The sequence below is a fragment of the Triticum urartu genome, chromosome 3, assembly GCF_003073215.2.
Source record: "Triticum urartu cultivar G1812 chromosome 3, Tu2.1, whole genome shotgun sequence".
Lineage (NCBI taxonomy): Eukaryota > Viridiplantae > Streptophyta > Magnoliopsida > Poales > Poaceae > Triticum > Triticum urartu.
The window spans coordinates 644,098,001-644,151,254 of NC_053024.1; the positions used below are offsets into that span (position 1 = coordinate 644,098,001).

General features: G+C 46.9%; 1 protein-coding gene, 1 non-coding gene and 1 pseudogene across 2 annotated transcripts; all 3 read right to left on the reverse strand.

Annotated features, from left to right (window-relative positions):
- Window positions 1-23,881: 23,881 nt before the first annotated feature.
- LOC125545633 (U-box domain-containing protein 4-like) lies at window positions 23,882-27,706 on the reverse strand. The gene is made up of 3 exons (XM_048709646.1): window positions 27,117-27,706; window positions 24,392-25,871; window positions 23,882-24,307 (listed from the first exon to the last, which is right to left on the reverse strand). Exons 1-3 carry the CDS (start codon window positions 27,449-27,451, stop codon window positions 24,218-24,220), a joined length of 1,905 nt encoding a protein of 634 aa, XP_048565603.1. The 5' UTR covers window positions 27,452-27,706; the 3' UTR covers window positions 23,882-24,217.
- A 1,140-nt stretch (window positions 27,707-28,846) lies between these two features.
- Window positions 28,847-28,931, reverse strand: TRNAY-GUA. The gene is given in 2 exon segments: window positions 28,847-28,882; window positions 28,895-28,931. It is a non-coding gene; the product is annotated as a tRNA-Tyr (tRNA).
- Window positions 28,932-29,197: 266 nt separating this feature from the next.
- Window positions 29,198-31,819, reverse strand: LOC125547097 (annotated as a pseudogene).
- Between the last annotated feature and the right edge of the window lie 21,435 nt (window positions 31,820-53,254).

Here is a 53,254-nt window from a genome sequence, read left to right on the forward strand (position 1 = left end):
ATTGATATAGATATAGATGAATACTATAGATGCTATCACTTCTTTTCCTTTCCTCTTGGGAAAAAAACAGTTGGCGCAATCACAAAGCAAATCTGATTTTGCAGAATGTGGTAAACTACTGAACTGCATAGTGCCAATTTGCTAACTATGAATGCATTACAAAATCCACCTTGAAGAGTTGGGCTAGGTTCGCCCCTAGAGCTAGCAACAATTTATGTTCTATCATCAGTGAGCACCAATGGAACACTGCTAGCCTACAATCACAGGATCAGGCAAAGCTAGTATCCATCTCTAAACAGAGAAGGGAAAACATCACAGTTTGGATCAGTTGACAGCACAAAATCTTGGCGAAACAGATACCAATGAACAAGTTGTAAAAAATATATAAAATCGATGAATATACCATCTCAACAACAATGACGAGAACAAACACCCACACCCAACAAGTAGCATGCCATGATGTGCACAATCTCAATCTGACTATAAAACAGTACACAGCGCCAGTCAACAACAATACCTGCTATTTGAGAAGTCCGGGGAAATGATTGATGCATATCGTAAGACTATCATTATCATCCCCTTCCTGAGTTCCCACGTCTCTGGCTGTGGAAGTAGCTGAGAAGAGCCTGTGCCTGCAGCAAATTCAAATTCTTAGCGAAATGATTTTGCAACTACATTTCTTCTAGCTGTAAATTTTGTTATCGGAAGTGGAAAACCTTCTCTCTTGCTCGTGGTGTTCCTGACCGTGACAGTGTGACTAAAGGGGGCAAAACACCCTCTCGAAGAACTATGCTGCAAGATCTGTTACTGTTTTTGCATAGCTGAAGCAATGCCGCGGCAGCATTTTCCTTCCCTCTCGGTGAACCCAGTTCGACAACTTCAACAAGAGCTGGAATACCTCGTGTCTCCCCAATCGCAGTTCTCCCTTCTGGTATCATAGCAAGATTTGCCAAGACAGCTACAGCTTTGTCGATCATTCCAAGAGCAGGATCCATAAGCTTAACTAGTTGCTTCACCGCATCAGCTTGCACAATGCGACCCTTGTTCTCATCAAGTATGGATAAATAAAACAATGCAATAGCTGCATCTCTCTTTCCTTGCGGGGTCCCACTTACCAGGAAGTCCACGAGAGGCTTGACGGCACCAGATCGTCCAACCCTCACTTTGTGTTCTTTAATAACCGAGAGACTGGACAAAGTAGCTGCTGAATTCTCTTTAGCTTCAGGGTTCCCTGTTTCCAGGACATGGATGAGAGGATCAATAGCATATGCATTCACGATGGCAATCTTATTGTTATCACTGATGGACAGATTGAGGAGGGATGTCGCTGCATTTTCTTGGATCTTGGCATCTGGTGAATGAAGAAAACCAACCAGCAAGTTTATAGCCCCACAATCTGCAACGACAATCCTGTTCGCCATGTTGTGCTTAGCTAGAAGGCGAATCTCTGATGTCGCTGATCTTTGACCTTCTATGGAATCGCTTCTCAAATCATCGATTAGCTTGCGCACCTGATTCTCAATGGCAGAAAGATCACCCCGAGCATCCATGGATGAGGAAGATATTATTCTAGGAAATCCCCTATCAGATGCTTGTGGGCGAATAAATTGCTCTCTCATGCCGACATCACCCAATTTTGGCAGGATGAGCCAAAGTGTGCTTATCCTAACACACTTTGTGCGCAGGGTGTTGTCCATGTAGACGTTAAAGCAGTGACGAATGTCAAGGAACTCCAGGTGGCAGCAATTATCCAGGATAGCTGTCAGTCCTTTATTTGTCAGGCCATTGCCAAACAGCTGCAAAGAGCGTAGCCCACGCATGGTTGCAATCCCCATGGCTTCATCATCCTTGTCGTAGTCACTAGCTTCAGAATCATACAACACATCCTTAATCAGTCTGAAGCTCTTCAGTTGTGGGCATGCTTTGCCAACAACCCCCAACACGCCACTCCCACCCACATTTGAACACAATGCAAGCTCGAGCTCCTCAAGCAAAGGGAATTTCACTATCGCCTCCGTAAGTGCTTCATCACTAAATTTATAGCATGAAACGAGGCGAAGACTCTTGAGAGATGGTGCCCTGCAAATGTAGCACTTGGATCTCAATACCCAACAAAAACAATATAAAAAAGACATAAGCACACTGAATAAAAAATAGGTAGCTAGAATGTAAGTTCTGACAGACTTGCATAACCCGAATAGAACATTTCATAAATTCAGATAATTGCGTAGCATCAAAGGACATTGGTACATACATAATTTAAAGGGGTTTACTGGGAGAATTCACTATATTGGAGAGAAGTTTCAGGGAAGCTAAATCGTTATTGCAGGTTGCAAATTTAGGATAAATTCTGCACTCTAGGAGTATGAAATCAGATGAGTTCGTTCTGTTCAATAATTAACATAACTCAAAACATTGTCGATACGACTGTTTCAGCAGGAAATGTCCACAAGCCCTAAAAGGCTAAGTCCCAACTGTATTCTTTGCCAAACCAAACCAAAATAATACTTTCCGTTGTGGCTAAATGTTGTGATACGAGACCCAATAAACGAAACCCAAAGTTTGAAGCAATGTCAAAATTATCCAATAAACGAAACCCAAAGGTACACATAAGTTGCAAGCAATTGGAACAGAAGCAGAACATGTAGCCAATGTCAAAATTGATGGTTAGGGGGGTCTCACTGGTCGGCGAGGCGGAGGAGGAAGCCGTGGCCGCCGGCGTGCTCGCACCAGAACGCCTCACACCTACCCGCGCTGCGGCGGACGGCGGCCTGCGCCATCCCGTGGAGGTTGAGCTGGCGGGAGAGATCGGCGTGGCCTAGCATGTTGATGCGGCGCCACAGCTCGGGCTCGTCGCGGGCGGCGCCGCGCCAGGAGCGGCACGCCTGGCCGGGCCCCATCAGGATGTCGACGTGGCCGAGCTTGTGGAGGATGGATGAGATCGCGTCCAGCGGCAGCTCCGCCCAGTTCCTCGTCTCCGCCTCCGCCGACACGAACGAGGAGGAAGAGGGCATCGCGCGCGCTAGGTGGGTTGCGACCCTTCGCGGCGAGGAAGCTGAGGTCAGCTGCGCCGCCTTGCAGTCGAGGAGGAGCGCGCGCTCGACGTCGGCCAGCAGTCGCCGTCTCACCGGAGCCCGGCGTGTACAAGCGGGTTTTGCAGTTCGAGGGAAACAGAATGGGAGTTTACAGGAGGAAATTTTGTTGAGAGACAAGAATTGAGAAGAAGTAGTATCAGTCCCCGTCACACATGTAGCATGTGTTGGGAGGGAGTTGCTTGTGGGAATTTGACAGGCCTTGGAATCTGAGGAGAGTGGCCAGAGACGGAGATCCGGCGAGGACCTCCGGCGCCGTTCTTGAGCAAGAGAGAGAGAGAGACATGGGGAGAGAGACGAGTGAATGGGTTTGGTATGGGGAGTTGGAACTCCCCTGCCGAGTCATAACCCCACGCTCACTCGATGGCGCGGTAGTACCGTGCCTCATCGCGGTAGTACCGCTCGGCGGAAGTATCGCACCTGAGCGGTAGTACCGTGCCCTAGCACGGTAGTACCGTGCCTCTCAAAGCGGTAGTACCGTGCCTCTCAAAGCGGTAGTACCGCAGCAAGCCGCGGTAGTACCGTGGGCTCAAGAAGATGCACGTTTCAAGCACACGAAAAAAGGTCTTTGCATGAACACTCCGAGGCAACACGACACCACAAGACCACGCTACACACAAAGGCAGAAAGGCAAACGACAAAACGAAACAACCACGAGACACCACCTCTCCAGAAAGAGGGCGGTGGCCGTAGCCACCTATGTTTGAGTCAATTGGTATGGCACCGCGAAGAATTATCTTTGGGCCCATGACCAAAACTCGTCTTTGAAGCACAAGTACCATCAAACATGGCTAATGTGAAAGACTTGATCAATTTATGCATAATGGGGGGAGGGAGAGCTCATTGAGAGAACAACACTTCCCCTATGTCCATGCCTACATCTAAACAAGACAACACGTTGAGTATGGTGGGGTGTGCAAGGGTTCAAGTAACATTGCTCGAATCAATGATATTTAGCTCATGTCTTAACTCGCGAAATCTTGCTTCATCCAAGGGCTTCGTGAAAATATATGCAAGGTTATCATGAGTGTTGACATAGTTGAGCTCGATCTCTCCTCGCCTAATGTGATCCCGGATGAAGTGATACCGGATCTCAATGTGCTTCGTCTTGAAGTGTTGCACCGGGTTGAGAGAATCTTGACGGCACTTTCATTGTCACACCAAAGAGGCACTTTGTCACAAATGACACCGTAATCCTTTAAAGTTTGCCTTATCCATAAGAGTTGTGCACAACAACTACCGGCCGCCACATACTCCGCTTCGGTGGATGAGAGAGACACACAACTTTGCTTTTTGAAAGACCAACTTACAAAAGAGCAACCAAGAAATTGGCACCCTCCGTAAGTGGACTTCCTATCCACTTTGTCTCCCGCCCAATCGGAATCCGAATACCCTACAAGCTTGAAGTTTGCTCCTCTTGGGTACCATAAGCCAAAGTTTGGGGTATGAGCCAAATATCGAAAGATTCGTTTGACCGCCACATAGTGACTTTCCTTAGGTGCGGCTTGAAACCGTGCACAAATTCCCACACTCAACATGATATTCGGTCTAGATGCACAAAGGTAGAGCAAGGAGCCTATCATGGAGCGATATACCTTTTGATCCATCGTTTTACCATTGGGATCTATGTCAAGTTGGCACTTGGTGGGTATTGGAGTGGAAGCCGGCTTGACATCACTTAGCTTGAATCTCTTGAGCATGTCTTGAGTATATTTAGCTTGGTTGATGAAGGTTCCTTCTCTTCTTTGCTTCACTTCGAACCCTAGAAAGAACTTCAACTCTCCCATGGAAGACATCTCGAACTTTGAGATCATGAGAGCGGCAAATTCCTCATTGAAAGCTTTGTTAGGGGAACCAAAGATAATATCATCAACATATAATTAGCACACAAACAACTCGCCTTTGACCTTCTTAGTAAAAAGAGTGGGGTCGATTAGCCCAACTTCAAAACCACGGTCTTGTAACAACTCGGTAAGGTGGTCATACCACGCACGTGGGGCTTGTTTAAGGCCATGGAGTGCCTTATCGAGTTGATACACATGATCGGGAAAGTAGGGATCCTCGAACCCGGGGGGTTGCTTGACATAGACCAATTCATTAATGGGACCATTAAGAAAAGCACTCTTCATATCCATTTGTTATAACTTAAAGTTATGATGAGAAGCATATGCAATCAACATGCGAATGGATTCAAGACGAGCAACGAGAGCAAAGGTTTCACCGTAGTCGATACCCTCGACTTGGGAGTAGCCTTGTGCTACCAAACGAGCCTTGTTGCGAATGATAATCCCATGGGCATCTTGCTTGTTCTTAAATATCCACTTGGTTCCAATGACATTGTGGTTCCCCGTCGGTCTTGGCACCAATCTCCACACTTTGTTGCGCTCGAAGTTGTTGAGTTCTTCATGCATGGCATTGAGCCAATCCGGATCTTCGAGCGCCTCATGGACCTTGTGGGGTTCGACACAAGAGACAAACGCGTGATGCTCATAATAGTTTGCTAATTGTCTACGAGTGCTTACCCCCTTTCTTAATCTTCCAAGCACATTCGTCATGAGATGATCCTTGGTGGAGAGCTTGGAAGCAACCTTGGCGGCACGACGCTCCAATTCCTCCTCGGGGGTGAGACGAGGAGTGGTCACTTAATCATCTTGAGCATTGTCTTGAGCTTGCTCGGAGGAGAGAACTTGAACTTGGGCATCACTTGATGTGTCAACACCGTCTTGAGCATGATCTTGCCCTTGGTCATGTTCTTGAGGATGAGGGCCTTCATGTTGTTCTTCGGAAGCGTGTGGGCCTTGGTGTTGGAAATATGCCCTAGAGGCAATAATAAATTAGTTATTATTATATTTCCTTGTTCATGATAATCGTTTATTATCCATGCTAGAATTGTATTGATAGGAAACTCAGATACATGTGTGGATACATAGACAACACCATGTCCCTAGTAAGCCTCTAGTTGACTAGCTCGTTGATCAATAGATGGTTACGGTTTCCTGACCATGGACATTGGATGTCATTGATAACGGGATCACATCATTAGGAGAATGATGTGATGGACAAAGACCCAATCCTAAGCCTAGCACAAGATCATGTAGTTCGTATGCTAAAGCTTTTCTAATGTCAAGTATCATTTCCTTAGACCATGAGATTGTGCAACTCCCGGATACCGTAGGAGTGCTTTGGGTGTGCCAAACGTCACAACGTAACTGGGTGGCTATAAAGGTACACTACAGGTATCTCCGAAAGTGTCTGTTGGGTTGGCACGAATCGAGACTGGGATTTGTCACTCCGTGTAAACGGAGAGGTATCTCTGGGCCCACTCGGTAGGACATCATCATAATGTGCACAATGTGATCAAGGAGTTGATCACGGGATGATGTTTTACGAAACGAGTAAAGAGACTTGCCGGTAACGAGATTGAACAAGGTATCGGGATACCGACGATCGAATCTCGGGCAAGTATCGTACCGCTAGACAAAGGGAATTGTATACGGGATTGATTAAGTCCTTGACATCGTGGTTCATCCGATGAGATCATCGTGGAACATGTGGGAGCCAACATGGGTATCCAGATCCCGCTGTTGGTTATTGACCGGAGAGTCATCTCGGTCATGTCTGCATGTCTCCCGAACCCGTAGGGTCTACACACTTAAGGTTCGGTGACGCTAGGGTTATAGAGATATTAGTATGTGGTAACCCGAAAGTTGTTCGGAGTCCCGGATGAGATCCCGGATGTCACGAGGGGTTCCGGAATGGTCCAGAGGTAAAGAATTATATATAGGAAGTGCTATTTCGGCCATCGGGACAAGTTTCGGGGTCACCGGTATTGTACCGGGACCACCGGAAGGGTCCCGGGGGTCCACCGGGTGGGGCCACCTACCCCGGGGGGCCACATGGGCTGTAGGGGGTGCGCCTTGGCCTGTATGGGCCAAGGGCACCAGCCCCAAGAGGCCCATGCGCCAAGAGATAAGAAAAGGAAGAGTCCTAAAGGGGGAAGGCACCTCCGAGGTGCCTTGGGGAGGATGGACTCCTCCCTGGCCGCACCCTTCCTTGGAGGAAGGGCCAAGGCTGCGCCCCCCCTCTCCCTTGGCCCTATATATAGTGGGGGGAAGGGAGGGCAACCATACCTAAGCCCTGGCGCCTCCCTCTCCCTCCCATGACACATCTCCCTCCTCCCGCAGCGCTTGGCGAAGCCCTGTTGGAATACCGCTACTTCCACCACCACGCCGTCGTGCTGCTGGATCTCCATCAACCTCTCCTTCCCCCTTGCTGGATCAAGAAGGAGGATACGTCGCTACTCCGTACGTGTGTTGAACGCGGAGGTGCCGTCCGTTCGGCGCTAGGATCATCGGTGATTTGGATCACGACGAGTACGACTCCATCAACCCCGTTCTCTTGAACGCTTCCGCGCGCGATCTACAAGGGTATGTAGATCCACTCCTCCCTCGTAGCTAGATGACTCCATAGATTGATCTTGGTGACACGTAGGAAAATTTTGAATTATTGCTACGTTCCCTAACAGTGGCATCATGAGCTAGGTCTATGCGTAGTTTCTATGCACGAGTAGAACACAAAGTAGTTGTGGGCGTTGATTTTGTTCAATATGCTTACCGTTACTAGTCCAATCTTGATTCGGCGGCATTGTGGGATGAAGCGGCCCGGACCGACCTTACACGTACTCTTACGTGAGACTGGTTCCACCGACTGACATGCACTAGTTGCATAAGGTGGCTAGCGGGTGTCTGTCTCTCCCACTTTAGTCGGATCGGATTCGATGAAAAGGGTCCTTATGAAGGGTAAATAGCAATTGGCATATCACGTTGTGGTTTTTGCGTAGGTAAGAAACGTTCTTGCTAGAAACCCATAGCAGCCACGTAAAACATGCAAACAACAAATTAGAGGACGTCTAACTTGTTTTTGCAGGGTATGCTATGTGATGTGATATGGCAAATAAGAATGTGATGAATGATATGTGATGTATGAGATTGATCATGTTCTTGTAATAGGAATCACGACTTGCATGTCGATGAGTATGACAACCGGCAGGAGCCATAGGAGTTGTCTTTATTTATTATATGACTTGCGTGTCATTGAAAAACGCCATGTAATTACTTTACTTTATTGCTAACCGTTAGCTGTAGTAGTAGAAGTAATAGTTGGCGAGACAACTTCATGAAGACACGATGATGGAGATCATGATGATGGAGATCATGGTGTCATGCCGGTGACGATGATGATCATGGAGCCCCGAAGATGGAGATCAAAAGGAGCAATATGATATTGGCCATATCATGTCACTATTTGATTGCATGTGATGTTTATCATGTTTATGCATCTTATTTTCTTAGAACGACGGTAGTAAATAAGATGATCCCTCATTAAAATTTCAAGAAAGTGTTCCCCCTAAATGTGCACCGTTGCGAAAGTTCGTCGTTTCGAAGCACCACGTGATGATCGGGTGTGATAGATTCTTACGTTCGAATACAACGGGTGTTGACGAGCCTAGCATGTACAGACATGGCCTAGGAACACATGCAAAACACTTAGGTTGACTTGATGAGCCTAGCATGTACAGACATGGCCTCGGAACACAAGAGACCGAAAGGTCGAGCATGAGTCGTATGGTAGATACGATCAACATGAAGATGTTCACCGATGTTGACTAGTCCGTCTCACGTGATGATCGGACACGGCCTAGTTGACTCGGATCATGTAATCACTTAGATGACTAGAGGGATGTCTATCTGAGTGGGAGTTCATAAGATGAACTTAATTATCCTGAACATAGTCAAAAGGTCTTAGCAAATTATGTCGTAGCTCGCGCTTCAGTTCTACTGTTTAGATATGTTCCTAGAGAAAATTTAGTTGAAAGTTGATAGTAGCAATTATGCGGACTAGGTTCGTAAACTGAGGATTGTCCTCATTGCTTCATAGAAGGCTTATGTCCTTAATGCACCACTCAGTGTGCTGAACCTCAAACGTTGTCTGTGGATGTTGCGAACATCTGACATACACGTTTTGATAACTACATGATAGTTCAGTTAAACGGTTTAGAGTTGAGGCACCGAAGACGTTTTGAAACGTCGCGAAACATATGAGATGTTTTGAGGGCTGAAATTGGGATTTCAGGCTCGTGCCCACGTCAAGAGGTATAAGACCTCCGATGATTTTCTTAGCCTACAAACTAAGGGAGAAAAGCTCAATTGTTGAGTTTGTGCTCAGAGAGTACAACAATCATTTGAATCGAGTGGGAGTTGATCTTCCAGATGAGATAGTGATGTTTCTCCGAAGTCATTACCACCAAGCTGCTAGAGCTTCGTGATGAACTATAATATATCAGGGACATATATGATGATCCTTGAGATATTCGCGATGTTTGACACCAGAAAAGTAGAAATCAAGAAGGAGCATCAATTGTTGATGGTTGGTGAAACCACTAGTTTCAAGAAGGGCAAGGGCAAGAAAGGGATACTTCATGAAACGACAAGTCAGTTGCTGCTCAAGTGAAGAAACCCAAAGCTGAACCCAAGCCTGAGACTAAGTGCTTCTGTAATAAAGGGGAACAACCACTGGAGCAGAATTACCCTAGATACTTGGTAGATGAGAAGACTGTCGATAGAAGTATATTGGATATACATTATGTTAATGTGTACGTTACTAGTACTCCTAGTAGCACCAGGGTATTAGATACCGGTTCGGTTGCTAAATGTTAGTGAACTCGAAATAAAAGGCTGCGGAGTAAACGGAGACTAGCTAAAGGTGAGATGACGATATGTGTTGGAAGTGTTTCCAATGTTGATATGATCAAGCATCGCACGCTCCCTCTACCATCGAGATTGGTGTTTGCGTTGAGCATAGACATGATTGGATTATGTCTATCGCAATACGGTTATTCATTTAAGGAGAATAATGGTTACTCTGTTTATTTGAATAATACCTTCAATGGTCTTGCACCTAAAATGAATGGTTCATTGAATCTCGATCATAGTGATACACATGTTCATGCCAAAAGATATAAGATAGTAATGATAGTACCACCTACTTGTGGCACTGCCACTTAAGTCATATCGGTATAAAACGCATGAAGAGGCTCCATGTTGATGGATCTTTGGACTCACTCATTTTTGAAAAGTTTGAGACATGCGAACCATGTCTGTTGGTGTATATGCATGAAGAAACTCCATGCAAATGGACCGTTTGGACTCACTTGATTTTTGAATCACTTGAGACATGCAAATCATACCACATGGGCAAGATGACTGAAAGCCTCGTTTTCAGTAAAATGGAACTAGAAAGCAACTTGTTGGAAGTAATACATTTTGATGTGTGCAGTCCAATGAGTGCTGAGGCATGTAGTGGATATCGTTATGTTCTTCAGATGATTTGAGTAGATGTTGAGTATATTTACTTGATGAATCACGAGTCTGAATTATTGAAAGGTTCAAGTAATTTCAGGGTGAAGTTGAAAGATCGTCGTGCCAAGAGGATAAAGTATCTATGATATGATCATAGAGAGGAATATCTGAATTACGAGTTTGGCACAGAATTAAGACATTGTGGAAATTGTTTCACAACTGATACAGCCTGGAACACCATAGTGTGATGGTGTGTCCGAACATCATAACTGCACCCTATTGGATATGATGCATACCATGATGTCTCTTATCGAATTACCATGACAGTTTATGGGTTAGGCATTAGAGACAACCACATTCACTTTAAATAGGGCACCACGTAATTCCGATGAGATGACACCGTATGAACTATGGTTTAGAGAAACCTAAGCTATCATTTCTTAAAAGTTTGGGGCTGCGACGCTTATGTCAAAAAGCTTCAGGCTGATAAGCTCGAACCCAGAGCGGATAAATGCATCTTCATAGGACACCCAAAACAGTTGGGTATACCTCCTGTCTCAGATCCGAAAGCAATAAGGGATTGTTTCTTGAATCGGGTCCTTTCTCGAGGAAAAGTTTCTCTCGAAAGAATTGAGTGGGAGGATGGTGGAGACTTGATGAGGTTATTGAACCATCTCTTCAACTAGTGTGTGGCAGGGCACGGGGAGTTGTTCCTGTGGCACCTACACCAATTGAAGTGGAAGCTTATGATAGTGATCATGAAACTTCAGATCAAGTCACTACCAAACCTCGTGGGATGACAAGGATGCGTACTACTTCAGAGTGGTACGTAATCCTGTCTTGAAAATCATGTTGCTAGACAACAATGAACCTACGAGCTATGGAGAAGCGTTGGTGGGCCCGGATTCCGATAAATGGCTCGAGGCCATAAAATCCGAGAGAGGATCCATGTATGAAAACAAAGTGTAGACTTTGGAAGAACTACTTGATGGTCGTAAGGCTGTTAGGTACATATGGATTTTAAAAGGAAGACGGACAATGATGGTAAGTATCACCATTAAGAAAGCTCGACTTGTCGTTAAGATGTTTTCCGACAAGTTCAAGGAGTTGACTACGATGAGACTTTCTCACTCGTAGCGATGCTAAGAGTCTGTTGGAATTATATTAGCGATTACTGCATTATTTATGAAATCTTGCAGATAGGATGTCAAAACATTGTTTCCTCGACGATTTTCTTGAGGAAAGGTTGTATGTGATACAACCGGAAAGTTTTGTCAATCCTGAAAGATGCTAATAAGTATGCAAAGCTCCAGCTATCCTTCTAAGGACTGGAGTAAGCATCTCGGAGTTGGAATGTATGCTTTGATGAGATGATCAAAGATTTTGGGTGTATACAAAGTTTATGAGAAACTTGTATTTCCAAAGAAGTGAGTGGGAGCACTATAGAATTTCTGATGAATATATGTTGTTGACATATTGTTGATCAGAAATGACGTAGAATTTCTGGAAAGCATATAGGGTTATTTGGAAAGTGTTTTTCAATGGAAAGCCTGGATTAAGCTACTTGAACATTGAGCATCAAGATCTATAAGGATAGATCAAAACGCTTAATGGTACTTTCAAATGAGCACATACCTTGACATGATCTTGAAGGTGTTCAAGATGGATCAGTCAAAGAAGGAGTTCTTGCCTGAGTTGTAAGGTATGAAGTTAAGACTTAAAGCTCGACCACGGCAGAATAGAGAGAAAGGACGAAGGTCGTCCCCTATGCTTAAGACGTAGGCTCTACAGTATGCTATGCTATGTACCGCACCTGAAGTGTGCCTTGCCATGAGTCAGTCAAGGGGTACAAGAGTGATCCAAGAATGGATCACAGGACAGCGGTCAAAGTTATCCTTAGTAACTAGTGGACTAAGGAATTTTCTCGATTATGGAGGTGATAAAAGAGTTCGTCGTAAAGGGTTACGCCGATGCAAACTTTGACACTAATCCAGATTATTCTGAGTAGTAAACTGGATTCGTATAGTAGAACAGTTATTTGGAATAGCTCCAAATAGAATGTGGTAGCTGCATCTAGGAGATGACATAGAGATTTGTAAAGCACACACGGATCTGAAAGGTTCAGACCCGTTGACTATAACCTCTCTCACAAGCATAACATGATCAAACCCAGAACTCATCGAGTGTTAATCACATGGTAATGTGAACTAGATTATTGACTCTAGTAAACTCTTTGGGTGTTAGTCACATGGGGATGTGACCTTGAGTGTTTATCACATATCGATGTGAACTGGATTATTAACTCTAGTGCAAGTGGGAGACTGTTGGAAATATGCCCTAGAGGCAATAATAAATTAGTTATTATTATATTTCCTTGTTCATGATAATCGTTTATTATCCATGCTAGAATTGTATTGATAGGAAACTCAGATACATGTGTGGATACATAGACAACACCATGTCCCTAGTAAGCCTCTAGTTGACTAGCTCGTTGATCAATAGATGGTTACGGTTTCCTGACCATGGACATTGGATGTCATTGATAACGGGATCACATCATTAGGAGAATGATGTGATGGACAAAGACCCAATCCTAAGCCTAGCACAAGATCATGTAGTTCGTATGCTAAAGCTTTTCTAATGTCAAGTATCATTTCCTTAGACCATGAGATTGTGCAACTCCCGGATACCGTAGGAGTGCTTTGGGTGTGCCAAACGTCACAACGTAACTGGGTGGCTATAAAGGTACACTACAGGTATCTCCGAAAGTGTCTGTTGGGTTGGCACGAATCGAGACTGGGATTTGTCACTCCGTGTAAACGGAGAGGTATCTCTGGGCCCACTCGGTAGGACATCATCATAATGTGCACAATGTGATCAAGGAGTTGATCACGGGATGATGTTTTACGAAACGAGTAAAGAGACTTGCCGGTAACGAGATTGAACAAGGTATCGGGATACCGACGATCGAATCTCGGGCAAGTATCGTACCGCTAGACAAAGGGAATTGTATACGGGATTGATTAAGTCCTTGACATCGTGGTTCATCCGATGAGATCATCGTGGAACATGTGGGAGCCAACATGGGTATCCAGATCCCGCTGTTGGTTATTGACCGGAGAGTCATCTCGGTCATGTCTGCATGTCTCCCGAACCCGTAGGGTCTACACACTTAAGGTTCGGTGACGCTAGGGTTATAGAGATATTAGTATGTGGTAACCCGAAAGTTGTTCGGAGTCCCGGATGAGATCCCGGACGTCACAAGGGGTTCCGGAATGGTCCGGAGGTAAAGAATTATATATAGGAAGTGCTATTTCGGCCATCGGGACAAGTTTCGGGGTCACCGGTATTGTACCGGGACCACCGGAAGGGTCCCGGGGGTCCACCGGGTGGGTCCACCTACCCCGGGGGGCCACATGGGCTATAGGGGGTGCGCCTTGGCCTGTATGGGCCAAGGGCACCAGCCCCAAGAGGCCCATGCGCCAAGAGATAAGGAAAGGAAGAGTCCTAAAGAGGGAAGGCACCTCCGAGGTGCCTTGGGGAGGATGGACTCCTCCCTGGCCGCACCCTTCCTTGGAGGAAGGGCCAAGGCTGCGCCCCCCCTCTCCCTTGGCCCTATATATAGTGGGGGGAAGGGAGGGCAACCATACCTAAGCCCTGGCGCCTCCCTCTCCCTCCCATGACACATCTCCCTCCTCCCGCAGCGCTTGGCGAAGCCCTGTTGGAATCCCGCTACTTCCACCACCACGCCGTCGTGCTGCTGGATCTCCATCAACCTCTCCTTCTCCATTGCTGGATCAAGAAGGAGGAGACGTCGCTGCTCCGTACGTGTGTTGAACGCGGAGGTGCCGTCCGTTCGGCGCTAGGATCATCGATGATTTGGATCACGACGAGTACGACTCCATCAACCCCGTTCTCTTGAACGCTTCCGCGCGCGATCTACAAGGGTATGTAGATCCACTCCTCCCTCGTAGCTAGATGACTCCATAGATTGATCTTGGTGACACGTAGGAAAATTTTGAATTATTGCTACGTTCCCTAACACTTGGGTTGGTGATGGCTCCACTTGAGTGGAGCATTGTCCTTCTCCTTCGGCCACAAGGGGTTCCTCAATGGGTAGGATAAAGCCAACACCCATTATTCTTAGGGCTTGAGGAGGAATTTTATCACCTACATCACAAGTGCCACTTTGCTCCACTTGGGAGCCGTTATTCTCATCAAACTCCACGTTACACGTCTCCTTAATAAGTCCCGTGGATTTATTGAGGACACGGTAAGCATGAGAGTTTGTAGCATAACCAACAAATGTGCCCTCATAAGCTCTAGCCTCAAATTTAGACAACCGAACACCCTTCTTGAGAATGAAACACTTACACCCGAACACCCGAAAGTACTTGAGGTTGGGCTTGTTACCGGTGAGTATCTCATATGGAGTCTTGTTCAAGCCCTTGCGGAGGTAGAGCTGATTGGATGCATGACACGCGGTGTTGATGGCTTCGGCCCAAAAGTTGTACGGAGACTTGAACTCCGCCATCATGGTCCTTGCCGCATCCATCAATGTCCGGTTCTTCCTCTCGCAACACCGTTTTGTTGAGGGGTGTAAGGTGCGGAATATTGATGCTTGATCCCCTCATCACTAAGAAACTCATCCAAGGTGTATTTCTTGAACTAGGTGCCGTTGTCACTTCTTATTGTCAAGATCTTTGCATTGTGTTGATGTTGTGCTTCATTTGCAAAGTCAACAACGGTTTGTTGGGTCTCGCTCTTCCTCTTGAAGAAATACACCCAAGTGTATCTTGAGTAGTCATCCACAATCACCAAGCAATACTTCCTACCCCCAAGTCTATCGAAGAATGGAGGCCCAAAGAGATCCAAGTGAAGGAGCTCCAAAGGCCTCTTTGAGTAAATGATAGTCGTGGGAGGGTGAGCCTTCTCATGTAGCTTTCCTTCGATACAAGCACTGCAAGCACGATCTTTAGCAAAACTAACATTCGTTAGTCCACGGACATGGTCCCCCTTGAGAAGACTTTGCAAAGATCTCATATTGACATGGGCTAGACGGCGATGCCAAAGCCATCCCACATCAACTTTAGCCATTAGGCATGTCGCGGTCTTAGTGGGTCGCTCCAAAAAGTTAATCACATATAGACCATTCTCGACATGCCCAACGAAGGCTACTTAAGAGTCTTGCTCCACAAGAGGGCCACGGTATCGATATCAAAGAAAGTGGCAAAGCCCATGATTGCAAGTTGACAAACGGAAAGTAAATTGTATGCAAGGGACTCAACAAGCATGACCTTCTCGATCGTGAGATCATGAGAGATGACCACCTTGCCAAGTCCCAATACCTTAGAAGATGAGGCGTCACCCCTCGACATTGGTGGGCATAGATGGAATCTTGTGCACGTCCACCACCAAATCCTTGCTTCCGGTCATATGATTTATAGCTCCGCTATCGAGCAACCATGATCCCCCACCGGAAGCAAACACCTACAAGAGATCAATGCTTGGTTTTAGGTACCCATTTTGTAATGGGTCCTTTGATGTTAGTAACAAGGGTCTTTGGAACCCAAATAGACCATTCAATGTATTCATGAGGAGAACCAACGAATTTGGCAAAGACATGCCCATCACTAGCACGACATAACATATGAGAAGGATTAAAGTCGCCGGCTTTGATGAGAGGAGTGGCATTGCCCTTTTTGACAGCGTCACCCTTCGCATTTTTCTTCTTCTCTTTGGAAGCACTCTCTTCCTCCTTCACAAAGGTTTGCATGAGAGGAGGAGGTCGTTTGGTCTTGTCGTTCTTCTTCTTGTTCTTGGACTCGGGCACGTACCCAACCCCTTCCTTAGCCACAACTCCATTTTGGTTGATCAAGAGGTCGTTGAGGTTCTTCTTGCCTTGTATGCAAGTCGCAGGACCTCTCTCAAGTTGCCCCTTTAGCTTAGCGTTCTCCTCAACAAGATGCACATGCTCACAACATGGGTTAGTAGCATTTGCATTATCAATTAACATCATACGAGGAAAAGTGGATTTTTCCTTGGTTAGCTTTACTTGAAGTTGATCATGAGACTCTTTGAGGCTAGCATGAGCACTCTTCAAGGCCTTGTGAGCCTTGTCGAGTAGATCAAACTCCTCTTTGAGTATAGCAAGATCAACCTCAAGTTCGGCTTTCTCGGAGTTTAGCACATGAGAAACAATGAGAACATGATCATAGTCTTTCTTTAACTTAGCATGATCAACGTTGTGTGACTCCTCAAGAGCCAAAAGAAGACCACGCTCTTCCTCAAGAGCATTGGAAAGATCCAAAATATCATCGGCATAGTCACGACTATGCCCTTCCATCTTAGTGATGGTATCTTCGTGAGCCTCGATCATGTCATTGGCTTCACCAAGTTGTTCCAAGAGAGCAACAAAGTGCTTCTTGGATTTACCCTTAAGTTTGCCCATAAAGGCCTCAAACTCATTCGCCTCCACATTAGTTCCCTCATGTTCATCAATGCTATCCGTCGAAGAAGGATGATTAATGATGGTAGTTTTGATGTTGGGGGTTACCTTGTTGGTGACTTTAGCCATGAGGCACTTGGCGGTGATGCTCTCATTGGGTGAGTCGAAGAAAGACACCCGTGGAGTCGTCGCAATGGCAACTGAGGCCATGGCAGCCAACTCACCATCTTCATCATCGTCATCATCCTCATTGTACTCTTCTTGTACCACCAATGCCTTGGGAGGAGTCTTCTTGGTGAAGTTGCTCTTGTTGGGGAACGACTTGGCCTTGTCCTTTCGGATGAGCTTGCCACCATTGTCTTCCCTCTTCTCATACGGGCACTCCGCAACAAAATGACTCACATTGCCACAATTGTAGCAAGTCCTTACATGTTGCTTGCTCTTCGTGCCACTTGAGTTGTTTTTGTTAAAGTTTGGCCTCGAGTTTTTCTTGCTCCAAAATTGCCTTTAAGCGAGTGCCATGTGTTCATGATATGCATACTTTGTATCTTCGGGGTTGCTCTCCTCTTCTTCCTCTTATTCTTCTTCAACGGTGAGCTTGGCCTTCAATGCAAGGTTGGGCTTCTTTGCCCTTTGAGAACGAAGCACCGCATTGTCGGCAGTCTTGTCCAAAATGTTCATGGCCACAAACTCATCCAACACTTTGCTTGAGGTCAAAGTGTGGAAGTCCGGTCTTTGACGAATGACGGAGGACATGGCCTTGTGGTAGGGCATCATTGCCTTGAGGAATTTGCGCTTGATCCAATTGTCATCCGTGTCCTTGATCTCGTGATCTCGTAGTGAGACCGCGAGTTTGGTTACTCTCCGATAAAGCTCACGAGGTTCTTCATCTTCTTTCATTGCAAACTCATCGGCCTCATCTTGCACCACTTCATAGTTGGAGCGTTGAATACTTGCGCTTCCCCGGTAGAGAGAGACAACACAATGCCATGCGTCTTTGGCCAAGGCGAAGGGCCGAAGATGAGGTAGGTCTTCGGGTGGGATTGCATCTTGAATGATGAAGAGAGCATTCTCATTGAATTGATTATTCACGGCTTCTCGAGGAGTGAAGTTGCTTAGATCATGCGGATAGAAACCTTCTTCAATGATTCTCCAAAGATTAGTGTTCACATGATTTAAGTGACGTTTAAAGCGGTAAACCCAAGAATCAAAGTCCTCATTTTTCACAATCTTAGGGGGAGGACCGGCATGATTCAAATGAGTGGAAGGAACCGGTCCACCATAAACAAGTGGTGGTTCCACATGAGCAAAGATACCGGTGCCATTCTTACCACTAGAAGAAGGAGCCTTTTCACTACTAACTTCCCCCTTATCGGAGGTAGCATCCGTCACCTTGTCGGTGGGATTACCCACTTTCAACGGTGCGGTGGATAGTTTAAGCCCTTCAAGGAATTTAGTAAACATGCTTTCAATCTCGGTCGTCATGGAGGTTTTCAATGTCTCCAAGGCCACATTGAACTCCTCATGAGAGACCGAGGTTTCTCCATCGCCCGTAGACGAGATCGGATTCACACCGGAGTGTTCCTCCACACCGTCTATGGTATCAACCATACTCTTCGGACGGTAAAGTCCTTAATAAAGAGACGAGGCTCTGATACCAATTGAAAGGATCAATATGGTTGACTAGAGGGGGGTGAATAGGCAACTAACAATTTTTAGCTTTTCTTTAACAATTTAAACTTTGCATCAAAATAGGTTGTCTAGATATGCAACTAGGTGAGCAACCTATATGATGCAACAAGTATAGGAACACAAGCAAGCAAGAGATATGATACAAATAAGCTTGCACAAGTAAAGGCACGAGATAACCAAGAGTGGAGACGATGGAGACGAGGATGTGTTGCCGAAGTTCCTTCCCTTTAAGAGGAAGTATGTCTCCGTTGGAGCGGTGTGGAGGCACAATGCTCCCCAAGAAGCCACTAGGGCCACCGTATTCTCCTCACGCCCTCACACAATGCGAGATGCCGTGATTCCACTATTGGTGCCCTTGGAGGCGGCGACCAAACCTTTACAAACAAGGTCGGGGCAATCTCCACAACTCAATTGGAGGCTCTCAACGACACCACGAAGCTTCACCATAATGGACTATGGCTCCGCGGTGACCTCAACCGTCTAGGATGCTCAAACACCCAAGAGTAACATGATCCGCAAGGGATTAGTGGGGGAATCAAATTTCTCTTGGTGGAAGTGTGGATCGAGGCCTTCTCAACCACTCCCGAGCAAATCAACAAGTTTGATTGGCTAGGGAGTGAGATCGGGCGAAAATGAAGCTTAGAGCAACAATGGAGCTTAGGGTTGGAAGAGATGAGTCAACGGGGAAGAAGGGGACCCCTTATATAGTGAGGGACAAAGATCCAACCGTTATCCACCTACCAGCCCGCGGCCAGCGGTACTACCGCTCCAGGCCAGCGGTACTACCGCAGGGCCGCGCGGTACTACCGCTTGCTGCCAAGCGGTACTACTGCATGGTCATGCGGTACTACCGTACAGGCCCGCGGTACTACCGAAACCCCATCAACAGCAAGGTCAGATCTGAAACACATGAGCTGAGGGCGGTACTTCCGCGAGCGCGGTACTACTGCGCCCCCATGCGGTACTACCGCAAAGCAGGAATCCCCCAGCCAGGGGGAAGGAAACATCCGTGCCTACTTCCACAAAGAAACGGAAGAAGCAAAAACCCGACACAGTAGTACTGCAGATGGGTGGTACTACTGCCTGACAACATAGCACGGTACTACCGCGGAGCGAAAGCGGTACTACCGTGGTAGGCGCGGATGTAAAAAATTACATTCGCCCCTACTACCGCGAGGGAGCGGTACTAGCCTGGTGGGCAACGGTAGCGCAGCTCCAGGGGAGCAGTACTACCGTGGGCACCTACGGTACTACCGCGCCGCTGCATGGTACTACAGCTGGTGCCTACAGTACTACCGCTCACTTGGGAGCAGTACTACCGCGAGCCAACGCAGCAGCCAGAAACAAGGCGGCGAGAAAGCGGAGGATGCTCCAAGGGAAAGGAGGGGACAAGAAGGAGACGTGTACGTGATGATTCCACCCAAACCTTTCCGACGCGGACCCCCTCTTAATAGTACGGCTTTCCTACGACTCAAATCCACCAAAAAGAAACATAGAAAAGACGTCGTCTTCAACAGTCTTTGAGGGGCACCCAACCGTCTTGTGCCTGGCGATGAAATGTCTGGGATACTCAAGGCACATGATTAGTTCGCAAACGTGTTGTCATCAATCACCAAAACACCTTAGGGATAAATATGCCCTTACAACCACCATGCTACTCGTCAGAGAGATAGTCGTGCATCCCACCATCCAGGGCCACCTCCCCGGCATCCCAGACCGCCCCTCCATCGTCGTCAGAGCACAAGGACACCACCAACCATAACCAAGATGAGCCGTCGTCAGAGCACATGGGCACCACCAACCAAGATGGGCAGTAGGCCTCTCCTTCCACCCCCAATACAAGCACTACATAACGGACGGAGCAGGGACAGGGTAGGGCCGCACCGAGACCCACCCATGAGCAAAGACGGGGCCCGGACGGTGTAGGGACAGGCCACTGGCAGCCACCAACAGTCCACCCACACGACACCATCGAGGACCCGGGCCACTGGGGAGACCGATCTAGGGCCTCCAGACCTTGACGATGGCGAGACCCAGAGGTCCGCTGCCGATTCCTGTTGTGCCCACTGTGCCTGCCATCAGAAGCTCCCCGCGCCACCGTTGACCAATAGGAGTTGCCACCAGCGCCACGACTACACAACTCGTGCAGAGGAGGGGGAGTTCAGCACACAACCACAAGTAGGACCCCATTGCTACCGGCGACCATGCGACGACACAGGGGAGGGGGGAAGAGAGGACTGGCGACTAGGTTCGGAGTCGCCTCCCGTGCCGCCCACGCGGGGGCAGTTTTTTTTTCTGCCGAGTGCATGGTGAGAAAGTTCTTGCACAAGGGGAATATTTTGTATTGACGTGAAGAGAAAAGCAACAAGAAATCGGAATTTCCTCGCACAATGCCATTAGATGAAATGCTTACCATGACCCGACCAATAACGACGCACACATCCGTCGCCTCTGTGGCCACCGGATATGATTTGATGGGATGGTTCGGGCAGTAGCCTATTGACATACTATAGGTTTGCAACTAAGCCACTGTTGCAATCTCCCCCACCTCAACAACTAGGTTGTTGCAGGAACTAGATCTCATGTGACTTGTTGACTACCTCCTTCGTACTCAACGTGTTTCCTGTGGGTCACTCGATGGTGGGGCAGTTGCGACAACATCTTTCATTGCATTCTGCAACATCTTTCACGTTGCAAAACTCATTTCCACAACATCATCCACGTTGCAAATCTGCAACACAACCACTGTTGCAAAAAAATCTGTAACATGAACTCTATTGCAGAAAATACTGCAACACCGTCTTTGTTGCAATGATAAGGATGTGGTTGGATCATTCGATGATGCCATATCTAGTTGCTGTCAAGGCGGCGGATTTTTTAAAAAGATCCGTCGGCCGACGTGTAACAAGGTTGTTAGATGGTACGATTGGCACAAGTCCAATTGGATGATACAAGTGGCACATGTGTCGACCACGTCAACTTTCACGAGATACTTAACGGCACCAAATAATCCAATCCTCACTTTGTTCTTGTTAAGTTTTTTCTTATTTTCCTCATGCTAATCTGGATAATCTATCTAAAGAACGTGCTAGCAATGTGGTTATTACTATGTTATAAGGGGGAAACTATTGCTAAAAATCTTGAAAAGAATTCAATGAGTTCTTTCGTACTACCTGGAGGTGTACTGCTCGTGCTATTTTTTTAGAAAAGAAGGATTACCCCGGCTTCTACATCTAGGCGATGCATACGGTCATTTTATTAATTATTCTCATAAGACCTTATAAAGCCATACAACAGCAAGACTAAAGCCATCGTCTAAGCAACAACTGTCGCTACACCTATCCAATTAATGAAGGGGCGCAGATAGTCTGGGCCTAATATCAAACAGACATCGTAGCCAAAACTAAACATCTAAGACCTGAGGTCCCAACCAGGACGCCTGCCGGGATATGGGGCACTTACCGGTCCGGCGCACTCCTCAACCAGGACGCCTGCTGGGTATGAGGCCGCCACAGCCACCTGCTATCAATCCATCTTCAGAGTTGTACTGTTGCATGTACCATGCCAGGGCTCTCTGCCATCGATGCCACCACGACGCCCGACAACGTCGTCCTCCTGCGCGAGTCCATCCTCCCACAGCGAACTCTGAATCTGCACTACGCCACGCCATCAAGATCCGTCGCCATCAGTGTGTAGGATGAAGCACCGCTCCACCAAAGAATCAGTCCTCTGGTCCCTTGATCACGTGTGTACCGCCAAGAATGACGCCCCCAAGGGGGGAACGACACCAGAGCGCCGCCGTCATCCGATCATCCGATCTAGGGTTTCCCCCGGAGGTAGCAGAGAGTGGCCTTGAACTTCCCCGCGGCGATGCCTTCAAGAAGGGAACGATGCAGATAGCGCCGCCACCGCCGGCCTTAGCAGAAGCCGAAGGCAAGTTTTCACCCAGATCAGTTCGAAGGGATCCAACTCTCGTGCACGGGTTGACGTCACTACCAGCACCATCAAGCAGACCCTGGAATACCGGCAGATCAGCGAGCCGCCGGCACCACCGCATCCAGATCGCCGGCCACGCCGAGCCGCCGCCATCCCCCGCGCCGTCCGGGTCAGAGACGGAGCCGCCGACCGCGCACAGGGACCGCCGTCGTCTGCACACGCCGGAGCGCCGCCGAGAGCCCAGCGCCCGCCACCGCTTGCCGAAGCCAACCTCCGCCCGAGCACTGGTGCCACCGTGGAGCCATCAGACCGGGGAGGAAGACGTCGCGCGCCGACCACCGTCACGGACCCCGCCGCACGCCCGAGCGCCGGCGCCACCGCGGCGCCATCAAATCGGGAGGAGGAGGAGCCCATGCCTCGCCGCCCCGCGCAGACCACGCCGCCACCAGCGCCGCACAGGGAAGCCCCGCCCAGATCCGCCGGCGGCCCGACCTGCCGCCGAGCCGAGCGCCGCCACGAGGGCCGGCCGTCCCGCGCTGCCCAGGAGCCTCGCGAGAGGAAGGGAGCCCCGCCGCCGCCGACGCACACGCGGGCTTTGCCCGGCGGCGGCGAGGGAGAAGGAAGGCGAGAAAGGGGAGCGGCGGCGGCGATCTAGGGTCCTTCTCAATACATTATGATGGTGTTAGGTTGCTTGTTTACCGTATAACTATTTGCGTTGTCATGTTTTGTCCCGTAATGGGTTTCTCCATGTCGAGCATTCGTAGCAGGTTTCCTGGCAATGCACCAGCTCGCCTCCCCTCTCTTTCCCTCCTCCTATCTTGCTTGTAATACCAGTGAACTTTGTACTCCATTTCCGTTAAGCCCGTAATGGCAAGGGGAATGCCCGGTTGAAAAAACAAACAAAGAGACCGAACAACAAAGCAGACGCCCAATTCTCTTTCAATATCCCAAGACATGGATGACTGGATAGACAGCATCTGCATTCGCGATAGATTGCTAAAGAATCGTTTCTCAAATCATCGATTAATTTGCGTACCTGCTTCTCGATGGCAGAAAGATCACCCCGGGCATCCATGGATGAGGAAGATTTATTCTTAGGAATCCCCTGTTAAATGTTTGCCGCCGAAGAAATTGCCCTCTCATGCAGACAGCACCCAATCTTGTCAGGCACGATTACATTTTCCCTTCGAGGGGCAGGGAGAAACACATGGTTGCATCCTACGATCTGTCTCGCTGAACCAGATGAAATAGGCCAGTGACACAAGAAACATGACGCTTCCTTTTCTCTTATAGAAAACAGTCTGTGCAATCAGAGAGACATAACTGAGGTAGACTGCTGAGCTACTAGTACTGCATAACGCAAATTTGTGCTAACTGCCAAGTATCAACGCATCACAAAAGCCACCTGGCAGAGTTGAGCCAGGACAGCTCCTGGAGCTATCATGATACAGCGCTGCTAGCCTACAATCGCATCATCAGGCACATCAGAGACATCTCTCAGTAGAAGCATGCAAGCAGTAAACCAGTGCGAGTCAGCTAACAGCACGTGCAAAGCAAAATCCCGGTCAAAAAGATACCAATGAACAAGCTGCACAAAAGATATGTAAAAAAACCCGAAAAAGGCGCCATCTCAACAACAAACACCCACGCCCAACAAGTAGCATGAGATGATGAGCACAATCTCAATCTGACTATAAATACGCAGCACCGGTCAACCACTTGGAAACGCTTAATGAGCTCCCATGTCTCTGGCTGCGGAAGTAGCTGAGAAGAGCCTGTGCCTGCAACAAATACATATTCTTAGCAAAATGATTTTGCAGGTGGTTTTCTTCAAGATGTAAATTTTGTTGTAAAAAGTGGCAGACCGTTTCTCTTGCTCGCAGTGTTCCTGACTGTGACAGTGTGACTAAAGGGGGCACGGCGCCCTCTTTAAGAACTACGCTGCAATATCGGCTGCTGTTTGTGCATAGCTGAAGCAATGCCGCGGCAGCATTTTCCTTCCCTCTCGGTGAACCCAGTTCGACAACTTCAACAAGAGCTGGAATACCTCGTGTCTCCCCAATCGCAGTTCTCCCTTCTGGTATCATAGCAAGATTTGCCAAGACAGCTACAGCTTTGTCGATCATTCCAAGAGCAGGATCCATAAGCTTAACTAGTTGCTTCACCGCATCAGCTTGCACAATGTGACCCTTGTTCTCATGAATTATGGATAAATAAGACAATGCAATAGCTGCATCTCTCTTTCCTTGCGGGGTCCCACTTACCAGCAAGTCCACGAGAGGCTTGACGGCACCAGATCGTCCAACCCTCACTTTGTTTTCTTTAATAACCGAGAGACTGGACAAAGTAGCTGCTGAATTCTCTTTAGCTTCAGGGTTCCCTGTTTCCAGGACATGGATGAGAGGATCAATAGCATATGCATTCACGATGGCAATCTTATTGTTATCACTGATGGACAGATTGAGGAGGGATGTCACTGCATTTTCTTGGATCTTGGCATCTGGTGAATGAAGAAGACCAACCAGCAAGTTTATAGCCCCACAATCTGCAATGACAATCCTGTTCTCCATGTTGTGCTTAGCTAGAAGGCGAATCTCTGATGTCGCTGATCTTTGACCTTCTATGGAATCGCTTCTCAAATCATCGATTAGCTTGCGCACCTGATTCTCAATGGCAGAAAGATCACCCCGAGAATCCATGGATGAGGAAGATATTATTCTGTCAGATGTTTGCCGACGAACAAATTGCCCTCTCATGCGAACATCACTTAGCTTGCACACCTGATTCTCGATGGCAGAAAGATCATCCTGGGCATCCATGGATGAGGAAGATATTATTCTGGGGAATCCCCTGTCAGATGTTTGCCGACGAACAAATTGCCCTCTCATGCGAACATCACTTAATCTTGGCAGGATAAGCCTCAATGTACTTATCCTATCACACTTTGCACGCAGGGTGTTGTCCATGCAGACATTGAAGCAGTGACGAATGTCAAGGGACTCAAGGTGGCGGCAATTATGCAGGATGGCTGTCAGTCCTTTATTGGTCAGGCGATTGGCAAATAACTGCAAAGAGCGTAACTCATGCATAGTTGCAATCCCCATGGCTTCGTCGTCCCTGTCATTGTCACTAGCTTCAAAATCATAGAACACGTCCTTATTCAGTCTGAAGCGTTTCAGTTGTGGGCATGCTTTGCCAACAACCCCAAACACACCACTCTCACCCACATCTGAACATAATGAAAGCTCGAGCTCCTCGAGCAAAGGGAATTTCACTATCATCTCCTTAAGTACTTTATCAAAATTATAGCGAGAAATGAGGCGAAGACTCTTGAGAGATGGTGCCCTGCAAATGTAGCACTTGGATCTCAATAACCAATAAAAAAATATGCCACACATATAGAAAGACATAAGCACCCTGTATAAAACAGTAAGCTAAATTTATGTTTCGACAGATTTGCAGAGCACGAATAGAACATTTCATAAATTCAGATAACTGCATAGCATCATAGGACACAGATCATAACTTAAAGAGGTCTAGTGACAATTCAATTAATGATTAATTGTTTGATTTGACAAAAATTTCAGGGATGCTAAGTTTTTTATGCCTCATCGCAGGTTGCAAAATTAGAATAAACTCTGCACTCCAGCATATGAAATCGGTTGAGTTTGTTCTGTTCAACAAGCAACATAACTCCAAAGTCTCAAACCATTGCTAATGGGACTGTTTCACTGGAAAATACTCAGAAGCGCTAAAAGGCTAACTCACAACTGTATTGTGTTTCAAACCAAACCAAAGAATACTTCCCCGCTGTATTAACAAACCAATATATGAAGAACTCGGCTGAGTTAATTCTTAGTTGGCAAGCCAATGCACAGGTTGACGACGGGACAACAATTTTTGGTTGGCTGGAAAATCAGCATTCTTTTTCAATAGGGTGGGCACAAAGGGATAGGTTTAACTGTATGAAGATAAGTAGATCAATGACCAGACCAGAGGGTGGCTAAATGTTGTGATAAGAGAAATTCAGCAGAGTAAAACTTGAAATGTCAGAATCATCCAATTATTGCAAACATTCTATGATTTACCCATACGTCCACAAGTGCTTCTATTTGTAAGTCGCTCATCCATTCTCCCTTGCCAATTAAGTATCACTAAATTTTACGAAGCTGCAGACAACATGAAGGCGGTATGGTGTCCGGAGTAATGCACGGTGATAGGTTTTCTCTAGCGCTTTCTCTTTATCAAACTAAGAATAGTCACTCCTCTTACTGAAATATATATAATAAATTCAATAAAATAACTAGTGTTATAAGTCTGAAAAACATGATAAAGTGATAATACAAAAAGGCACTATAAGCATCAAATCAGAAACCACATAATTTTCAGTTGTGTGATTCCATAGCAAAATTGCATGATTCCTACCCAAAAATAAAATTGTACAGAACTTTTCCGCTAAACGAAACACGAAGGTACACATAAATTGCAAGGGATTGGAACGGAAACAGAACATGTAGCCACTGCCTAACAAATCAAATAGAAAGCTCCTAAAACAAGAAGATGGTGTGGGGGGTGGTTAAAAATTCTCACTGGTCGGCGAGGTAGAGGAGAAAGTCGTGGTCGTCGGTGTAGTCGCCCCAGAACGCCTCGCATCTCCCCGCGCTGCGGCGGACGGCGGCCTGCGCCATCCCGTGGAGGTTGAGCTCGGGGGAGAGGTCGGCGTGGCCCAGCATGTCGATGCGGCGCCATAGCTCGGGCTCGTCGCGGGCGGCGCCGCGCCAGGAGCGGCACACCTGACCGGCCCCCATCAGGATGTCGACGTGGTCGAGCTTCTGGAGGATGGTTGAGATCGCGTCCGGTGGCAGCTCCGCCCAGTTCCTCATCTCCTCCTCCGCCGACACAAACGAGGGGGAGGAAGTGGGCATCTCGCTAGGTGGGCTGCGACCTTCATGCAGCGCGAGGAAGAAGCTGAGGGCGTTTGACCAGCACAGCTCCTGCGCTGCCTTGCGGTCAAGGAGGAGCACGCGCTCGAGGTGGTAGTCGTCGTCGCAAGTCGCCGGCGAAGTCGCCGTGTACGAGCGAGCGACGGCCGGCGTGTCAGGGAAAGGAGCGAGGAACTGGTTCAGGTGGGGAATTTTACTATTTTGCACAAAAATCTCATCCTCCGTGCGGAAAATACTCGTCGGAAAATAGATGCCTTATCAATTTCTCTCCCACGGGTATTTTTAAATAGAGAGAGTAAAACCATCTGTAAGCGGGCTCCTCAAATTGATCAGAACGCAGAGTCATTAACCAGACAGACTAAATAATTGATCTAACCAAACCTCTCAAAGCTTCCTTAAATGTTTTTATTATGGCCTGGCACCCCTCATATTGCCCTCATACTCCCTTCGTCTCTTTTTACTCTGTATATAAAATTTGGTCAGAGTTAAACTTTAACTAAGTTTATAGAAAAATATATTAAGATTCATAATATAAAATTAATATTATTAGATGCATCATGAAATTAATTTTCATACCATATAGCTTTAGTATTGTAGATGTTGATATTTTTTCAACAAAGTTGTCAAACTTTATAAAGTTTGACTTTGCTCAAATCTTATATGCAGACTAAAAAAATGGAGAGAGTATATGAAATGAATACGAGGAGTGTCCAAGCATGTTCGGTCAGTGATTCTGTGTCTGTGACATACGATTCAGCTCACCACGAAGCATTTTTTGTTTTATTATTATTTTTATTTCTCTTCTTCTTCACCAATCACATTCATACTCGAGCAGGCTCGCCAATACCTGCCCCGTCCCTGACACCTCTGCATTGTTCCATGGCCACCTTGTCCGAGGCCGGCCCATCATCCTTGGTCACCACTTTTTTGCCCGGTGTGCCGATCTTGGTCGACTTTGGTGTCTAGGCATGCGACCCCATCGAACCAATCTCCAGCGACCCATCTGTGCTGGATCGCTCGCTATAAGACTAGCTACAATTAAGAGTAACATACACTAGTAATACACACATATCCTTAGACTATATTACTATTTTCATAGTAGGTAGTAACTTAAATGTGATAACATGTAAAGATTCATTTATTAGGTTATAGACTCATATTGCATTGGAACATGTGATGTTACAGTAACTAGCTAAGTTACTACAACTAGCTCTCTCCTCATTAACTCATTGCCGCATAAACAAATTTGCTGAGTTGGACCCGATGTTACTATTGAAGTTACTCCCACTGTGGCTAGTCTAACCTCGGCAGCCACAAAGCACCCTCAAAAAAAGAAAGGAAGAAAAAAAGTGTCGAAAAAAAAATGTGGCGAGAGTGTCCGACCTGCCGGATTCGAACCAGCGACCTAAGGATTGATCTGCAACACTACAGTCCTCCGCTCTACCAACTGAGCTAAGGTCGGTTTGTGTTTGAATTAAATAATTCTTTCTTACATTAAGAAGAAGCTGTGACAAGGATTCGATCAACGCTACTTGAGGGAAACAAAGAGTAAAGAAATGATTGGGGGTGTTATTTGTAATTAGGAACCTAATCTACTCGAGTTACATTTTGCGGGCCTACAGGAAGCCATAAAACATGAGTGCATGACTACCCCACCAGCTATGCTGCATGCAACGGAGGCAGGCAGGCCGTGATTTTGACCGAGTATCTTCTCCATCTAGAGGAGGATCACACAACATTAACCGCGAAAGGCGTCCGGACCGACTGCGCGCCATCCGACCAGGTGATGGCGCCGTACGCGTACCCCTTGCTGGCCCCGGCGCCCGCGAAGCGCACCTCCTACGCCGCCGTCGTGCACCGCCTCGAGAACAGCAGCCGCTGGGGCGACACCTTCACGGACAGGCCCGCCGGCGCCTCGACGGACGCCACGTACGTCGAGTCGGACTTGGACGGCCCCCCGTTCGTGGCGGTGCGCGACACGGCGACAGGCTTCCCGGCCGCGAGCCGCGGCACGGAGATGGACGGGTAGTTGACGTTCGCCGTGATGAGGTCCTCCGCGACGAGCTTCTTTATCCGCCGCGACACCGTCAAGTCCGTGGCGACGCACACCAAGATCTTCCCGTCCACCTTGCGCGCGCGCAGCGATCCTGGACTGCAGTTGCTGCAATGCAGCCGTCACAGACTGATCAGCGATCAACATTGTAAAACGTAGTAACTTGACGTCTTCAAAATGGTCTTGATATATGTACCTTGCCTCGGCCACCGTCGCGCGCCGGGCTGCCGCCTGGGCCCCAAACACCAGAGGGTAGCGCTCTCCGCCGAGGCTCTGGTTGAGAAGTTTATGCCGACTCCCAGACATGGCATGGCGCGTCGCGTTGAGGTTGAGGGATACGAAGCAGTGTAGCACGGCGATGGCGATGGCGACGCGTACCTTGAGGACTTTCCCGTTGCCGAGGACGATTCTGGACTGGAAGGCGCGGTCGATAGTGGAGGCGGCGACGGTGAGGATCCACGGCGCGGAGTTGGCGACGTGTGTAGGGGTCGGGCCCGTCGTTGCCGGAGGAGCAGACGATGAGGACGCCCCTCTGGTGCGCGTGCGCGTGGAAGGCGCCGAGCGCTATGTGCCGATGGAGATGGAGATCACGTCCACTCCGTCGCTGACGGCGTCGTCGATGGCCTTGAGCAGCGCCGAGCCCAGGCACGCGTCCGTGGTGCACACCTTGTACGAGGCCACGCGTGCGGCCGGCGCGCCGCCCCCGTACCAGGCCGTAGTAGTCCGCGCCCTCCACGGCCGCGCCCGCGGCCGTTGACGCGCAGTGCGTGCCGTGGCCAACGTCGTCTCTCGGCGAGGAGGCCTTTTTGCCGTAGTGCCGCGCGCCGATGAGCTTCCTGCGGCACACGATGGCACAAGTTCAGCCGTGTCACAAGGTGCACATTGCAAGTGTTTTTTCTTTTCTTGTTATTACAGCACCTGTTGCAGTTGCTCTTGTGGAAGCGTGGGCCCTCCATGCACACCCCTCGCCATCTTGCCGGCACGTCCCGCATCCCGGCGGCGTCGTCGAAGCTCGGCGACTCCGGCCAGACGCGTGAAGGAGACAGCAAATCAGAAAAATGAAATGCAGGCAGTGTCTGTCTCGACTCACGATGCGAGTCGTGCGCTTGTCGCCCGCACCGGTATCGATGACGCCGATTATGACATCGCCGGACCGGAGGCCGGGCGGCCGAGGCGGTTGGCGCGGTGGCCGGACTGCGCGTCGCCGGCGGGTCCTGCCGACGGGCTCCACATGTAGACGACGTACAACTGAAACCATGATACCCATCCCAACAATGCCGTCAAACAAACCATGATATTGATATACAACAATAAACACGCGTTATTAGCTAGTACGTACGTACTTCTGTTCTCGCATTTCAGAGTTCCGACGCGCACGCGTGGCAGGTGCAATCCAACAGTAATAGTTTTTTTTTTCGAAAAGGGGTTTTATCCCAGCCTCTGCATCAGATAGATGCATACGGCTCATAAAATTAAAACGATAGTCCAGCAACAAGTCTTCAAGTCTCTAAGTGTGAAAAAAACAAAAGCTCAAAAGAGCTAAGACAAAAAGCCACAACCGGCTGGCAAATAAAATAGGAGCACTACATGCCTATTCTATTACATGACCGTCATCCAAACCGGTTGAAAATATTCCGAGCTACCATCTCCCATCGGGTAGACGCAGTAACCAAACACTCCCTGGCCTCCGTCGGAGTGAGTAACGACCACATACGGATGAACGCCGTGGCCCTGAAGACAACCTGCAAAAAGTGAATGTTCGTTGATCTGTTAAAAACTAAATCATTCCTGCAGTTCCAGACTGCCCAAAGTAAAGCACAAACGCCAACACGAATGTGCCTCGCTGTATCGGAATCAACCCCATCAAGCCACGTTCCAAATAACATGTTGACAGAGGTGGGCAGATTAATATTAAACGCAATATGAATCGACCGCCACAGAATCTTAGCCAACGGACAATCAAGAAAGAGGTGTTTGATATTTTCGTTATAGTCACAAAAACTACATCTAGCAGAACCCACCCAGTTGCGTTTTGCCAGATTATCCTTAGTCAAAATGACTTATTTATGCACAAACCACATAAACACTTTGATTCGCAAGGGTACCTTTACTTTCCAAACGTACATGGAGGAAGGAATGACGCTAGAGTTTATGACATCCAGATACATGGATTTGACCGAGAACACGCCGTTCTTAGTAAGTTTCCAATACAGCTGATCTGGCTGCTGGGACAGCTGTACATCCATGAAATGTCTTACAAGATGAAGCCAGGCCTCCCAACGATTTCCAACTAGCATCCTCCGAAAACTAATATTGAGGAGAGTGGATTGTAAAACGGTTGCAACGTAGGCTTCTCTACGTTGAACAATGTTGTACAGAGTAGGATATTGAAGTGCAAGGGGGTTCTCCCCAAGCCACGTATCCTCCCAGAACCTCGTATTAGCTCCATTCCCGACTATGAATCTTGTCTTGTTGAAAAAGAGTTGTTTAACTCTCATCAAGCCTTTCCAGAAAGGTGAGTCAGAGGGCCTCACAGTCACCTGGGCCAGGATTTTAGCATGAGGATACTTATTACGTAGAATCTGTGCCCAAGTAGCCTCTGCCTCTGACGAAAGTTTAAATAGCCACTTGCTAAGGAGACATATGTTTTTGACTTCTAGATTTTCAATTCCTAGACCCCCTTGGTCCTTCGGCCTACAGATTATATCCCACTTAAAAAGCCTATACTTTCGTTTAAGCTCATCACTCTGCCAAAAGAATCGAGATCGATAGAAGTTTAACCTTTTCCTGACACCCACCGGGACCTGGAAAAAGAATAGGAGAAACATAGGCATACTGGTAAGGACCGAATTAACCAAAATTAATCGTCCTCCGTATGACATGAGCTTCCCTTTCCAACAGCTCAGTTTCTTTTCAAAACGATCTTCGATGCATTTAGTCAGCTTACGATGATGAATGGGTATACCTAAGTACGTGAACGGTAACGGGCCCAATTCACAACCGAACAATTGTTTATAAGCCTCCTGGTTATCATTAGCTCTTCCAAAACAAAACAATTCGCTCTTGTGAAAGTTAATTTTGAGCCCGGACAATTGTTCAAATAAGCATAACAGAATCTTCATGTTTCTTGCTTTTGCCAAGTCGTGCTACATAAAGATGATAGTATCATCAGCATACTGAAGGATGGAAATACCTCCATCAACTAGATGCGGAACAAGGCCACCTACCTGCCCGCGTCCTTAGTGTAACGCCCTCGATGCGGCTATATCTCCTACGTGTCGAAGCACGACTTAGAGGCATAACCGCATTGAAAGCAATGTTGCAAGTAAGGTAATCTTCACAACAACCCATGTAAACAGATAATAGGGGAAAAAGGTACATAGTTGGCTTACACTCGCCACGTCACACAAAGTACATAAATAACATTACAATCATCCAATACACTCATGGTCCGACTACGGTACCAAAATAAAATATCAACCCCAACAAGCGACATGGTCCTGATCGCCCCAACTGGGCACCACTACTGATCATCAGGGAAAGACACATAGTAACGGCGTGAGTCTTCGTCGAATTCCCACTTGAGCTCAAGCGCATCATCTGGAACGGAATCATCGGTCCCTGCATCTGGTTTGGAAGTAATCTGTGAGCCACGGGGACTCAGCAATCTCGCACCCTCGCGATCAAGACTATTTAAGCTTATAGGTAAGGCAAGGTAATATGTGGAGCTGCAGCAAGCGACTAGCATATATGGTGGCTAACCTATTCGCAAAAAAGAGCGAGAAGAGAAGGCAAAGCACGAACGAAGAACTAGAGAACAATCTACGGCAAACATTACTCCAACACCGTGTTCACTTACCGGACTCCGCTGAGAAGAGACCATCACGGTTACACACGCAGTTGATTCATTTTAAATAAATTAAAGTTCATGTTATCTACAATTGGACATTAACAAATTCCCATCCGCCCATAACCGCGGGCACGACTTTCGAAAGTTCAAATCCCTGCAGAGGAGTCCCAACTTAGCCCATCACAAGCTCCCACGGTCAATGAAGGATAAACCTTCTCCCGAGACATTCCGATCAGACTCGGCATCCCGGTTCTACAAGACAACTTCGACAAAGATAAAACAAGTCCAGCAACACCGCCCGAGTGTGCCGACAAATCCCGATAGGAGCTGCACATATCTCGTTCTCAGGGCACACTCAGATGAGCAATCCGTACAACTAAAACCAGCCCTCGAGTTTCCCTGAGGTGGCGCTGCAAGGGGCTCTGGTTTGGACCAACACTCAGAGGAGCACTGGCCCGGGGGGGTTTAAATAAAGATGACCCTTGGGCTCCGGAAACCCAAGGGAAAAAGAGGCTAGGTGGCAAATGGTAAAACTAAGGTTGGGCATTGCTGGAGGAGTTTTATTCAAGGCGAATTGTCAAGGGGTTCCCATTATCACCCAACCGCGTAAGGAATGCAAAAATCCGGGAACATAACACAGATATGACGGAAACTAGGGCGGCAAGAGTGGAACAAAACACTAGGCAAAAGGTCGAGCCTTTCACCCTTTACCAAGTATATAGATGCATTAAGATAACAAGTTAATATAGTGATATCCCAACAATAAACAATGTTCCAATAAGGAACGATCTCCAATCTTCACCTGCAACTAGCAACGCTATAAGAGGAGCTGAGCAAAGCGGTAACATAGCCAATCAACGGTTTGCTAGGACATGGTGGGTTAGAGGTTTGACATGGCAATTTGGGAGGCATGATAAGCAAGTGGTAGGTATCGTAGCATAGGCATAGCAAAAGAGCGAGCATGTAGCAAGCAAAGATAGAAGTGATTTCGAGGGTATGATCATCTTGCCTGCAAAGTTGTCAGAGTTGACTGGATCCTCGGAAGCAAACTCAACGGGCTCCTCGTTAGCAAACTCATCTCCCGGCTCTACCCAAAAAAGGCAAACAAGCAAAAGGAACACAATCAACCACGTGCAAAGCTCGAACAACATGATGCAAACATGGTATGCTATGCGGGATGCGATATGTGATGCATATGCAAGATTTGACAAGGAATGATTGAAACTGGCCTCAACTTGGAAATCCAAGAGTGCCACTGGAAAGATGAGGTGATTTCGGTTGAAATCGATATAAAGAACACCGGAATCGGATGCACGGTTTGGAAATGGCAAGCAAAACAAATATGGCACCGGTCTGCGATAAACAGCAAGTAGTCATCTAAATGCATCAAGATAATTATACTACAGTACTCAAACATGGCAAAAAAATACATGGCAGGGATCCACTCATAATGCTTGACAAAAGATGAACACTAAGCTACGGCCAATTCATCCATTAACAGGTTCAAACAAGCATGGCAAAAGTGCAAATGATAAACAGATTTCAGACTTAGTGAAATTAACACAAGTCTGGAATTTAACATCAGGTAGCATACTTTGGAGCATGAAAACTATATGCTACAGGAACTTAGCATGTCAAAGCAAGGCATGACATGAAGCTACTCAAAGCACTTAACAAAAGTCCATTAGTGACCTTGAGCCAAAAGGAATCAGAAAATACAATTGCAAGCATGTGAACATGGCAAAAACATAAACAGATTACACACTTAGAGAAAAAACTGGAGCATGCAAATCTGTTAACGAGTAGACATGTTCACGAGCTCGATGCACTCACTACAGAGTATGGCATGACAAACTAAGCATACACCCATCAAGAATACATATTATATGAGCTAGACATGGCAAGAACAACAACATAGCATTCACGGATCAACAACAACATCCTCGGCAAAATCACTAATGAGTCAACAATCTGCCAGGATTCACGAAATAGCAAAAGTAGAGCTCTATTGACTCAAGCTAGGGTGCTCCATAATTGCAAACAAAGACATGGATGGATAGAGCACTACAATATTAACAAATAATCCTTACTGATCATCCTCAAATGAGGTACGGATCACTAGGAAACAACATGAACATATGGCATATTGATAAAACAGATCAAGGACTTAGTGAAATTCTAAGTCCCTGAAATCAGCATTAACGAATGCACTACTTTGCAAGCTTGTGCTAGTCACCACACACATCAAAAAAAATATGGTAAGCACCTCTATAAAGATGGCATGACATATAACAAAACACATGTAGAACTCAGGAGCATATCAAGCACACATTAATCATGGCAAAGATGACAAATAGCTATTTGATGCAGCAGATCTGACAATTATCTCAAATAGCTCTCTTCCAACAGCATTTCGGGCATCAAGATGAGCTCAAATGAAAATGATGCAATGATATGAAATGATGTACTCTCAGAGACGAACATTTTGATATGCTACACGCCCAAAACGGAGTTATGGATGCAAAGTTACGACATGATGAAAAACGCAAAATAACTAGGGTTTCGGGGGAAAGTCAACCGAATCAGATCTGGATCTGGATCGGCACTGTAGCGGTGCGGACTTCGAGGATGGTCGGGGAGCTCGCCGGAGTTGTCGGGGAGGTCGCCGGACTTGGCGTGGAGGAGGTCGGTGGCTTGCCGGTAGCCGGATCCGGCAAGGGGCGGCGGAGGAGGAGAGGACGGGCGGCGAGGAGGCGGGACTGGCCGCGGCGTTGCTCGGCTCCGGCCGGCGAGCTACGCGGCAGAGGCGGCCGGCGCAAGGGCGACGACGGCGGCGCGACGAGGCTCCCTCGGGCGCGGGCGGCGCTCGGGAGGAAGGAGGCGGGGCCCGGGCGCGGGAGGAGAGGGCCGGCCTTGGGCCCGGGCGGGCCGGCGGCGATGTGGGCGCGGCTACCCACGTGGCGGCACGCGGTTGGTCCGGGCGGAGCGGCGAACGTGTCCGGCGCGTCCGGACGTTGTCCGGCGCGCGGAGAGGAAGGGGTCTAGGGTTTCGGGGAAGAAGACCCATGAATTTCGGAGGGGGTTCTTTATATAGGCATAGAGGGAGCTAGGAGAGTCCAAATGAGGTGCGGTTTTTGGCCACGCGATCGTGATTGAACACTCTAGATGATGGAGAGAGTTTTGATGGGTTTTGGGCCAAATTGTAAGGGTGTTGGGCTGCAACACACACGAGGCCTTCTCGGTCCCTCGGTTAACCGTTGGAGCATTAAACGAAGTCCAAATGGTATGAAACTTGACAGGCGGTCTACCGGTAGTAAACCAAGGCCGCTTGGCAAGTCTCGGTCCAATCCGGAAATGTTTAACCCCCACACACGAAAAGAAGGTAGAAAGGACCACCGGAGGAGATAGGAGCGCCGGAATGCAAAACGGACAACGGGGAAAATGCTCAGATGCATGAGACGAACACGTATGCAAATGCAATGGACATGATGACATGATATGAGATGCATGACAACGACAACAACACACGGAGACAAAAACCCGAACCCGAGGAAATAAAATAACTTAGTGCCGGAAACGGCAAGAATTGGAGTACATAAAAGGTAAATTACATCCGGGGTGTTACAACACTCCACCACTATGAAAGGATCTCGTCCCGAGATCTAGGACTGGAAGAACGCCGGGTACTCAGAACGGAGGTGATCCTCGCATTCCCAGGTGGCTTCACGGTCGGAATGGTGTGACCACTTGACTTTGAGGAATTTGATTGACTTATTGCGAGTCTTGCGTTCAGTCTCTTCAAGAATAGCCACGGGGTGCTCACGATAAGAAAGGTCTTCTTGGAGATCAATGTCTTCAAAGTTGACGGTGCGGTCAGGAGTCTTGATGAAGGAAATATGCCCTAGAGGCAATAATAAAGTTATTATTTATTTCCTTATAATCATGATAAATGTTTATTATTCATGCTAGAATTGTATTAACCGGAAAGATAATACATGTGTGAATACATAGACAAACAAAGTGTCACTAGTATGCCTCTACTTGACTAGCTCGTTAATCAAAGATGGTTATGTTTCCTGACCATGAACAATGAGTTGTTATTTGATTAACGAGGTCACATCATTAGTTGAATGATCTGATTGACATGACCCATTCCATTAGCTTAGCACCCGATCGTTTAGTATGTTGCTATTGCTTTCTTCATGACTTATACATGTTCCTATGACTATGAGATTATGCAACTCCCGTTTACCGGAGGAACACTTTGGGTGCTACCAAACGTCACAACGTAACTGGGTGATTATAAAGGAGCATTACAGGTGTCTCCAAAGGTAGATGTTGGGTTGGCGTATTTCGAGATTAGGGTTTGTCACTCCGATTGTCGGAGAGGTATCTCTGGGCCCTCTCGGTAATACACATCACATAAGCCTTGCAAGCATTACAACTAATATGTTAGTTGTGAGATGATGTATTACGGAACGAGTAAAGAGAATTGCCGGTAACGAGATTGAACTAGGTATTGGATACCGACGATCGGATCTCGGGCAAGTAACATATCGAAGACAAAGGGAACAACGTATGTTGTTATGTGGTCTGACCGATAAAAATCTTTGTAGAATATGTAGGAGCCAATATGGGCATCCAGGTCCCGCTATTGGTTATTGACCAGAGACGTGTCTCGGTCATGTCTACATTGTTCTCGAACCCGTAGGGTCCGCACGCTTAAGGTTACGATGACAGTTACATTATGAGTTTATGCATTTTGATGTACCGAAGGTTGTTCGGAGTCCCGGATGTGATCACGGACATGACGAGGAGTCTCGAAATGGTCGAGATGTAAAGATTGATATATTGGAAGCCTATGTTTGGACATCGGAAGTGTTCCGGGTGAAATCGGGATTTTACCGGGTTACCGGGAGGTTACCGGAACCCCCCGGGAGCCATATGGGCCTTCATGGGCCTTAGTGAAAAGGAGAAAGGGGCAGCCCAAGGTGGCTGCGCCACTTTCCCCTCCCCTAGTCCTATTAGGACTAGGAGAAGGTGGCCGGCCCCCCTCTCTCTCTTTCCCCCCCTTGGGGAATCCTAGTTGGAATAGGATTGGGGGGGAGTCCTACTCCCGGAAGGAGTAGGACTCCTCCTGCGCCCTCTCCCTTGGCCGGCGCCCCCCTCCCCCCTTGGATCCTTTATATACTGAGGTAGAGGCACCCTAGAACACACAAGTTGATCCACGTGATCTATTCCTTAGCAGTGTGCGGTGCCCCCTGCCACCATATTCCTCGATAATACTGTAGCGGAGTTTAGGCGAAGCCCTGCTGCTGTAGTACATCAAGATCGTCACCACGCCGTCGTGCTGACGGAACTCTTCCCCGACACTTTGCTGGATCGGAGTCCGGGGATCGTCATCGAGCTGAACGTGTGCTCGAACTCGGAGGTGTCATAGTTTCGGTGCTTGATCGGTTGGATCGTGAAGACGTACGACTACTTCCTCTACGTCGTATCATCGCTTCCGCAGTCGGTCTGCGTTGGGTACGTAGACAATACTCTCCCCCTCGTTGCTATGCATCACATGATCTTGCGTGTGCGTAGGAAATTTTTTGAAATTACTACGAAAGCCAACAGTGGTATCAGAGCCTAGGTTATTTATGTTGATGTTATATGCACGAGTAGAACACAAGTGAGTTGTGGACGATACAAGTCATACTGCCTACCAGCATGTCATACTTTGGTTCGGCGGTATTGTTGGACGAGATGACCCGGACCAACATTACGCGTACGCTTACGCGAGACCGGTTCCCTCGACGTGCTTTGCACAGAGATGTCTTGCGGGCGACTGTCTCTCCAACTTTAGTTGAACCAAGTATGGCTACGCCCGGTCCTTGCGAAGGTTAAAACGGAGTCTATTTGACAAACTATCGTTGTGGTTTTGATGTGTAGGTGAGATTGGTTCTTACTTAAGCCCGTAGCAGCCACGTAAAACTTGCAACAACAAAGTAGAGGACGTCTAACTTGTTTTTGCAGGGCATGTTGTGATGTGATATGGTCAAGGCATGATGCTGAATTTTATTGTATGAGATGATCATGTTTTGTAACCGAGTTATCGGCAACTGGCAGGAGCCATATGGTTGTCGCTTTATTGTATGCAATGCAATCGCGATGTAATGCTTTACTTTATTACTAAACGGTAGGGATAGTCGTGGAAGCATAAGATTGGCGAGACGACAACGGTGCTACGATGGAGATCAAGGTGTCGCGCCGGTGATGATGGTGATCATGACGGTGCTTCGGAGATGGAGATCACAAGCACAAGATGATGATGGCCATATCATATCACTTATATTGATTGCATGTGATGTTTATCCTTTTATGCATCTTATCTTGCTTTGATTGACGGTAGCATTATAAGATGATCTCTCACTAAATTATCAAGAAGTGTTCTCCCTGAGTATGCACCGTTGCCAAAGTTCGTCGTGCCCAGACACCACGTGATGATCGGGTGTGATAAGCTCTACGTCCATCTACAACGGGTGCAAGCCAGTTTTGCACACGCGGAATACTCAGGTTAAACTTGACGAGCCTAGCATATGCAGATATGGCCTCGGAACACGGAGACCGAAAGGTCGAGCGTGAATCATATAGTAGATATGATCAACATAACAATGTTCACCATTGAAAACTACTCCATCTCACGTGATGATCGGTCATGGTTTAGTTGATTTGGATCACGTGATCACTTAGAGGATTAGAGGGATGTCTATCTAAGTGGGAGTTCTTAAGTAATATGATTAATTGAACTTAAATTTATCATGAACTTAGTCTTGGTAGTATTTTGCAAATTATAGATCAATAGCTCGCGTTGTTGCTTCCCTGTGTTTATTTTGATATGTTCCTAGAGAAAATTATGTTGAAAGCAATGATGCGGATTGGATCCGTGATCTGAGGTTTATCCTCATTGCTGCACAGAAGAATTATGTCCTTGATGCACCGCTAGGTGACGGACCTATTGCAGGAGCAGATGCAGACGTTATGAACGTTTGGCTGGCTCAATATGATGACTACTTGATAGTAAGTGCACCATGCTTAACGGCTTAGAATCGGGACTTCAAAGACGTTTTGAACGTCATGGACCATATGAGATGTTCCAGGAGTTGAAGTTAATATTTCAAGCAAATACCCGAGTTGAGAGATATGAAGTCTCCAATAGCTAAAAGATGGAGGAGAATCGCTCAACTAGTGAGCATGTGCTCAGATTGTCTGGGTACTACAATTGCTTGAATCAAGTGGGAGTTAATCTTCCAGATAAGATAGTGATTGACAGAATTCTCTAGTCACCATCACCAAGTTAGTAGAACTTCATGATGAACTATAATATGCAAGGGATAACGGAAACAACTCCCAAGCTCTTCGTGATGCTGAAGGTAGAAATCAAGAAAAAAACATCAAGTGTTGATGGTTGACAAGACCACTAGTTTCAAGAAAAGGGCAAAGGGAAGAAGGGGAATTTCAAGAAGAACGTCAAGCAAGTTGCTGCTCAAGTGAAGAAGCCCAAGTCTAGTCCTAAGCCTGAGACTAAGTGCTTCTACTGCAAAGGGACTGGTCACTAGAAGCGGAACCACCCCAAGTGATTGGCGGATAAGAAGGATGGCAAAGTGAACATAAGTATATTTGATATACATGTTATTGATGTGTACTTTACTAGTGTTTATAGCAAACCCTGAGTATTTGATACTAGTTCAGTTGCTAAGATTAGTAACTTGAAACGGGAGTTGCAGAATAAACAGAGACTAGTTAAGGGTGAAGTGACGATGTGTGTTGGAAGTGGTTCCAAGATTGATATGATCATCATCGCACACTCCCTATAATTTCGGGATTAGTGTTGAACCTAAATAAGTGTTATTTGGTGTTTGCATTGAGCATGAATATGATTTGATCATGTTTATTGTAATACGGTTATTCATTTAAATAAAAGAATAAATTGTTGTTCTGTTTACATGAATAAAACCTTATATGGTTACACACCCAATGAAAACAGTTCATTGGATCTCGATCTTAGTGATACACATATTCATAATATTGAAACCAAAAAGATGTGAAGTTAATAATGATAGTGCAACTTATTTGTGGCACTGCCGTTTAGGTCATATTGGTGTAAAGCGCATGAAGAAACTCCATGATGATGGGATTTTGGAATCACTTGATTATGAATCACTTGATGCTTGCGAACCATGCCTTATGGGCAAGATGACTAAAACGCCGTTCTCCGGAACAATGAAGCAAGCAACAGATTTGTTGGAAATCATGCATACTGATGTATGTGGTCTGATGAATATTAAGGCTTACAGCAGGTATCATTATTTTCTGACCTTCACAAGATGATTTGAGCAGATATGGGGATATCTACTTGATGAAACATAAGTCTGAAACATTTGAACAGTTCAAAGAATTTTAGAGTGAAGTGGAAAATCATCGTGACAAGAAAATAAAAGTTTCTACGATATGATCGCAGAGGTAAAATATTTGAGTTACGAGTTTGGTCTTCAGTTAAAACAATGTGAAATAGTTTCACTACTCACGCCACCGGAAACACCACAGCATAATGGTGTGTCCGAACGTCATAACCGTACTTTATTGGATATAGTGCAATCTATGATGTATCTTACCGATCTACCACTATCATTTTGGGGTTATGCATTAGAGATAGCTGCATTCACATTAAATAGGGCACCATCTAAATCCGTTGAGACGACGCCTTATGAACTGTGGTTTGGCAAGAAACCAAAGTTGTCGTTTCTTAAAAGTTTGAGGTTGCAATGCTTATGTGAAAAAGTTTCAACCTGATAAGCTCAAAACCCAAATCGGAGAAGTGCGTCTTCATAGGATACCCAAAGGAAACAGTTGGGTACACCTTCTATCACAGATCCAAAGGCAAGACATTCGTTGCTGAGAATGGATACTTTCTAGAGAAGAAGATTCTCTCGAAAGAAGTGAGTGGGAGGAAAGTAGAACTTGATAAGGTAATTGTACCTTCTCCCTTATTGGAAAGTAGTTCATCACAAAAATCTGTTCTTGTGACTACTACACCAATTAGTAAGGAAGCTAATGATGATGATCATGTAACTTCAGATCAAGTTACTACCGAATCTCGTAGGTAAACCAGAGTGAGATCCGCACCAGAGTGGTACGGTAATCCTGTTCTGGAAGTCATGCTACTAGATCATGATGAACCTACAAACTATGAGGAAGCGATGATGAGCCCAGATTCCGATAAATGGCTTGAGGCCATGAAATCTGAGATATGATCCATGTATGAGAACAAAGTATGGACTTTGGTTGACTTGCCCGATGATCGGCGAGCAATTGAGAATAAATGGATCTTCAAGAGGAAGACGGACGCTGATAGTAGTGTTACTATCTACAAAGCTAGAATTGTCGCAAAAGGTTTTCGACAAGTTCAAGGTGTTGACTACGATGAGAGTTTCTCACTTGTATCTATGCTTAAGTCTGTCCGAATCATGTTAGCAATTGCCGCGTTTTATGAAATCTGGCAAATGGATAAACAAAACTGCATTCCTTAATGGATTTACTAAAGAAGAGTTGTATACGATGCAACCAAAAGGTTTTGTCAATCCGAAAGGTGCTAACAAAATGTGCAAGCTCCAGCGATCCATCTGTGGACTGGTGCAAGCATCTCGGAGTTGGAATATACGCTTTGATGAGTTGATCAAAGCATATAGTTTTATACAGACTTGCGGTGAAGCCTGTATTTACGAGAAAGTGAGTGGGAGCACTACAACATTTCTGATAAGTATATGTGAATGACATATTGTTGATCGGAAATAATGTAGAATTATTCTGTAAAGCATAAAAGGAGTGTTTGAAAGGAGTTTTTCAAAGAAAGACTTCGGTGAAGCTGCTTACATATTGAGCTTCAAGATCTATAGAGATAGATCAAGACGCTTGATAAGTTTTTTCAATGAGTACATACCTTGACAAGATTTTGAAGTAGTTCAAAATGGAACAGTCAAAGAAAAAGTTTCTTGCCTGTGTTACAAGGTGTGAAGTTGAGTAAGACTCAAAGCCCGACCATGGCAGAAGATAGAAAGAGAATGAAAGTCATTCCCTATGCCTTAGCCATAGGTTCTATAAAGCATGTCATGCTGTGTACCAGATCTATTGTATACCCTGCATTGATTTGGCAAGGGAGTACAATAGTGATCTAGGAGTAGATCACTAGACAGCGGTCAAAATTATCCTTAGTGGAATAAGGATATGTTTCTCGATTATGGAGGTGACCAAAAAGGTTCGCCGTAAAGGGTTACGTCGATGCAAGTTTTGACACTGATCTGGATGACTCTAAGTCTTGATCTAGGTACATATTGAAAGTGGGAGCAATTAGCTAGAGTAGCTCCGTGCAGAGCATTGTAGACATAGAAAATTGCAAAATACATAACGGATCTGAATGTGAAAGACCGTTGACTAAGATTCTCTCACAAGAAAAACATGATCACACCTTAGTACTCTTTAGGTGTTAATCACATAGTGATGTGAACTAGATTACCGAATCTAGTAAACCCTTTGGGTGTTGGTCACATGACGATGTGAACTATGGGTGTTAATCACATGATGATGTGAACTATCGATGTTAATCACATGGTGATGTGATCTAGATTATTGACTCTAGTGCAAGTGGGAGGCTGAAGGAAATATGCCCTAGAGGCAATAATAAAGTTATTATTTATTTCCTTATTTCACGATAAATGTTTATTATTCATGCTAGAATTGTATTAACCGGAAACATAATACATGTGTGAATACATAGACAAACAAAGTGTCACTAGTATGCCTCTACTTGACTAGCTCGTTAATCAAAGATGGTTATGTTTCCTAACTATAGACAAAGAGTTGTTATTTGATTAACGAGGTCACATCATTAGTTGAATGATCTGATTGACATGACCCATTCCATTAGCTTAGCACCCGATCGTTTAGTATGTTGATATTGCTTTCTTCATGACTTATACATGTTCCTATGACTATGAGATTATGCAACTCCCATTTACCGGAGGAACACTTTGGGTGCTACCAAACGTCACAACGTAACTGGGTGATTATAAAGGAGCATTACAGGTGTCTCCAAAGGTAGATGTTGGGTTGGCGTATTTCGAGATTAGGATTTGTCACTCCGATTGTCGGAGAGGTATCTCTGGGCCCTCTCGGTAATACACATCACATAAGCCTTGCAAGCATTACAACTAATATGTTAGTTGTGAGATGATGTATTACGGAACGAGTAAAGAGACTTGCCGGTAACGAGATTGAACTAGGTATTGGATACCGACGATCGAATCTCGGGCAAGTAACATACCGAAGACAAAGGGAACAACGTATGTTGTTATGCGGTCTGACCGATAAAAATCTTCGTAGAATATGTAGGAGCCAATATGGGCATCCAGGTCCCGCTATTGGTTATTGACCGGAGACGTGTCTCGGTCATGTCTACATTGTTCTCGAACCCGTAGGGTCCGCACGCTTAAGGTTACGATGACAGTTACATTATGAGTTTATGCATTTTGATGTACCGAAGGTTGTTCGGAGTCCCGGATGTGATCACGGACATGACGAGGAGTCTCGAAATGGTCGAGACGTAAAGATTGATATATTGGAAGCCTATGTTTGGACGTCGGAAGTGTTCCGGGTGAAATCGGGATTTTACCGGGTTACCGGGAGGTTACCGGAACCCCCCGGGAGCCATATGGGCCTTCATGGGCCTTAGTGGAAAGGAGAAAGGGGCAGCCCAAGGTGGCTGCGCCACTTTCCCCTCCCCTAGTCCTATTAGGACTAGGAGAAGGTGGCCGGCCCCCCCTCTCTCTCTTTCCCCCCCTTGGGGAATCCTAGTTGGAATAGGATTGGGGGGGAGTCCTACTCCCGGAAGGAGTAGGACTCCTCCTGCGCCCTCTCCCTTGGCCGGCGCCCCCTCCCCCCTTGGCTCCTTTATATACTGAGGTAGAGGCACCCTAGAACACACAAGTTGATCCACGTGATCTATTCCTTAGCCGTGTGCGGTGCCCCCTGCCACCATATTCCTCGATAATACTGTAGCGGAGTTTAGGCGAAGCCCTGCTGCTGTAGTACATCAAGATCGTCACCACGCCGTCGTGCTGATGGAACTCTTCCCCGACACTTTGCTGGATCGGAGTCCGGGGATCGTCATCGAGCTGAACGTGTGCTCGAACTCGGAGGTGCCGTAGTTTCGGTGCTTGATCGTTTGGATCATGAAGACGTACGACTACTTCCTCTACGTCGTGTCATCGCTTCCGCAGTCGGTCTGCGTTGGGTACGTAGACAATACTCTCCCCCTCGTTGCTATGCATCACATGATCTTGTGTGTGCGTAGGAAATTTTTTGAAATTACTACGAAACCCAACATAAAACTCCTCCGGCAATGCCCAACCTTGGTTTTACCATTTGCCACCTAGCCTCTTTTTCCCTTGGGTTTCCGGAGCCCAAGGGTCATCTTTATTTAAACCCCCCGGGCCAGTGCTCCTTTGAGTGTTGGTCCAAACTAGAGCCCCTTGCAGCGCCACCTCAGGGAAACTCGAGGGCTGGTTTTAGTTGTACGGATTGCTCATCTGAGTGTGCCCCGAGAACGAGATATGTGCAGCTCCTATCGGGATTTGTCGGCATATTCAGGCGGTGTTGCTAGACTTGTTTTATCTTTATCGAAGTTGTCTTGTAAAACCGGGATGCCGAGTCTGATCAGAATGTCTCGGGAGAAGGTTTATCCTTTGTTGACCGTGAGAGCTTGTGATGGGCTAAGTTGGGACTCCCCTGCAGGGATTTGAACTTTCGAAAGCCGTGCCCGCGGTTATGGGCGGATGGGAATTTGTTAATGTCCGATTGTAGATAACATGAACCTTAATTTATTTAAAATGAATCAACTGCGTGTGTAACCGTGATGGTCTCTTCTCGGCGGAGTCCGGGAAGTGAACACGGTGTTGGAGTAATTTTTGCCGTAGGTTGTTCTCTAGTTCTTCGTTCGTGCTTTGCCTTCTCTTCTCGCTCTTTTTTGCGAACAGGTTAGCCACCATATATGCTAGTCGCTTGCTGCAGCTCCACATATTACCTTGCCTTACCTATAAGCTTAAATAGTCTTGATCGCGAGGGTGCGAGATTGCTGAGTCCCCGTGGCTCACAGATTACTTCCAAACCAGATGCAGGGACCGATGATTCCGTTCCAGATGATGCGCTTGAGCTCAAGTGGGAATTCGACGAATACTCACGCCGTTACTATGTGTCTTTCCCTGATGATCAGTAGTGGTGCCCAGTTGGGGCGATCAGGACCATGTCGCTTGTTGGGGTTGATATTTTATTTTGGTACCGTAGTCGGACCATGAGTGTATTGGATGATTGTAATGTTATTTATGTACTTTGTGTGACGTGGCGAGTGTAAGCCAACTATGTACCTTTTTCCCCTATTATCTATTTACATGGGGTGTTGTGAAGCCTCTAAGTCGTGCTTCGACACGTAGGAGATATAGCCGCATCGAGGGCGTTACAAGTTGGTAATCAGAGCCTTCCCCGACCTTAGGAGCCCCCACTGCCTGATCGAATTAGCTTACGAGTTGTGTCTAGAAAAATTGTTTTGAGTCATTTAGGAATTATATATCGGAGAGTTTAGGAATTCTTTTTACTCCCCAGTCCCTTCATCGCTCTGGTAAGGCATCCTGACGTAGAGTTTTGACTCTTCTCTTCTCAAATTTCACTAAAAAAATTTAGGATCACGCGGGTATCTTGGAATCGTTCCGATCGATTTGTGACGAGAACATTGTTCTTGGTGCCTCCTGTCATTTAGGGGTTGTGGCAGTGTCCCGGGGAGTTGAGCTCCAAGGTGTTGTCATTACAATTTTATGGTTGCAGTTCTGGAATACCTGAGTTTAGTTCACCGACATCGAAAATCTCTTTTATGCAGTTGTTGGTGAGATAACCTCGACTCCACCCAGTACTGGGGCGGGAGTTCGGGAGTATTGCCATAACTTGCATAACAGATGCTTTTCGAAGGTTGAGGTAGACGATTTCTGAAGTTTTCTCGGTTATGTGTTGAAGGATGGATACAGCTGGATGTAGGATTTGCTAGATTTGGGTGAGATATTATGCTTCCCCTGTATCCCCAACACCTGATTGCATAACCGGAAAGGTTCGGGAGTTTCATAGGTGGGAATTCTTGTAGCTCTAGTTCTTCTTCCACGGATATTTGGTTTGAGATTGGGTGATCCTTATCGAGTATTCGTTATTATTCCGTACCTTGTTGATTTTATTCTTCTACATCAATTCTAAGTGGCTTCTCAATTTATGGATATGTGACCATTTCAATTGGAATGCATTCGTTCATTTTGTTCGGATGTGAAGACTATGTGTTGCAATTTCAACCCGTTTGGTTCAGCTTCAATTCTTGTCTATCAATGTGCTAATGGATGTCAACCTCTTCAGGATGGCTCCTCCAACGCGCACGACTCCGAATCCTGATCGCCACCACCACCTCCACCTCCGGAGGCATGGCAAGCTGTGATGGCTGCTACCAATGCAAACACGCAGCTGATCATGCAACTTCTTCAAGAGCGCAACCAGGCGAACCAAGGCAACCAGGGCAACAATCAGAATCACTTTATTACACTCAACCAGTTCCTTGCTAACCAGCCAAAGACCTTCAGCAATTGCGTTGAGGCAACTGACGCTGATGATTGGCTCGTGGACTTATGCAAGCATTTCGAGTGCAGTAACGTCAGGCCTGAGGACTTTGTCAAGTTCGCTTCCTTCCAACTCAAAGACCAAGCTGCAGAATGGTTTCAGCAGTACAAAGATTCCAGAGGAGGCCGTGTGATTACCTGGGATGAATTCCGTCAAGACTTCAAAGCTCATCATATTCCTCAGAGCGTGGTTGAAAGCAAGCGTGAGGAATTCCGCAACCTGAAGCAAGGCTCTATGTCTGTCTATGATTACAACAAGATGTTTCAGAAGCTCGCCCGCTTTGCTAAGCAGGACGTCCCTGACGAGAAGAGCATGATATACCAGTTCAGGGGTGGTCTTAGAGAAGAAATCCAGCTAGCTCTTGTTCTCTTTGAGCCCATGAGGTACGATGATTTTTACAACATGGCATTGAAGCAAGAGGCTGCTCAACTGAAGTGCGATGCTTCCAAGAAGCGAGTCAGAGATGCTACTCCTTCTTCCTCAACTCAAGTGGCTAAGCAGCAAAAGTATTGGCTTCCTCCTCCTCCGTTCCGTCAGCCGTATCAGCAGAAGAGCAAAGGTGGCAGTGGATCTTCCCCCCCACCCAACCCCGGCTTTTAGAACAAGACTTAGTCTCAAGCTCCAAGATCGAGTGCTCCGTATCACCATCCGCTTTCAGAGGTCACGTGCAACAAGTGCCAACAGAAGGGTCACTATGCCAACAAATGCTTCAACCAGAGGCGTCTCCCTCCTCCTCCTCATGTGAGATCGGCAAGTACAGCTGTGGTCAAGCATAACCCCAAGTACGCCAAGGTCAACATGGTGAATGCAGCTCAGGCAGAGGACTCGTCAGATGTCATCATGGGTAACCTTCCTGTTAACGATATTCCTGCAAGAGTTCTTTTTGACACTGGTGCATCGCATTGTTTCATCTCGAGACCTTTTGCATCTAAGCATGATTTTGTTACTCAAGTGTTGCCGAAACCGTTGGCTATTGTCTCTCCGGCCCGTCAAATGACATCTCGAGTATGCGTTCCGGATGTTTCAATCACTTTGGGTGACTATAAGTTCTTGTCATCTCCAAATGTTCTTGGTGACTCGGATATTGATCTTATTCTCGGAATGGATTGGCTTTCTAAGCACAAGGCTCAGCTTGATTGTGCTGCCAGGCAGATTCAATTGACTCATTTGTCTGAGGATGTAATTGTCTTTGCCGCTCGTGATGATACCATCCGTCTGTTTTCTCTCAATGAGAAGGGTGAACTGGATGCCATCTCGCAAATTCCAGTCGTTTGCGAATATCAAAACGTCTTTTCAGAAGAGCTTCCAGGAATGCCTCCGCACCGGCCAGTTGAATTCGTCATCGAGCCTGGCACGGAACCGGTTTGCAAACGTCCTTACAAGCTTGGACCTGAAGAATTGAAGGAGCTGAAGAAGCAACTCGATATTCAAGAGCGAATGGGACTCATCCGACCTAGTTCTTCTCCGTGGGGTTGTGGAGTACTTTTTGTGAAGAAGAAGGATGGAACGGACCGACTTTGTGTTGACTACCGTCCATTGAACAAGAAGACTATCAAGAACAAGTACCCACTTCCCAACATCAATGAGTTGTTCGAACAAATCAAAGGTGCCCAAGTATTCTCCAAGCTTGATCTCCATATGGGCTATCACCAGATTCGAATCCGTGAGCAAGATATTCCCAAGACGGCTTTCAGAACAAGCTATGGTTCATATGAATACACTGTCATGTCTTTTGGCCTCGTCAACGCTCCTCCGACTTTCTCTCGCATGATGAACTTCATCTTCAACGCCTACACAAATGACTTTGTTTTGGTCTATCTCGACGACATTCTGGTCTTTTCGAAGAACAAGGAAGATCATGCCAAGCACTTGCGTTTGGTGCTCGATAAGCTCAGGGAACATCAGTTCTACGCCAAGTTCTCAAAGTGCAAGTTTTGGCTCGATGAGGTTCTTTATCTTGGGCATATCATCTCTGCCAAGGGCATTGCAGTGAATCCTGAGAAGGTGTCTGCAATTGTGAATTGGGAACCACCTCAGAACGTGAAGCAACTCCGCAGCTTCCTTGGTCTCGCAAGCTACTGTCGAAGGTTTGTTGAGAACTTTTCAAAGATCGCGAAGCCTCTCTCAAACCTTCTCCAGAAGCACGTCAAGTACGTTTGGTCTCCGGAATGTGACATCGCTTTCAACACTTTGAAAGAGAAATTGGTCACTGCTCCAGTTCTGACTCCTCCTGATGAATCCAAACCGTTCGAGGTCTTCTGCGATGCCTCTCTTCAAGGTCTTGGTGCAGTGTTGATGCAAGAGAATAAAGTTGTGGCTTATACCTCTCGCCAATTGAAGCCCAACGAGAAGAACTACCCCGCTCATGACCTCGAGTTGGCGGCAGTTGTGCATACTCTTTTGACTTGGAGACATCTCTTATTGGGAAGAAAAGTGGACATCTTCACTGACCACAAGAGTCTCAAGTACATCTTCACTCAGCCTAATCTCAACCTCAGGCAGACTCGTTGGGTCGAAATGATTCAAGAGTATAATCCGAGTATCGAGTATACTCCAGGCAAGGCCAATGTGATTGCTGACGCTTTGAGAAGGAAGGCTTACTGCAACAGTCTGATTCTCAAGCCTTACCAACCCGAACTTTGTGAAGCTTTCCGCAAACTCAATCTGCAAGTTGTTCCTCAAGGTTTCCTCGCCAACCTTCAAGTATCTCCTACCTTGGAAGATCAGATTCGCGAGGCTCAACTTCTTGATGCTATGGTGAAGAAGGTGAAGATTGGGATTGCCAAGAGTCAACCCAAGTACAAGTGCTATCGCCTTGATGACAAGGATACTCTCTTCTTCGAGGATCATATTGTTGCGCCCAAAGGTGACCTTCGTAAAGTTATCATGAATGAGGCGCACAATTCACTCCTCTCCATCCACCCTGGGAGTACGAAGATGTATCAGGACCTCAAGCAGGCTTATTGGTGGACTCGAATGAAGCGCGAGATTGCTCAGTTCGTGAATGAATGTGATGTCTGCAGGAGAGTGAAGGCAGAACACCAAAGGCCAGCTAGTCTCCTCCAACCTCTTGCCATTCCAGAATGGAAGTTTGACCACATTGAGATGGACTTCGTGACTGGGTTTCCAAAGTCCAAGCGTGGCAATGATGCTATATTCGTTGTCATCGACAAACTCACTAAAGTGGCTCACTTTCTGCCTATTAAAGAGTCTATCACTGCAGCTCAATTGGCGGAGCTGTATACCTGTCGGATTGTCTCTCTGCACAGCGTTCCACAGTTGATCTCTTCAGACCGTGGCAACATCTTTACCTCCAAGTTTTGGGATTCTTTTCAGAAGGCCATGGGCACCAACATCCGCTTCAGCACAACTTTCCATCCTCAAACTAGCGGTCAAGTCGAGCGTGTCAATCAGATTCTTGAAGATATGGTCAGGGCTTGCGTTATCTCCTTCGGTATGAAGTGGGAAGATTGTCTTCCATATGCCAAATTCTCCTACAACAACAGTTTTCAAGCAAGTTCGGGCAAGGCCCTATTCGAAATTCTGTATGGAAGGAAGTGCCGTACTCCTCTTAACTGGTCAGAAACCGGTGAACGTCAACTTCTTGGAAATGACTTGATCACAGAGGCAGAGGAAATGTGCAAAGTCATTCGTGATAACCTCAAAGCAGCGCAATCGCGCCAGAAGAGCTACTATGATAGTAAGCACCATGATTTGGCTTTCGAGATCGGAGATCATGTGTACCTCCGCGTCTCTCCAATGAAAGGTACTCGTCGCTTCGGTATCAAAGGGAAGCTTGCCCCTAGATATGTGGGCCCTTTCAAAATCGTCAGCAAGAGAGGCGATCTCGCCTATCAACTCGAGCTTCCTCCCAACTTTGCAAATGTGCACGATGTGTTCCATGTCTCTCAGCTCCGCAAGTGCTTCAAGTGTTGGGTTTCGTAGTAATTTCAAAAAATTTCCTACGCACACGCAAGATCATGTGATGCATAGCAACGAGGGGGAGAGTGTTGTCTACGTACCCAACGCAGACCGACTGCGGAAGCGATGACACGACGTAGAGGAAGTAGTCGTACGTCTTCACGATCCAACCGATCAAGCACCGAAACTACGGCACCTCCGAGTTCGAGCACACGTTCAGCCCGATGAAGATCCCCGGACTCCGATCCAGCAAAGTGTCGGGGCAGAGTTTCGTCAGCACGACAGCGTGGTGACGATCTTGATGAACTACAGCAGCAGGGCTTCGCCTAAACTCCGCTACAGTATTATCGAGGTATATGGTGGCAGGGGCACCGCACACGGCTAAGGAATAGATCACGTGGATCAACTTGTGTGTTCTAGGGTGCCTCTACCTCAGTATATAAAGGAGCCAAGGGGGGAGGGGGCGCCGGCCAAGGGAGAGGGCGCAGGAGGAGTCCTACTCCTTCCGGGAGTAGGACTCCCCCCCAATCCTATTCCAACTAGGATTCCCCAAGGGGGGGAAAGAGAGAGAGGGGGGCCGGCCACCTTCTCCTAGTCCTAATAGGACTAGGGGAGGGGGAAGTGGCGCAGCCACCTTGGGCTGCCCCTTTCTCCTTTCCACTAAGGCCCATGAAGGCCCATATGGCTCCCGGGGGGTTCCGGTAACCTCCCAGTAACCCGGTAAAATCCCGATTTCACCCGGAACACTTCCGATGTCCAAACATAGGCTTCCAATATATCAATCTTTACGTCTCGACCATTTCGAGACTCCTCGTCATGTCCATGATCACATCCGGGACTCCGAACAACCTTTGGTACATCAAAATGCATAAACTCATAATGTAACTGTCATCGTAACCTTAAGCGTGCGGACCCTACGGGTTCGAGAACAATGTAGACATGACCGAGACACGTCTCCGGTCAATAACCAATAGCGGGACCTGGATGCCCATATTGGCTCCTACATATTCTACGAAGATCTTTATTGGTCAGACCGCATAACAACATACGTTGTTCCCTTTGTCATCGGTATGTTACTTGCCCGAGATTCGATCGTCGGTATCCAATACCTAGTTCAATCTCGTTACCGGCAAGTCTCTTTACTCGTTCCGTAATACATCATCTCACAACTAACATATTAGTTGTAATGCTTGCAAGGCTTATGTGATGTGTATTACCG

What these genes read in the sequence shown, in the direction of transcription:
- LOC125545633 (XM_048709646.1), bottom strand. Translation starts at nt 27,451, where the DNA reads ATGCCCACTTCCTCCCCCTCGTTTGTGTCGGCGGAGGAGGAGATGAGG. An exon ending in CTCCTCTACCTCGCCGACCA is followed by an intron (nt 25,872 to 27,116) that starts GTGAGAATTTTT and finishes CTACATTTGCAG; the next exon opens with GGCACCATCTCTCAAGAGTC. An exon ending in CACTGCGAGCAAGAGAAACG is followed by an intron (nt 24,308 to 24,391) that starts GTCTGCCACTTT and finishes TATTTGTTGCAG; the next exon opens with GCACAGGCTCTTCTCAGCTA.